The 60,948-nt window shown below is 39.4% G+C and overlaps 2 protein-coding genes, 1 long non-coding RNA gene and 1 pseudogene across 8 annotated transcripts in view; 3 read left to right on the top strand and 1 right to left on the bottom strand.

Annotated features, from left to right (window-relative positions):
• The first annotated feature begins 14,123 nt into the window (after nt 1-14,123).
• LOC116268829 lies at nt 14,124-15,844 on the top strand (annotated as a pseudogene).
• Nucleotides 15,845-20,898: 5,054 nt separating this feature from the next.
• LOC116268830 (early activation antigen CD69-like) lies at nt 20,899-37,339 on the top strand. Its single transcript, XM_031650261.1, has 3 exons — nt 20,899-21,077; nt 21,178-21,286; nt 34,401-37,339. Exons 1-3 carry the CDS (start codon nt 21,025-21,027, stop codon nt 34,593-34,595), a joined length of 357 nt encoding a protein of 118 aa, XP_031506121.1. The 5' UTR covers nt 20,899-21,024; the 3' UTR covers nt 34,596-37,339.
• Nucleotides 27,972-30,161, bottom strand: LOC110740645. Its single transcript, XR_002515534.2, has 2 exons — nt 29,937-30,161; nt 27,972-28,215 (listed from the first exon to the last, which is right to left on the bottom strand). It is a non-coding gene; the product is annotated as an uncharacterized LOC110740645 (long non-coding RNA).
• An 11,186-nt stretch (nt 37,340-48,525) lies between the features above and the next one.
• CLEC2D (C-type lectin domain family 2 member D) overlaps nt 48,526-60,948 on the top strand; it is a 25,659-nt gene continuing 13,236 nt past the window's right edge. For 3 of the 6 annotated variants that reach the window (XM_021922020.2, XM_003905958.5, XM_021922022.2), the window contains exons 1-2: nt 48,576-48,707; nt 59,884-59,991. In XM_021922020.2, the coding sequence (XP_021777712.2) occupies nt 48,629-48,707; nt 59,884-59,991 (187 nt within the window). In that variant the 5' untranslated portion in view covers nt 48,576-48,628. Of the gene's footprint in view, nt 48,708-54,506; nt 54,532-59,883; nt 59,992-60,948 lie in introns of those variants that run through there. The other 3 variants (XM_021922019.2, XM_021922021.2, XM_009180171.4) reach the window with 3 other exon arrangements.

Genomic DNA, 60,948 nt, shown 5'->3' with positions numbered 1-60,948 from the left:
ATGAACTCATCCTTTTTTATGGCTGCATAGTATTCCATGGTTTATATGTGCCGCATTTTCCAAATCCAGTCTATCACTGATGGACATTTGGGTTGGTTCCAAGTCTTTGTTATTCTGAATAGTGCCGCAATAAACATACGTGTGCATGTGACTTTATAGCAGCATGATTTATAATCCTTTGGGTGTATGCCCAGTAATGGGATGGCTGGGTCAAATGGTATTTTTAGTTCTAGATCCTTGAGGAATTGCCACACTATCTTCCACAATGGTTGAACTAGTTTACAGTCCCACCAACAGTGTAAAAGCATTCCTATTTCTCCACATTGTCTCCAGCACCTGTTGTTTCCTGACTTTTTAATGATCACCATTCTAACTGGAGTGACTTGGTATCTCATTGTGGTTTTGATTTGCATTTCTCTGATGGCCTGTGATGATGAGCATTTTTTCATGTGTCTGTTGGCTACATAAATGTCTTCTTTTGCGAAGTGTCTGTTCATATCCTTTGCCCACTTTTGGATGGGGTTGTTTGATTTTTTCTTTTAAATTTGTTTAAGTTCTTTGTAGATTCTGGATATTAGCCCTTTGTCAGATGGGCTGTAAAAAGTTTCTCCCATTCTGTGGTTTGCCTGTTCACTCTGGTGGTAGTTTCTTTTGCTGTGCAGAAGCTCTCTAGTTTAATTAGATCCCATTTGTCAATTTTGGCTTTTGTTGCCATTGCTTTTGGTATTTTAGTCATGAAGTCTTTGCCCATGCCTATGTCCTGAATGGTATTGCCTAGATGTTCTTCTAGGGTTTTTATGGTTTTAGGTCTAACATTTATCTAACATTTAAGTCTTTAATTCATCTTGAATTAATTTTTGTATAAGGTGTAAGGAAGAGATCTAGTTTCAGCTTTCTACATACAGCTAGCCAATTTTCCCAGCACCATTTGTTAAATAAGGAATCCTTTCCCCATTTCTTGTTTTTGTCAGGTTTGTCAAAGATCAGATGGTTGTAGATGTGTGATATTATTCCTGAGGGCTTTGTTCTGTTCCATTGGTCTATATCTCTGTTTTGGTAGCAGTACCATGCAGTTTTGGTTACTGTAGCCTTGTAGTATAGTTTGAAGTCAGGTAGTGTGATGTCTCCAGCTTTGTTCTTTTGTCTTAGGATTGTCTTGGTAATGAGGGTTCTTTTTTGGTTCCATATGAACTTTAGGGCGGTTTTTTCCAATTCTGTGAAGAAAGTCATTGGTAGCTTAATGGGGATGGCATTGAATCTATAAATTATCTTGGGCAGTATGGCCATTTTCACGATATTGATTCTTCCAATCCATGAGCATGGAATGTTCTTCCATTTGTTTGTGTCCTTTTTTATTTCGTTGAGCAGTGGTTTGCATTTCTCCTTGAAGAGGTCCTTCACATCCCTTGTAAGTTGGATTCCTAGGTATTTTATTCTCTTTGAAGCAATTGTGAGTGGGAGTTCACTCATGATTTGGCTCTCTGTTTATCTATTATTGGTGTAGAGGAATGCTTGTGATTTTTGCACATTGATTTTGTATCCTGAGACTTTGCTGCAGTTGCTTATCAGCTTAAAGAGATTTTGGGCTGAGATGATGGGGTTTTCTAAATATACAATCATGTCATCTGCAAACCAATACAATTTGACTTCCTCTTTTCCTAATTGAATACCCTTTATTTCTTTCTCTTTCCTGATTGCCCTGGCCAGAACTTCCAACACTATGTTGAATAGGAGTGGTGAGAGAGGACATCCCTGTCTTGTACCAGTTTTCAAAGGGAAGGCTTCCAGTTTTTGATATTGGCTGTGGGTCTGTCATAACCAGCTCTTATTATTTTGAGTTACGGCCCATCAATACCTAGTTTATTGAGAGTTTCTAGCATGAAGGGCTGTTGAATTTTGTCAAAGGCCTTTTCTTCATCTATTGAGATAAACATGTGGTTTTTGTCTTTGGTTCTGTTTATATGATGGATTACATTGATTGATTTGCATATGTTGAACCAGCCTTGCATCCCAGGGCTGAAGCCCACTTGATCATGGTGAATAAGCTTTTTGATGTGCTGCTGGATTCCATTTGCCAGTATTTTATTGAGGATTTTTACATTGATATTCATCAGGTATATTGGTCTAAAATTCTCTTTTTTTGTTGTGTCTCTGCCAGGCTTTGGTATCAGGAAGATGCTGGCCTCCTAAAATGAGTTAGGGAGGATTCCCTCTTTTTCTGTTGATTGGAACAGTTTCAAAAGGAATGGTACCAGCTCCTATTTGTACCTCTGGTAGAAAGTGGCTGTGAATCCGTCTGGTCCTGGAATTTTTTTGGTTGGTAGGCTATTAATTATTGCCTCAATTTCAGAGCCTGTTATTGGTCTATTCAGGGATTCAACTTCTTCTTGATTTAGTCTTGGGAGGGTGTATGTGTTAGGGAATGTAACCATTTCTTCTACATTTTCTAGTTAATTTGTGCAGAGGTATTTATAGCATTCTGTGATGGTAGTTTGTATTTCTGTGGGCTTAGTGGTGATATCCTCTTTATCATTTTTTACTGTGTCTATTTGATTCTTCTCTCTTTTCTTCTTTATTAGTCTTGCTAGTGGTCTATCTATTTTGTTGATCTTTTCAAAAAACCAGCTCCTTGATTCATTGATTTTTTTGAGGGGTTTTTCGTGTCTCTATCTCCAGTTCTGCTCTGATCTTAACGTTTCTTGTCCTCTGCTAACTTTTTAATGTGTTTGCTCTTGCTTCTCTGGTTGTTTCAATTGTGATGTTAGGGTGTCAATTTTAGATCTTTCCTGCTTTCTCTTGTGGGCATTTAGTGCTATAAAGTTCCCTCTACACACTGCTTTGAATGTGTCCCAGACATTCTGCTATGTTGTGTCTTTGTTTTCATTGGTTTCCAAGAACATCTTTATTTCTGCCTTCATTTCGTTATGTACCCAGTAGTCACTCAGGAGTAGGTTGTTCAGTTTCCATGTAGTTGAGTGGTTTTGAGTAAGTTTCTTAATCCTGAGTTCTAGCTTAATTGCTCTGTGGTCTGAGAGACAGTTTGTTATGATTTCTGTTCTTTTACATTTGCTGAGGAGTACTTTACTTCCAATCACGTGGTCAATTTTGGAATAAGTGCGATGTGCTGAGCAGAATGTATATTCTGTTGATTTGGGGTGGAGAGTTCTGTAGATGTCTATTAGGTCTGCTTGGTGCAGAGCTGAGTTCAATTCCTGGATATCCCTGTTAACCTTCTGTCTCATTGGTCTGTCTAATGTTGACAGTGGGGTGTTAAAATTTCCCATTATTATTGTGTGGGAGTCTAAGTCTCTTTGCAGGTCTTTAAGGGCTTGCTTTATGAATCTGGGTGCTCCTGTATTGGGTACGTATATATTTAGGATAGTTAACTCTTCTTGTTGAATTGATCCTTTTCCATTATGTAATGGCCTTCTTTGTCTCTTTTGATCTTTGTTGGTTTAAAGTCTGTTTTATCAGAGACTAGGATTGCAAGCCCTCCTTTTTTTTGTTTTCCATTTCCTTGGTATATCTTCCTCCATCCCTTAATTTTGAGCCTATGTGTGTCTCTGCATGTGAGATGGGTCTTCTGAATATAGCACACTGACGGGTCTTGATTCTTTATCCAATTTGCCAGTCTGTGTCTTTTAATTGGAGCATTCAGCCAATTTACATTTAAGGTTAATATTGTTATGTGTGAATTTGATCCTATCATTATGATGTTAGCTGGTTATTTTGCTTGTTAGTTGATGCAGTTTCTTCCTAGCATCGATGGGCTTTACAATTTGGCATGTTTTTGCAGTGGCTGGTACCACTTGTTCCTTTCCGTGTTTAGTATTTTCTTCAGGAGCCCTTATAAGGCAGGTCTGGTGGTGACAAAACCTCTCAGCATTTGTTTGTCTGTAAAGGATTTTATTTCTCCTTCACTTATGAAGCTTAGTTTGGCCGGATATGAAATTCTGGGTTCATATGAAATTCTTTTCATTAAGAATGTTGAATATTGGCCTCCACTCTCTTTTGGCTTGTAGAGTTTCTGCCAAGAGATCTGCTGTTAGTCTGATGGGCTTCCCTTTGTGGGTAACCCAACCTTTCTTTCTTGCTGCCCTTAACATTTTTTCCTTCATTTCAGCTTTGGTGAATCAGACAGTTACATGTCTTGGAGTTGCTCTTCTCAAGGAATATCTTTGTGGCATTCTCTGTATTTCCTAAATTTGAATGTTGGCCTGCCTTGCTAGGTCAGGGAAGTTCTCCTGGATAGTGTCCTGAAGAGTGTTTTTCAACTTAGTTCCATTCTCCCTGTTACTTTCAGGTACACCAATCAGACATAGATTTGGTCTTTTCACATAGTCCCATATTTCTTGGAGGCTTTGTTCATTTCTCTTTACTCTTTTTTCTCTAAACTTCTCTTCTCACTTCATTTCATTCATTTGATCTTCAATCACTGTTACCCTTTCTTCCACTTGATCAAATCGGCTACTGAAGCTTGTGCATACATCGTGTAGTTCTCGTACCATGGTTTTCAGCTCCATCGGGTCATTTAATGTCTTCTCTACACTGTTTATTCTAGTTAGCCATTCGTCTAAACTTTTTTCAAGGTTTTAGCTTCTTTGAGATTGGTTCAAATATCCTCCTTTAGCTCAGAGAAGTTTCTTATTACCAATCGTCTGAAGACTTCTTCTCTCAATTCGTCAAAGTCATTCTCCATCCAGCTTTGTTCCGTTGCTTGTGAGGAGATGCATTCCTTTGGAGGAGAAGAGGCACTCTCATTTTTAGAATTTTCAGCTTTTCTGCTCTGGTTTCTCCCCATCTTTGTGGTTTTATCTACCTTTGGTCTTTGATGATAGTGACGTACAGATGGGGTTTTGGTGTGGATGTCCTTTCTGTTTGTTAGTTTTCTTTCTAACATTCAGGACCCTCAGTTGCAGGTCTATTGCAGTTTGCTCGGGGTCCACTCCAAACCTCACCAGCTGAGGCTGCAGAACAGCAGGCAAATGTTGCTGCCTAATCCTTCCTCTGGAACCTTTGTCTCATAGGGGCACCCGGCTGTATGAGGTGTCAGTCAGCCGCTAGTGGGAGATGTCTCCTAGTTAGGCCACTTGGGGGTCAGGGACCCACTAGAGGAGGCAGTCTGTTTGTTCTCAGATCTCATGCTCCATGCTGGGAGAATCACTACTCTCTTCAAAGCTGTCAGACAGGGACATTTAAGTCTGCAGAAGTTTCTGCTGCCTTTTGTTCAGCTATGCCCTGCCCCCAGAGGTGGAGTCTACAGAGGCAGGCAGACCTCCTTGCTCTGCAGTGGGCTCCACCCAGTTCGAGTTCCTGGCAACTTTGTTTACCTACTCAAGCCTCAGCCATGGCAAACGCCCCTCCCCCAGACTCGCTGCCACCTTGCAGTTTGATCTCAGGCTACTGTGCTAGCAGTCAGCGAGGCTCCGTGGGCATGGGAACCTCTGAGCCAAGTGCAGGATATAATCTCCTGGTGTGCCATTTGCTAAGACCGTTGGAAAAGTGCAGTATTAGGGTGGGAGTGTCCTGATTTTCCAGGTACCGTCTGTCATGGCTTCCCTTGGCTAGGAAAGGGAATTCCCTGACCCCTTGTGCTTCCCAGGTGAGGTGATACCCCACCCTGCTCTGTGGACTGCATCCGCTGTCTGACAAGCCCCAGTGAGATGAACCCAGTGCCTCAGTTGGAAATGCAGAAATCACCTGTCTTCTGCATCACTCACGCTGGGAGCTCTAGACTGGAGCTGTTCTTATTCGGCCATCTTGGAACCTCCCCGCAACTGTCCTCCCTAATCTTTTAGTATGCAGATGGGTTCTCTACCTGGCCTGTGCCTTGTTGCCTGTTCCTTTACTCTACATGTGATGACAAGAAAAGAAGATGGAGCCTCCATGTTGAACATGCCTGGCCCTCAGGTAGCCCTTTTCTAGTGTCACAGTGGCTGGCATTCATCTGTACAAGCTTCCAGCTTGCTCATCTATGTCTGCGTCTCGATTTCTCAGGCTGCTCTTCATTAGAAAAGATTTTTTTGGCTGCTTCTTGTTAAAATGGAAAATTCTGCCTATGATTCTGTTGTCCTTACTATCTGCCTAAATAATTTCTTTCTATGTTCTGTATCACTGGCTTCCCCCTACCTACCAAGTTGTTGTTAAAAACTGCTCCCTGAATGCTCTAAGAGACTGACTTGAGTTTTGAATAAAACTCTGGACTCCCACACAGCTGGCTCTGCATGAGTTACTCTTTCTCTATTGCAATTTCCCTGTCTTGATAAATTGGCTCTGTCTAAGCATTGGGCAAGATGAACCTGTTGGGTGGTTACATTCTCACTGTTGTAATTTTTCAAAGGTAATTTCAGTCATGCCACCATCAGTGTAGGCCTCACCTGGGAGATTGTTAGAAATGTAGAATCCTGGACCCAGTGAATATGAATCTTCAGTTTTAAAAGATCTCCAGGTAATTCACAGATGCATTAAAGTTTTAGAACTACTGCTATAAGTGACATGGCTTCTTGATAAGATATTTTCTGATTTTCAATCTGAGATCCCCTGGGCTGCCTACCTGGATGTGTGGATAGGGGTTGAGGAAAGAGATGAACATTGGTGTTTCTCTTCAACAGTTTGAATTTGATGTTTGCACATTTCAATGCATTTGTATATTTTTAAAAATGGAGAAGTTATTCCCAGAGTGAAATTTTGTATTCACCTGGAAAATCCATTTCAACTATCTGAGTTAATTTACCAACAGTTCCCAGAAGAGGGCGCTGCAATGCCTTTCTTTTTTTGTCCGTACCCCTGTGTAGTGATGTCAGAAAGTAATTGGTAAAATGTTTAAATCCACCTTATTTCATTGGATATACCAATACTTGTACTTGCTAAGTAGCTATTCTTTTCTTTACTTTGTAGATGAGTAGAGAGGAAGACTGAACTGTTTCCCAACTCCCAAATTCAGGTTTCTTTCAAAATCTACAGTACCACTGGGGACTGTTATACCAGGACACACGGAGGCGAAGAACTAAAGCAAAATACTGTCTGCTTCACAGTTTTGCCTAAGACTGGGCTTAATTCTTAAAAAGGTAGCTCTGCTCTTGGTTGAGCGGTCTGGCTAAATTCAAGTAGATTAAACCAATGTTTATTGTGTTGCTTTGCTAAGAGCCTTTTAGCTGCTTTCAATACAAAATGTTATCCATATTGCTTAGACTTTGCAAACGTAAATAAAATATTCTGTGTTTTGCAAGAATTTTGAAGGTGAGTTAATGTCAAGGTACCTCTGAACAATATTTTGTACATGTATAGGATGAACAGGACTTCCTTGATGTTCCCCTCAACTTTACTAAACTTTAGACAGATTTCTTCCGGACTTATTGCTCCTTTACTTCTCTTTTCTTAGATTGTTTACTTTATAAAACTTCCCGCTCTAAATTCTTTCTCTTCTTATTTGAGATTTAAATTTTTCTCAAGCCTTTTGTCACTTTTGCAACCCAGAAATAGCTTTCTCAAAGACCTGGGAGCCATTTCTTTGAAAAATAATCATCGAGAAAAATAGTTCCCTTATCTTCCCATCTCTGTGGGAGGGTAGTACTCTAACTTCCATATGTGCCAGTTAGCAAATACAGATGGTCTAATCATGTTGACCCACATTCCCCACTAACATTCTCCAGAACTTTTTCACTAGCATTCCCTAGCCTTTGCAAACTCTCCTGTCTTTTGTTCAACAGATTTGAATACAGTCTCTCTTTCCTATTGGAACAGGCTTGACACCTATTGCAGCAATTTTGAATAAAGTCTTCTTTGCCTATTTAACTTTGTCCAGTGCAATTTTTCTTTGAGAATAGCTTATTGAGATGCAAATACAATAAGGTTATTGTATTAGCTACTTGCATACTACTGGCATTCTTTATGGCTCATTATTAGAAAATAATCAGTGTAATTGAGGAATATGGATGTTTTTCCTCTACACCTGAAACCACTGAAAAGTAATCCTATAGACAAAGTAGCCCCTGTTCAATGTTTTTCCCTTGTATCTTCCTAAAATGCATTATTCTACTGTTCTTCCTACTTCAAGGACCACAGTGTCTCATTTGCTGACTTTTCATGTGTTTTCCTCTAAATGCGAAATTAAGATTTTATTCTTGGCTCACTTCACTTCTCTATTTACACAGGTACAGACATGTAGATTAACAGATCTCATTGTCACTTCCACAGTTACCCTTTTGCAAACCTGTTCCACCTAGCAGTCAGAGTTATCTCCTAAAATATAAAAATGTAGAAGTATCTTTTCTCTGCTTGAAGTCCTTCAATAGCTCTTTATTGCAGTTAGAGAAAAAATGGTACTCAAATCCTTCTCACTGTTTTACAAGGTCCAATACAATCTAGCGTCTTTATATGCCCTCAACCTCAACCTTCACCACTCATCCTTCTTCACTTCTGCCTCCACTGCCATGTTGATCATATTAGATCCACAAGAACTTCTTTCCATTCCTAGCACATGCCACGTTCTCCTTCCTTAGGCCCTTTGCTCCTGCTGTTCCCAAGGGAAGGAATGCTCATTCCTCAGATCTATTTTGGTTATGACAGCTGAAAGTTTTTCCCCAAAGATCTGGAACAAAACATGGATGGCTACTCTCATCACTCTTATTCAACATAGTACTAGAAATCCAGCCCAAGCAATTAGACAAGAGGAAAAAAATACAGAAAAAATCTAAATTTTCTGTATTTCTAAATGTAGAAAGGAGGAAATCAAATGTTCCTGTTTTCTGATGACATAATCTTATATATAGAAAACTGGAAAGTCCACCAAAAACTCTCAGAAGAGATACAAGAACTTAGTAAATTTGCAAGATACAATATTAAGAGAGAAAAAAATCTGTAATATTTATATACACACACAATATACTAGCTGAAAGCAAAATCAAGAAGGCAATCCCATCTGCAATAGCTACACACAAAAAAATCTAGGAATAAATTTAACCGAGGAAGTGAAAAATCTCTATGTTGTAGGAAAATCCAGGTTCTTGTCACATGACTAAGATAATTTAGGCATGAGGACACATTGTAGGGTGAGTAGGGCAGAGTTTATTGGTTGAAAAAGAAAAAAAAATGGGAAACAGGGACTCTCAGCAAAGTGACAGTCCTGCTACGAAGTTTCCTGCTTTGCAGATTGACTCCTTTGTTACCACCCAGGAACAGGAGAGGCTAGGCTCCTCCCCCTTGTAAACAGTGCTAACGTCCCAGGGCTCCACCCCATCCTCCCAGTGCACAGGACGGACAGAGGTTCTCAGGAGACCCCTTTTGAGGTGGCTATCTCATTCCCACTCTGAAGTACATCTAACTGCCCTTAGAATAAGGATAAGGATAAAGGAGAAGACCAATCTTAACTGCCTCCTGCCGACGGGGGCGCTGTTTTGGGGGAAATGGCAGTCAGATCTCCCTTAAAGGCCTCTCTAAGGGTCCCTGGCAGAAGGTGCCATTGTTCGAGGCTCCAGTTGCATGACTGGAGTTTGATTGCCTGAAGGAGAGAAGAGACAAACCAGGTTAATAGAAAACATGTATCAAAACGAAACAAGGGGGTGGGTGAAGACAGCTCAAAAATCCTGAGGCCTTTTACCAGTTTGCACAGGGAGACGGAGGGGGTGGGGGACAAAAGCTGAACTGGTAAGGAAACTTACTTTTTTGCGGGCCTGTCATGCTCCTGGGCCCCCTTCCCCTGAGCCCAATCCTAAGCCAGCCAATCTAAGGTTTGGGAAATTAACTCTTCCCAGTTTGGAGGATGCATCTGAGGGGAGTGTCCCATAGTATGGAGACACAATTACTTATCATTAAAGAGAGGACAGAGGAGGAAAAAGGAAAAAAGGAAGGTGTTTTTTCAAAGGAGTCCCAGGGATTGAAGAGGCATTTGAAAGGGATACAGACTGAAGATGAATGGCTACTCATCTAGAAAGAGGGGAGTCAGTGCCTCTGATTCCTTTGTCTTCCTAGCAAATACACAGGATACATGAGGGAGGAAGAGTGAGGTGCTCCTTTTTCTTTCCTCCATCCTTGTATCCCTGAGACTTGGTGACCATGACCAGTGGCCATGGGTGTTAAAGTGACTTTCACCCATGTTAACAGGGGGGCTAAGAGGTGGGAGTATCTATTCTTACCCATGTATGCTCTATCTCCCCTTCTGTCAGTAGCCTTTGAATTCCCTAGACCTCATTTATGCCATGGATACTAGTCTAGCCTTTATCCACGAAACTGGAAGCTTGGCTTAATCAGCAAGAATCAGCCACACTCACCTGCATTATGCCTTTTAAGTTCCGTTATCATCTGTCTCTGGATCCCTCAGACCCAGTTTTCTTTCCTAGGGCTTTGACTCAAAGCTTGGAATTGAGTTTGGGACAAAAATGTGTCTTGGAGTGGGTTGCATGGGTTCCTTATCATAAACCAAATGCTAAGGTGAAGCTGTGGAATTGGGTCTTCTTCCAACAAGGGAGAGAAAGGGATGTCTAGTGACATGCCTAGAAAACTGGTGGCTATAGTTATGCTTCCTAAGATTTGGGTGCATGGTGCTTGGCTTTGATTAGCTCCCTTGGTCTTACTCCCCCACTGCCCCCTCAAAAAATAACTACAAAAAAACCCCCCTGGTTGATGGGCAACCTATTTATTCCCATCACCTGGCAGGATTTGCAGGATAATTGCTCAGAACTAGAATACTGATCCAGATTTCTACGTGACGCATCCCATTTGTTCTTTCTGAGCTGCACACAGAGATCACTGGTTAGTTCACAGGAACAAGCAGGGTTAGTCTGAAAATGTAGGCAAAAACTGAAAAACAACTAATGAGTTTAGAATTTTAAGATAAATTTATGATAAATTTTGAAACATAATTTCTCTCTCTCCAGTCCTTGTTTTTGTTAAAAACACAAATCACGATAGGACTGAGTTGTTTGCAAAATAGAATTTAGTCTTATACTTGGCCTGATTATTTGCATGAAGTGCAGCAAAAATAATCATTTCTACATAGGCCTTTTAGATTGGCTTTGATGGAATGCTGTTCCACAAGTAATCTCAAATAAAATATTTTAAAGCCAAACCCAGACATGGATTTGTATCTTCAAATACCTGTGAGTTGGGTAATCTCTTGCCTTAAGGTTCCAAGACAAACTTGGAGCTCCAGCGCCTGTTAGAAAGTGACATTCTTTACTGATCATAGATTATGAACCTTGTACAGGAACTTCATAGACAAGGCTATATGAAATCAGTTTCCCCAAGGGCCTTTTTTTTTTTTTTTTTCCTTGAGACAGACTCTTGCTCTTGTTGCCCAGGCTGGAGTGCAATGGTGCAATCTTGGTTCACCGCAACCGCTGCCTCCCGACTTCAAGCGATTCTCCTGCCTCAGCCTCCTGAGTAGCTGGGATTACAGGCATGCACCACCATGTATGGCAAATTTTGTATTTTTAGTGGAGATGGGGGTTTCTCCATGTTTGTCAGGCTGGTCTCGAACTCCTGACCTCAGGTGATCTACCTACCTTGGCCTCCCAGAGTGCTGGGATTACAGGCGTGAGCCATCGCATCTGGCCTTCCCCAATGGACTTTCATTGGCTCTGCAAGTTGAGCTTGACTCCTTAAAGAGAAGCATACCCATCCAATCAAAGCCTTGGTAAAACAGCCAGTTTTTTCAATTGCATCCTGTTGCAAAAGAAAATGGATTTTTATTTCACTGATGCAAACAAGTATATTGCCATAAGTTAAGAATACTCACAGATAGTTTCCAGATTCTACAGGAACCAGGCAGAGAGAAGCAAACATGTTCCAAATTTTGCTCACAGGCATATACCCTACTCAATTGTTAAAGGCTATGAATAGTTCAAAATATGTTTTCTTGACTCTAAAAAACAAAACAAGGATCAGAAATATCCAAGCAAAAGTGTAAAAGGTTGCTTCATTTTTTTGAGTTCACTCAGTTAACTCTTATTTTGCTTGATATTCATGAACATTTTAGCTCTTCATGAGTTCTGTATATTTTTCCTTTATTCCAATGTCACAATTCCCAAAGGTGTCAGAAACCTGTATCTGAGAGCACTTGTAAAAGTTCTATAGCTTATTATAAACCATCTTATGAAAAAGATTAAAACAAGACAACAATTGTCTGTGAATAACAATATGTCCAGGGTAGTTACAGTTAGAAACACAGTTGACAAAGTTTGGTTATCTCTGTGGTTTACAATAACTTAACATAACCTTAATTATGATTGATAGCATATACTTTAGACATTAGACTTTTAAAAATTCCATACAATTTTTGAACGTATACTAGTATTATTCACCAAAATATGACCTAAAGAAGATTGACTACCATTCTGGCAATCCCATGTACCTAAACATGTCACATAATCCTGTTTACCTTTCTTTTCTGAGCACTTCAGGGGCCCTCTGAAGTATCTGAAAAGCCAGGTATCAGGAAAGACAATTTTGAAACTGAAGTTTGATTTTAGAGAGCCTGTTAAATATATTAGAGGCTTAAAATACTTGCTGTTATGAAATAGAATTCTGGATTACCATAAGCTACTTATTTTGCTGAAATAATGACTAAGAATTTTTTTAAAAGAAAAAACCTTGTATAACCCTTTTATACAAATTTTGCTGAAGGGCAGATTAGTGCCTTAAGGATACCTTGCTGTGCTTTTATTTCAATACTCAATTTACAGAAAAATTATATAATAATTTTTGAAGTTATTCAATATGTTCACACAGATAATTTTTTGCAAGATTAACTTTTACAATCCTTCCACCAGTTGTTTGAACTTTTAGCTTTATCTTATCTGATTTAAAACAAATCTTCAACCCTTGGCAGGAATTTACATTTTTATGATTTCTTATAAACTTTTATTAAAACACATTTCACTGTTCTTACACACCTTGCATGTAAATCTATTTCCAATAGTCTCAATTGCATGCCATAATGGTAACTTTTAGCAATTTTTAACTTTAACGTAAAACCTGGTAAGTTGTTTTGATTATGTGCTAGGTGCAGCCAAGGTTTGACTCCTTCAAGCATAATTAAGGGCGTGTTTAGTTCCATATGTCCCCAGGCCTTACCAATTGTGAAGTCAGCAAATTGAAAAGTTCTCAAAAACCAAAAAACCAGTTTATGACCTTAAAATATTTAGCCAATCTAGTATCTGACCTGCATAATGTGGTCCACCTATTTACATTCTGATGACATCTGCTTTTTACCAATAATCGTTAAGGCATTTTTTTATTTCTCCAAGATCAAAGTTACATGAACTGAAAGGTACCACAGCTTTTTATCTTCTCTTTTATAAAATATTTGATCCAAGTGCTTGTCTTCCTTTAGACGAAATTAATTAGAGCTCTTTTTTTGGTATGAACATCACACGCACAACACATATATAATTACACAGACAGGTAAAAGATAATCCAATCCCCATAAGATCTTTCATTTGCCAATCTCCTAACTGGCTTATTGGCCTCTGGGTGTTTTTAATTTATGGGGTCCATGAGAAAAACAGAGGTCTCGCCCCTCTCATGCACACATTAAAAGTGGCAAAGCGAAATGCAGAAAAAATAATTCAGTTGACCAAGAAAAACCTTTTTCCAGCAAAAAAAGGTCCAAGAAAAGGGAAACCTAAAGGCCTTTTAAATATGACCCTAACTCGGATATCCACTTTTAATTAAGCTGAGCACTCCTTAAGAAAATCCTCTTAACTCCCTTATTATCTGAATTTAGCCACACCAAGTGGCAGTATTTCTGACTTTCAAACTCTGCTAAATGCTCAGAGAAAGGAAAATCCAAGGCAGTTCGTGGAGAGAAATGGAATCAACAGATAGCAAAAGGTCACGCAGATATGAAACCAGACAAGACTCATTCCCTAAGCCAGGATTGAATCCAAGCTACACAGAGGCTACACAAAAACCTTGCCAAGTGGTTACAGGCCTTGCTCCCCAGGATGTTAAACAAGATGGAGGTCCTCAGCAAATTTGCTATGGACCATACAGAAAGACATGCAAAGCAGACCAGATTGGCTACAGCTTAAGATCAACCTCACAAATCATCTCTCACAATTAAAACTCTACAGAGAACCCTCTGCTCAGTCCTGCAGCTGCCCACTGCCCTCCTACTGTCCACCATGGCCCTGCTGCACTCCTTCCACGTCCTCTCCGGGATCGCCCGCCACCTTCCACCTGGGCCTCGCTGCCGCGGCCTCAGCCAGAGACAGTTCCTGACGGACCCATGTAGAAATGGGACCTCCAGATATCTTTCTGGGAGTCACTGAAGCCTTTAAGAGGGACAGCAATAGCAAAAAGATGAATCTGGGAGTTGATGCCTACCGGGATAATAACGGAAAGCCTTATGTGCTGCCTAGCGTCCGCAAGGCAAAGGCCCAGATTATCACAAAAAGTTTGGACAGGGAATACCTGCCCATTGGGGGCCTGGCTGAATTTTGCAAGGCATCTGCTGAACTAGCCCTCGTGAGAACAGCGAAGTCTTGAAAAGTGGCCGGTTTGTCACTGGAACTGGAGCCTTAAGGATTGGAGCCAGTTTTCTGCAAAGATTTTTTAAGGTCATCTGAGAGGTCTTTCTGCCCAAACCAAGCTGGGGAAATCACACACCGGTCTTCAGGGACACTGGCATGCAGCTACAAGGTTATTAGTTTTATGACCCCAAGACTTGCGGTTTTGACTTCACAGGTGCTGTGAAGGACCTCTCAAAAATACCAGAGCAAACTGTTCTTCTTCTGCATGCCTGCACCCACAATTCCACAGGAGTGGACCCACATCCGGAACAGTGGAAGGAAATGCCAACATTGGTAAAGAAGAGGAATCTCTTTGCGTTCTTTGACATGGCCTACCAAGGCTTTACCAGTGGTGATGGTGATGAGGATGCCTGGACTGTGTGCCACTTCATCAAACAGGGCATTAATGTTTGTCTCTGCTGATCATATGCCAAGAACATGGGCTTATATGGTGAGTGTGTAGGAGCCTTCACTGTGGTATGTGAAGATGAGGTGAAACCAAAAGGGTAGAGTCACAGTTGAAGATCTTGATCCGTCCCATGTATTCCAACCGTCCCCACAATGAGCCCAGATTGCTTCTACCATTCTTAACACCCCTGATTTGTGAAAACAATGGTTGCAAGAAGTGAAACGCATGGCCGACTACATCATTAGCATGCGGACTCACCTGGTCTCCAACCTCAAGAAGGAGAGTTTCACCCACAACTGGCCACACATCACTGCCCAAATTGGCATGTTTTGTTTCACAGGGCTAAAGCCTGAACAGGTGGAGCAGCTGACCAAAGAGTTCTCCATCTATATGACAAAGGACGGCCGCATCTCTGTGGCAGGGGTCACCTCTGGCAATGTGGGCTACCTTGCTCATACCATTCACCAGATAACCAAGTAATGTACCTGGTGCAAGGAAACAGAGATAGCCTTTCTATCTTCAGCCTCTGCTATTGGGAGCTTCACACAGAGGATGAGAGAGGTTGGATGGTGGTGAGTGGATCATTTCCTTAAACCACAGTGTGTAACACTCAGCGATTGAGTGTTTATCAGAAAAGAACATGTAGTGACACAGGGCAAAGGGATCCGTGGCTGGCATCTGGAACATTGTGGCTCTAAACCAAACTCCCCGCTGTCCTTTTATCTCCAACTTTTCTCAAAGAGTTTACATGTACAAGAAGTCATCACACCAAAAAACCTGTCATTTATGCCACTGCAATATTTCAGAAGCTTTAACTGAATTGTCATACAGTGTCAGGTTCCTCATGAGAAATAGCCACATTAGAGGCTTTGAGAGAAGACCTAGTTCTGTCATGAACACTTGGCCTCATGTCTGTCCTCCCATCATGGAGTAGCCTTGTCAATAGACTGCACTGCGGAAATTACGTTTTATGAAAACCAATGAGTCTGCTGCCACTACAGCAAGGAAAATAATGCAGTTTAAATAAGAATGCTCTCTTTTCTCCCTTGCCATTGCTGTTCTTTTCCTTATTTACAAAGATTTTTAACTAATGCAGATTTTTATCTCGTTCTACTGCTTGAATGACCATCAACCCCATCCTATTGGGATTTTTTTAAGAATAAACATAATTTTCTGCTGATGTCATACTCTCGCCTTTCTCAGCAAAGAATAATGGAGAGTAGGTAACTGTACTTTATCTCAGCATCCTCTTGAATGAGTGTGTAGTCTTCTCTGGTTGTGATGTTGTCTCTGCCCAGTTGTACCTCCTCTGTTGAATGTGGTTGTGCACTCACTCGTCTCACCCCCTGAGTCCAGTGGCACGAGGTGGTACCAGGAAAGAGGATATTCTAGGCTTTGTGTGCTGCCAGCTGGGTTCAGGCTTCACCCCCTGGAAACCATGTAGGCTTATTGCAGCCTAGAGATTTGTGGAACTTCGAACTTGAGGGAGATGATTAAGGGTGTCTGGCAGAAGAAACTTCTAAGCATTGAAGCAGTCAAGAGGTGACTTGCGTGCTGTTAAAATATTCAGTTTTGAAAGGGAAACAGAGGATAAAGTTTAGAAAATTTTCAGCCTGATGATGTGATGGGAAAAAAAAAACCAAAAAGACATTTTCTGTTTCTCCATCGTGCAGGAGATAGGTGGAATACCTCCTAGCATTCCATACCACTGTATGATTACTACGGTTAAAAATAATATGTAATATAGTTTCAAAAAGCTAGGAAGAGGATATTAAATGTTTCCAACATAAAGAAATGATAAATGTTTGAGATGATAGATATGCTAATTACCCTAATAGAATTATTGTACATCATATGTATCAAAATATCACTACATACTTTATGAATATGTAGTTACTATTTATCAATTAAGAAACAAAAGGAAAAAGAAGAAAAAATAAAATTGTAACTAATCCCAAGTTTAAGTATGAAATTGGATTTCCTATATTAAATGCCTACACCCACACTGTGAATGAATTTTATTTATATTAATATGTAAAGTTGTAATGTGACAAATGAGCTTATGAGGTTGCATTTATGACAATATTCTATTCACTGAAGAGAAAGAGTACCTCAGGTATTTCTATTTACCATTAAAACTAGAACTGATTTCAAAGATCTATATTCAAGAGAACAGAGAAAGAAATTTTAAGATAATTCCTGCAAGTTGAGGTTATTTGTTTCTAAATCTTACCCAAAATAATGCAAATGATGCCTTGTTTTCAAATTCTATTTTCACAAATCATCAATAACTATTTCCAACAAGTTATCCTGCAAATTTCATAATTATTCGTTATTATTTTACAAGCAGGTAATATGGGAATTTCAGATGTTTATGCACAGTTGAACTGTAGTTGACAAAATAACATTAAGATAACAAATTTTTAAATGCTGTACAATTTCTCATGACTCATACACACTCATGTCACAAGTGACCCACCACTGAGTCTGATGGTACCACACTTGTCTATTTCCTGTCCAACAAGGTGGATTCCCCAACTTGGTTATTAAGGAAATGTCAAGTTGCTATATGAGTGTTTAAATGCTTACTCTCAAAGTCTGTGGTATGGTTTGGCTGTATCCCCACCCACATCTCATCTTGAATTCTCACATGCTGTGGGAGGGACCCAGTGAGAGGTAATTGCATCATGGGGGCAGGTCTTTCCTGTGCTATTCTTGTGATAGTAAGTCTCATGAGGTTTGATGTTTACTATAAGGGGAAATTTTCCTGCACAAGCTCTCTCTGCTTGCTGCCATCCATGTAAGACGTGACTTGGGGGCAGGTCTTTCCTGTGCTATTCTTGTGATAGTAAGTCTCATGAGGTTTGATGTTTAATATAAGGGGAAATTTTCCTGCACGCTCTCTCTGCTGCTGCCATCCATGTAAGACGTGGACTTTGCTCCTCCCTCTTGCCTCTCTCAAGCCATGTGATTCTCAGAGGCTTCCCAGCCACATAGAACTGTAAGTCCTCAATTAAACTCTATTTCGGTAAATTGCCCAGTCTTGGGTATGTCTTTATCAGCAGCATGAAAACAGACTAATAAAGTCTGTGTTTACCTCACTATTGACTCGTAACACATAGTTCATGAACTGCCACTGATCCACGATACACACTTTGAGTAATACCACTCTAAGGTAAAATAAGAGATAGGTGTATTGTAACTGCTATGATTGAGGAGAGAGAGACCCTCTCATATTGTTTTATACTCAGTACCTGTTTTAAGAAAAAAACAAGAAAGTAAAACCAAAGACAAGCAGCCAGGTGCCAGGCCCAAAACCAGGCCTGGGCCTGCCTGGCCTAAACCCAGTAGTTAAAAATCAACTCATAACTTAGAAACCAATATTATTCATAGATTCCAGGCATTGTATAAAAGAACATAGTGAAACTCCCTGCCCTGTTCTGTTTCCCTCTGACTACCGGTGCATGCAGCCCCTGTCACATACCTCCTGCTTGCTGAAATCAATCACGACGTTTTCATGTGAAATCTTTAGTGTTGTGAGCCCTCAAAAGGGACAGAAATTGTGCACTTGGTGAGCTCGGATTTTAAGGCAGTAGCTTGCGGATGCTCCCAGCTGAATAAAGCCCTTCCTTCTACAACTCGGTATCTGAGAGGTTTTGTCTGCGGCTCGTCCTGCTACATGACGATGATGTTAGCAGAGGAACTGGGGATGTTCCTATAGGCAGATCTAGAAAATCCAATAAAGGTTTTCTCATTTCAATTTTAAAAACTACATTTTTTACTGGTAGGTCCTTTTATTAACATGTCACCATCTAGCACTTCACATAATATATGACTCTTCACACAAATGTTTGCCATTTGTTTATTTAACTAGGTAATAATAAGGAGGAAAGATATGAGTAAGCATTTCTAACTGCAACAAACTTTTGCAAGTAATCATTGTATTCAAAAGCCAAATAACTTACATTCTATGTGTGTGTCCTAAAAGAATTCTGGCTGTGTACTTATTTACATAACCTTTATTTATTGTTCTTTATATACAAAGGACAATAATGTGCGAGGTAGAACATTTCCTTTCTTCTGAGGACAGGGGAATTCTGAATGCAATTCCAGAAATTAACAGTCTTGTGCTTACGTATTAACTTTTTTTCATATATAATAGACATGAGCTTACATTTCATTTACTGTGATGATACATATGAGAAACCTAGTCAAATTTAAGGCCCTGCAATCAGATCCTTTGATGCCTGTCTTTTAGAGTTTGAAAAAATAAAGAAAAAAAAATTTAAACCACCACGATGCACTCAAACTCACTCATTTTTCACAGACACTTTTCTTTATAAGGGTTACATTAGGATAGTTATAGCTATATAGTATTATTTTTATTATCTGTATGCATACATAGCAAAATATTTGTTACACAGCAACAAACTTAGATATTAACATCATATCTCCTTTTCCATACTTCCTCTGAGAGAGTTAAAAAGGTGGAAGGACTTATTAAGGCACTACTTCTGAAATGTGATTGAGGCTGTTTCATTATCATGTAAGAAAATTCTAATTTTAATGTATCCTGTGGTGCAGAATACACACACACACACACACACATATATATCTCTCAACAAATTATAAGTTAAATTGAAGGATGATTATAGGTTTCTATGTTACAGCTAAAAACAATCATAACACTGACAAAAAGTCATCTGCTTTTTAAAAATAATTAATACATGTCATTTTAGAATAGTTTTAGGGTTGTGGAAAAATTGAGTGGCAAGTGTAGAATTCTCATTTATCACTTCTTCCTCCTGCACAATTTCCCTTATTAGTAACATCGCCCATTAGTGTTGTGCCATTTGTCTTGATGAACAAATATTGATAATTATAAGTAAGTCCATCGTTTAGGGTTCCTTCTTTCTGTTGTACATTCTGTGGGTTTGACAAACGTATGAGATATATCTGAAACAGCCTCGTTATCTGGGGTAAATACCAAGACCTTAGTCTCATGGCTCAAGGAGATCAAGGTCTCGGACACACACAGACAGAGTGAGTTTGGAGCAGGAGTTTAACAGGCAAAAGGAAAGAACAGGTCTCTGTTACAGAAAGGGATCGTAAGCAGATTGCCAAGTTGTAGTAAAAATGTCAGAGATTTTATAAATGGGCTCGTGAGGCGGGCGGGGAGGGAAGCTGGTGAGGAGGGGGCTTGTGAGGAGGGGATGTCTTGTCTTATCTTCCTAGGGCCCCAGGGTTTAGTTGAGAACAGGTGTGTTCTCTGTACAGAGCAGAATTTTTTATCATCTCTTATCCCATTCCGTGAGCACATAGGCCAACTCTCAGTCTGTTTCTTTGTCCTGCTTATGTGGTAGGAAAAGTTTGTGTCGATTCCCATACATCTTCTTGCAGCCCTAGGCATCTTGGTGCGCCTAAACAGAAAGGAATGTGCTTATTAAGGCCCACTGTTTTACTGGGGCCTGTGGTATAAGTGTGAAGCTTGGTGATTTCCCAGGAGACTCCCCGCTGTCCACCTCAGTCCTTCTGTGTCCCAGCTGTCTTTTCTGTGTTTTACTGTCTGCTCTTTCAGGTCTCTTGTTATTAGAAGAAAAGTGATTTCTTTGAACTGCATGAGGTTAGAAAGGGAGCTACTTTTGAGCTGCTTTTTGTTAAAAGGAAAGTTTTCTACCGGGGATTTGCCTTACCCTGTCTACCCAAATAATTTTTAGGGTAGTTTCACTGCCTAAAAAGCCCCTGTGGCCCACGATGGGAATAGGCCCTGGGTCCAGGCCTCCATTGGGTTCCCCCTAATTCCGGGGACAAGGGGATCCTCAAGACAGGGTAAGGGGTACACCAGACCCGGACAGGCGCTCCTAGCTGAAGGAGGGTCGCGTCCCTGCCAGAGGTGGAAAGAAAGTCCAGGAAACCCCTTCCTGTCTTTCTGGTTTGTCTCTGGGCTTCCTGCTCGGGTCACAAGCGCCACAAGAGCGGGCGGCTGCGGTGAAACTGAAGGCGGGGGATCCAGCCCCAAGCAAATCTCCCGCGGGCGCGGAGGAAGTGGGGCAGGTGCTGGGCGCAGCCTCGCTTCCCGCCCACGCGGGGCTGCTTCTCTGGAGGATGTGCGGAAACTTGAGGTTTGGAGCCCGTTGGACCGGAAAGGGGCTCCGTAGGTGGGTGCAGTGTGGGCGCGAGAGAGCCTAGAAGCCTATGTAGGTGCGAATCCCGCAGCCCCAGTACTCCTACCTCGGTGCTTCCCCGCCTTTTCTGCAGAGCCCCGCCCTGGAGTGAAGGAGGAGCCTTCTCCTGGAGCTCGGAAAAAAGCGGAAGAAGGCGGCTTCGCCTCGATTTACCCAGTGTGACCCCTCCGGGGCCTTCTCAGTTGGGTGAGCATACGCTCTGACCAGGCCATGAAAAGAAAAATCTGTCCGATGCCTCCCCACACGTCACAGGACTCTGACTTGCCTTTGTCGTCAGAGTTTGCAGAACTTTGGGGGACCTGAGAGGGGAGTGCCCCCTGGACGGGCCACGGCTGTCTGTGGCTTAAGGACTTTTGGAAAGGCGGAGAGAGGGAAACAGGGCGTCCTAGTGGCCTGCTTCAGGGCCACCCACAGGCCCTCCCCCAACCTGTCTCTGATCCGACTTGTTTTTCCAGGCTAGGTTGGAAACTTGTGGATGCTGTGACCTCAAGAAGACTTGACATTTTATTTGGAAGATAGGCATCTATTTGCAACTGTCCTGAACCCCTATTTTCCTCCCACCTTTCTTGGGGAAACTTGTTTTTTAAGGAGGGGCGCCACTGTTTTTGTAACATGTTGCTCCTAGCTCTTAGCATTCCTGGTACTGTTGTAACCGTCCAATGGGTTCCCTTTGCTTGCTAGATAGAGCCGATTTATGAAGACAGGGGGATTACAGTGGAGAAAGAGAAATTAACGCAGAGCCCACTGTGCCGGACGGGAGTTTTGTTATTACTCAAATCGGGCTTTTCAAATCTGTCTCCCGGAGCAGTGCATTCCAACATTCTTTAGATGTTACAAATGTACCTTTTGGCTAAGTTACATTCTTGCTAAGTTACGATTCTTATGAACTAAGCCCAAATGTTACATTCTTACTAACTAAGCCAAATGTTATATTCTAAAGAATGTTTACAAAACTGAAACTAAATATTTATTACCTGGTACAGTTGTGAAACTTGTTTTTTAAAATGCATCCTGTGGTTAAGTTTTACAGATCCTGAAACTGAGTAAAATTTGACCAGTAGTAATGCTTTCTTTCTTTCTTTTTTTTTATACTTTAAGTTCTAGGGTACATGTGCACAACATGCAGGTTTGTTACATAGGTATACATGTGCCATGTTGGTGTGCTGCACCCATTAACTTGTCATTTACATTAGGTATATCTCCTAATGCTATCCGTCCCCCTCCCCTTCCCCACAATAGGCCCCAGTGTGTGATGTTCCCCTTCCTGTGTCCAAGTGATCTCATTGTTCAATTCCCACCTATGAGTGAGAACATGAGGTATTTGGTTTTCTGTTCTTGCGATAGTTTGCTGAGAATGATGGTTTCCAGCTTCATTCATGTCCCTACAAAGGACATGAACTCATCCTTTTTTATGGCTGCATAGTATTCCATGGTATATATGTGCCACATTTTCTTAATCCAGTCTGTCACTGATGGACATTTGGGTTGCTTCCAAGTCTTTGCTATTGTGAATAGTGCCACAATAAACATACGTGTGCATGTGTCTTCATAGCAGCATGATTTATAATCCTTTGGGTATATACCGAGTAATGGGATCACAGGGTCAAATGGTATTTCTAGTGCTAGATGCTTAAGGAATCGCCACACTGTCTTCCACAATGGTTAAACTAGTTTACAGTCCCACCAACAGTGTAAAAGCGTTCCTATTTCTCCACATCTTCTCCAGCACCTATTGTTTCCTGACTTTTTAATGATCACCATTCTAACTGGTGTGAGATGGTATCTCATTGTGGTTTTGATTTGCATTTCTCTGATGGCCAGTGATGATGAGCATTTTTTCATGTATCTGTTGGCTGTGTAAATGTCTTATTTTGAGAAGTGTCCGTTCATATCCTTTGCCCACTTTTTGATGGGGTTGTTTTTGTTTCTTTTGTTGTTGTTGTTATTGTTTTTGTAAATTTGTTTGAGTTCTTTGTAGGCTCTGGATATTAGCCCTTTGTTGGATGAGTAGTTTGCAAAAATTTTCTCCCATTCTGTAGATTGCCTGTTCACTCTGGTGGTAGTTTCTTCTGCTGTGCAGAAGCTCTTTAGTTTAATCAGATCCCATTTGTCAATTTTGACTTTTGTTGCCATTGCTTTTGGTGTTTTAGACATGAAATCCTTGCCCATGCCTATGTCCTGAATGGTATTACCTAGGTTTTCTTCTAGGGTTTTTATGGTTTTAGGTCTAACATTTAAGTCTCTAATCCATCTTGAGTTAATTCTCATATAAGAAGTAAGGAAAGGATCCAGTTTCAGCTTTCTACTTATGGCTACCCAATTTTCCCAGCACCATCTATTAAATAGGTAATCCTTTCCCCCATTTCTTCTTTTTGTCAGGTTTGTCAAAGATCAGATGGCTGTATATGTGTGGTATTATTTCTGAGGGCTCCGTTCTGTTCCATTGGTCTATATCTCTGTTTTGGTACCAGTACCATGCTGTTTTGGTTACTGTAGCCTTTTAGTATAGTTTGAAGTCAGGTAGTGTGATGCCTCCAGCTTTGTTCTTTTGGCTTTGGATTGTCTTGGCAATACAGGCTCTTTTTTGGTTCCATATGAACTTTAAAGCAGTTTTTTCCAATTCTGTGAAGAAAGTCATTGGTAGCTTAATGGGGATGGCATTGAATCTATAAATTACCTTGGACAGTATGGCCATTTTCATGATATTGATTCTTCCTATCCATGAGCATGATGTGTTGTTCCATTTGTTTCCATCCCTTTTTATTTCGTTGAGCAGTGGTTTACATTTCTCCTTGAATAGGTCCTTCACATCCCTTGTAAGTTGGATTCCTAGGTATCTGATACTCTTTGAAGCAATTGGGAGTTCATTCATGATTTGGCTCTCTGTTTGTCTGTTATTGGTGTATAGGAATGCTTGTGATTTTTGCACATTGATTTTGTATCCTGAGACTTTGCTGAAGTTTCTTATCAGCTTAAGGAGATTTTGAGCTGAGATGATGGGGTTTTCTAAATATATAATCATGTCATCTGCAAACAGGGACAATTTGACTTCTTCTTTTCCTAATTGAATACCCTTTATTTCTTTCTCTTGCCTGATTGCCCTGGCCAGAACTTCCAACACTATGTTGAATAGGAGTGGTGAGAGAGGGCATCCCTGTCTTTTACCAGTTTTCAAAAGGAATGTTTCCAGGTTTTGCCCTTTCAGTATGATATTGACTGTTGGTTTGTCATAAATAGCTCTCATTATTTTGAGATACATTCCATCAGTACCGAATTTATTGAAAGTTTTTAGCATGAAGGGCTGTTGAATTTTGTGAAAGGCCTTTTCTGCATCTATTGAGATAATCATGTGGTTTTTGTCTTTGGTTCTGTTTATATGCTGGATTACGTTTATTGATTTGCATATGTTGAAGCAGCCTTGCATCCCAGGGATGAAGCCCACCTGATCATGGTGGATAAGCTTTTTGATGTGCTGCTGGATTCCATTTGCCAGTATTTTATTGAGGATTTTTGCGTTGATGTTCATCAGGGATATTGGTCTGAAATTCTCTTTTTCTGTTGTGTCTCTGCCAGGCTTTGGTATCAGGATGATGTTGGCTTCATAAAATGAGTTAGGGAGGATTCCCTCCTTTTCTATTGATAGGAGTAGTTTCAGAAGGAATGGTACCAGCTCCTCCTTGTACCTCTGGTAGAATTCAACTGTGAATGTGTCTGGTCCTGGACTTTTTTTGATTGGTAGGCTATTAATTATTGCCTCAATTTCAGAGCCTGCTATTGGTCTATTCAGGGATTCAACTTCTTCCTGGTTTAGTCTTGGGAGAGTATATGTGTCCAGGAATTTATCTATTTCTTCTAGGTTTTCTAGTTTATTTGTGTAGAGGTATTTATGGTATTCTCTGATGGTTGTTTGTATTTCTGTGGGGTTGGTGATGATATCCCCTTTATCATTTTTATTGCGTCTATTTGATTCTTCTTTCTTTTCTTCTTTATTAGTCTTGCTAGCAGTCTATCAATTTTGTTGATCTTTTCAAAAAATACCAGCTCCTGGATTCATTGATTTTTTTGGAGGGTTTTTTGTGTCTCTATCTCTTTCAGTTCTGCTCTGATCTTAGTTGTTTCTTGCCTTCTGTTAGCTTTTGAATGTGTTTGCTCTTGCTTCTCTAGTTCTTTTAACTGTGATGTTAGGGTGTCAATTTTAGATCTTTCCTACTTTCTCTTGTGGGCATTTAATGCTATAAAGTTCCCTCTACACACCGCTTTAAATGTGTCCCAGAGATTCTGGTATGTTGTATCTTTGTTCTCATCGGTTTCAAAGAACATCTTTATTTCTACCTTCATTTCGTGATGTACCCAGTAGTCATTCAGGAGCAGGTTGTTCAGTTTCCATGTAGTTGAGCAGTTTTGATTGAGTTTCTTAGTCCTGATTTCTAGTTTGATTGCACTGTGGTCTGAGAGACAGTTTGCTATAATTTCTGTTCTTTTACATTTGCTGAGGAGTGCTTTACTTCCAACTGTGTGGTCAGTTTTGGAATAAGTGTGATGTGATGCTGAGAAGAATGTATATTCTGTTGATTTGGGGTGGAGAGTTCTGTAGATGTCTATTAGGTCCACTTGGTGCAGAGTTCCTGGATATCCTTATTAACTTTCTGTCTCGATTTGTCTAATGTTGACAGTGGGGTGTTAAAGTCTCACATTATTATTGTATGAAAGTCTAAGTCTCTTTGTAAGTCTCTAAGGACTTGCTTTATGAATCTGGGTGCTCCTGTATTGGGTGCATATATATTTAAGATAGTTAGCTCTTCCTGTTGAATTGATCCGTTTACCATTATGTAATGGCCTTCTTTGTCTCTTTTGATCTTTGATGGTTTAAAGTCTGTTTTATCAGAGACTAGGGTTGCCACCCCTGCTTTTTTTTTTGTTCTCCATTTGCTTGGTAGATCTTCCTCCATCCCTTTATTTTGAGCCTATGTGTGTCTCTACATGTGAGGTGGGTCTCCTGAATACAGCAAACTGATGTGTCTTCACTCTTTATCCAATTTGCCAATCTGTGTCTTTTAATGGGACCATTTAGTCCATTTACATTTAAGGTTAATATTATTATGTGTGAACTTGATCCTATCATTATGATATTAGCTGGTTATTTTGCTCGTTAGTTGATGCAGATTCTTCTTAGCATCGATGGTCTTTACATTTTGGCATGTTTTTGCAATGACTGGTACCGTTTGTTCCTTTCCATGTTTAGTGCTTCCTTCAGGATCTCTTGTAGGGCAGGCCTGGTGGTGACAAAATCTCTAAGCATTTGCTTGTCTGTAAAGAATTTTATTTCTCCTTCACTTATGAAACTTAGTTTGGCTGGATATGAAATTCTGGGTTGAAAATTCTTTTCTTTAAGAATGTTGAATATTGGCCCCCACTCTCTTCTGGCTTGTAGAGTTTCTGCCGAGAGATTTGCTGTTAGTCTGATGGGCTTCCCTTTGTGGGTAACCTGACCTTTCTTTCTGGCTACCCTTAACATTTTTTTCCTTCATTTCAACTTTGGTGAATCTGACAATTATGTGTCTTGGAGTTGCTCTTCTCAAGGAGTATCTTTGTGGCATTCTCTGTATTTCCTGAATTTAAATGTTGGTCTGCCTTGCTAGGTTGGGGAAGTTCTCCTGGATAATATTCTGCAGAGTGTTTTCCAACTTGGTTCCATTCTCCCCATTACTTTCAGGCACACCAATCAGACATAGATTTTGTCTTTTCACATAATCCCTTATTTCTTGGAGGCTTTGTTCATTTCTTTTTACTCTTTTTTCTCTAAACTTCTCTTCTTGCTGCATTTCATTCATTTGATCTTCAATCACTGATACTCTTTCTTCCAGTTGATCGAGTCAGTTACTGAAACTTTTGCATTTGTTACATAGTATTCGTGTCATGGTTTTCATCTCTATTAGTTCGTTTATGGACTTCTCTGCATTGGTTATTCTAGTTATCCATTCTTCCATTCTTTTTTCAAGGTTTTTAGTTTCTTTGCACTGGGTACGTAGTTCCTCCTTTAGCTCTGAGAAGTTTGATCAACTGAAGCTTTCTTCTCTCAGCTCATCAAAGTCATTATCCGTCCAGCTTTGTTCTGTTGCTGGCGATGAGCTGCATTCCTTTGGAGGGGGAGATGCACTCTGATTTTTTGAATTTCCAGCTTTTCTGCACTGTTTTTTTCCCCCATCTTTGTGGTTTTATCTGCCTTTGGTCTTTGATGATGGTGACATACTGATAGGGTTTTGGTGTGGGTGTCCTTTCTGTTTGTTAGTTTTCCTTCTAACAGTCAGGACCCACAGCTGCAGGTCTGTTGGAGTTTGCTTGAGGTCCACTCCAGCCCCTGTTTGCCTGGGTATCAGCAGCAGAGGCTGCAGAAGACAGAATATTGCTGATCAGCAAGTGTTGCTGTGTGATTCTTGCTCTGAAAGCTTCATCTCAGAGGTGTACCCAGCCGTGTGAGGTGTGAGGTGTCAGTCTGCACCTCAGTTGAAAATGCAGAAATCACCCATCTTCTGTGTCGCTCACACTGAGAGCTGGAGGCTGGAGCTATTCCTATTCGGCCATCCAATAATGCTTTATTTCTTTGTTCTTCTGAGAGATAATTCCTAATGTTGTTTTTCCAACTAGAAGTTTGAAGAGTATTGTGTTCAGTGTGTACTTTAAGAGTGATATGAATCTGCAGGAGTCAGGACACACTATTAGAAAGGTAGAAGAGAAGTAAGTGAGCAAGAGAGGGAAATGGAACAAGATGCATGTGGGAATATTGCTGTAGGACCTTTCCTTATTTCAGCTAAAAATGGGATTCTTTGTCCCACAGCCATGAAAATTCAGGCTCACAGATACTTTAAAGAGTGTATGAAGCAGAGTTTTATTGGTTGAAAAATGGAAAAAAGGGGGGAAACAGTTACTTTGGCAAGGCCAGAGTCCTTCCGCTGGAGTGCTTCCCACCTGGCCGTTTGGATCCCAGGTTCCACACATAAAAAAGAGGGGCCAGACTCAGGCTTCTTCCTGCTGCGAACCTTGTGAACTTCCCAAGGCTCCACCTCAGTGGGCAGGCTAGTTGGAGTTTCTCCAGGGACCCCTTCATGCCTGGCTGTCTCAGTATTAGCAGGAGGAACCAGAGATATAAAAAAGAAGAAGAGAAAGCAGGGACATTTAGAAGATGATTAAGAGAGGCAAATGGGAGATTTGGGGGAAATTTTAAGGGTTGAGTTACACATTACCCTAGTAACAACGAAAAAGAATTATGGAAGTCTTAGTATTCTGAACCTGTAAGACAATTTTGCATTAGTGTAGAACCAGAAAGAATAAAGGCTGATATTTTTATATGAGCCAAAATCCAAACAATATTTACTGCTTAAGATCATCCAATCTTACCCATCTTTTCCACTGTCTAGAACTGAAGCTGAAGCTCCCTGTTATTCTTGTAGATGTATATTAAATGAACGAAAGTTGGCAGGGACTTTTAAAGTATTACAATGTATATTCAGTAAAATTCACTCTTTTGGTGTAGATTTCTACGGTAAACATATATATTCATGTAACTGCCATAAAAGTCAAGATATAGAACCATACCCGCCCACTCCAAATTCCCTCATGTCCCTTTGTAGAATATCTCTTCCTCTGCCCCTAGCCCTTGGCAACCACTGATCTCTTTTCTGTTCTTACACTTTTGCTTTTCCAGAATGTCACATCAATGAAATCCTGCAGCTGGCAACTGTAGAATCTGACTTCATTCACTTAACAATAATACATTTTCAAGTCATCTGTATTATAGTACGTATCATTTGTCAAAGAAAAACAAGATAGGGAGAAACTTTATTCAAAAGGACTGTTGCAATAGGAATAACACTGATTTCAAAAATATGTTAGTGGGCTGGCGCAGTGGCTCACGCCTGTAATCCCAGCAATTTGGGAGGCCGAGGTGGGTGGATCACGAGGTCAGGAGATTGAGACCATCCTGGCTAACATGGTGAAACCCCATCTCTACTAAACAAAATACAAAAAATTAGCCAGGCATGGTGGTGGGCATCTGTGGTCCCAGGTACTCGGGAGGCTGAGGCAGGAGAATGGCGTGAACCCGGGAGGTGGAAGCTTGCAGTGAACCGAGATCATGTCCCTGCACTCCAGCATGGGCTACAGAGACTCTGTCTCAAACAAAACAAAGCGAAACCAAAAAAACCCCCCCAAAAAACCAAAAAACAGCAACAACAACAAAAAACTTAGTGGTGTAGGAGAGAGTAAGGGGCAAAGTGTAGGCGTTTCAACAGGAAATGGTGCAATGTGGGCAGGTTAAGGCAGGATGTTTTTTGCAAGTCTGTGCTTTGGGGCCTTTAGGCAAACTTGCAGGCAAACACATGTAGGGCTTGTGAGGAGGAGAAAAACCGGACAAAAGTTTGGCCAGCTAACACACAGTAAGAAATTGACAATTGTGAATGTATGATCAAGTTTTTTCTTTTATTAGGGATGAGGAATAGTGGTTCACCTCTTCAGCAGCTGAAGCATATTGGAGCTGTTGCTAGTTTTTTGTGATAATGAATAAAACTGGTGTAAAATATTCCTTTCGGGTTTTTGAGTAAACACAAGTTTTCACTTCCCTTGTCTAAATACCTAGGGATAGGATGGCTAGGGCATGTGGGGAATTTACATTTACCATAACCAACTGCTTAACCGTTTTCCAAAATGCCCATAATATTTTGCATTTCCAGTGATGCTGCATGAAAATTCCAGTTGCATCCTGTCCATTCTCGCACTGCTATAAAGAAAGTGCCTGAGACTGAGTAATTTGTAAGAAAGGAGGTTTAATTGGCTCACCATTCCACAGGCTGGCCAGGAAGCATGATTCTGGCATCTGCTCAGCTTCTGGGGATGCCTCAGGAAACTTACACTTCATGGCAGAAGGCAAAGGGGGAGTCCATACTTCGCTTGGTCTGAGCAGGAGGAAGAGAGGAAGTGAGGGAGGGCACCACACAGTTTTCAACAACCAGATCTCATGAGGACTCACTCATCGCGACACAGTACCAAGGGGGAAATCTGCCCCTATGACCCAATCACCTCCCACCACACCCCACCTGCAACACTGGAGATTACAATTCAACATAAGATTTGGGTGGGGACACAGATCCAAACCATATCACATCCCTTCCTCACCAGCAGTTGGTTGTTCCTTTTTTCTTTTGTTTTCTTTGCCACTCTAATAACCATGTAGTAGTCACTCATTATGGTTTTAATTTGTATCTCTCAAATGACTGGTTATTTCAAGCATGTTTTTATGCACTTATTTGCTATTCATATATCCTCTTTAATCAAGTATATCTCCAAATCGTTGACCCACTTTTTAATCTAGTTTTCATTTTCTTATTGTTGAGTTTTGAGTTCTTAATATATTCTAGATACAAGTTGCTTTTTAGAAAGCTGTTTTTCTGCCTTTGCTTGTCTTTTTATTCCCTTTTCAGGGTTTTTTTTTTTTTTTTCTAGCAGAGAGTTTTAATTATGTTAAAGTTCAATTTATCAAGTTTTAAAATATTGATAATGCTTTTGGTGTTGTATCTAAGAAATTTTTGCCTAATTCAAGCTCACAAAAATTTTATTTTCCTCTTTCCTTCTAATAGTTTTAGTGTTTGAGGCTTCATATATGAATCTAAGATTTATTCTGAGCTCATTTTCTTATAAGGTATTAGATGTGAGTTGAGTTTCACTATTTTGCATTAAGACACTCAATTGTTCCAGCACTATGAGTTCAGAAAATATTACCCCTTACCTGCCTGATTACTTTCCACTTCTGTCAAATGTCAATTGACCATACATGTTTAGATTTGTTTCTGAAATTTTTTTCTGTTCCATTGATTTATATGTTTGTTCTTTTATCAATATCATACTGTCTTTGTTTCTGTTACTTTGTAAATTATGAAAGCAGGCTCCCTGATTTCCAAATTTGGCCATTTTTTTTTTCCTTCAAATTTGTTCAGCTGTTCTAGTTCTTTGATTTTTCTTATAATTTTAAAATTACCTGGCTTATTTCTACAAAAAATTCATACTGCAATGTTTATCAGGATTGCACTGAATCTCTAAACCTGTTTGGGTATAATTGACATCCAGCAATATTGCATATTCCAGTCTATGAATATCTTATATCTCTCTGTTGATTCAAGTCTTTGATTTCTTTGTCACTTTGGTTTCCAGCTTCCATCATACTGATCCTAAACATATTTTGATAGATTTATTTGATATCTTTTGTGTTATTATAAATGGCAGTTTTTATATTTAAATTTCCACTTCATAATTATGAATATATGGAAATATAAGTGTTTTTTATATATGAACATAGCTAATCCTGTAGCCTTGCCAAATTCATTTATTCTCATAGCCATTTGGTAGATTCCTTAGAATTTTACATGCAGACAACTATGTTGTCTGCGAATAGCAATGCCTTTATTTCTTTCCAATCTGCATGACATTTATTTCTTTTTTCTTGCCTTTTTGCCCCTAATGGGACATCCAATAAAATGTTAAATTGAATTGGTGAGAGAGATCAGACATCCTTGCCTTGTTCCATGTCACTGGGGGAAAGCATTTATTCTTTCATCCTTAAGTTTGGTGCTAGCTGTAGTTTTTCTGTAGATGCCCTTTATCAGGTTGAAGAAGGTTCTTCAATTTCTGATTTGTTGAGTCTTACTATCGTGGATGAATATTAAGTTTTTCACATCCTCTTGCAGCATTTATTCAGATGCTCGTATGTTGTCCCTTGTCTCATTCTGTCAATATGGTGAATTACATTGATTTATTTTCTGCTTCCCCTGTTGCTTCTAACCAGCTGCCTTACTATGGGGCTAAATCTGGATTGTGTATGTTTCTTTTTCATCACAATTTCTACTCTTTTTCCAATAACTGGAAGATTCCCTGGGCATGGGGGGAATTCAGTTTTTAGCTCTAGCCCTCTTTGGGCCATTATCCTAATTTATGAACCAAGCCCTTTTGTGAAAGGAGTTGGCAGTAGGAGAACTGAAGTACATCTGATCTTAGTGTTGATTCTATGATGAAATTTTTCTCCCTAGGATATTCCTGAGATTGAGATTCTGATATTTGTATTTTACAGATAAAACTCTGCAAAGAAAATGTCTAGCACTTATGTCTGCAGTAACTCCTGCCAAGGTTTACTGTAGCTTGTTCATCATTGCAGTCCTCACTACAAGTGTGATTGTACTTTCTATTGTTTTGTCAGATAAGTTACTTGTTCTCCAAACTGTACAATATTCTTCATATGTTTTTGTTGTCAATAAATATTTATTAAGCTCCATTATGTGCCTGTCACTGTGTGAAATGCTTGAATTACATCAACAAACAAAACACACACAAAAGAATTCCTACTCTTCAGAACTTATATTCCAGCAGAAAAACACAAGTAAAAATAAATAAGGGTGGAGGTACAATGGGTTGCAATAGACTGACAAAACCAAGCTTTCTTGGGAAGATGACATTACAGCAACCTTTTGAAAGAGGTGGAGGAACCTATTCCAGACGGAGAACAAGTAGACCAAAAGCCTGAAGGAGGACTCTTCCTGGCTTATTTGAGGAAGAGCAAGGAGGCTGCTGTAGGTAAAGCAGAGTGAAGATGGAGAAGAAGAGTGGTACCATGGGGCATCAGGAACAGAGGAACCTTGAGAATCAGTTAAAGACTTTGGCTTTTACCTTCAGTGCAATAGGGAGACTAGATGAGGGGAGTTGTATGAGAGGAATGTCATGATGTGACTTTCATTGTAGAATAATCATTTGATTGCTATATTGAGACTAGGTAGGGGAGGGTAGTCAGATTTTGGATATTTTGAAAGCTGAGCCAACAGTATTTTATATCAAATTGGATAAAAAGTCTTAGAAAGAGAAATGCCTAAGGTAAGCCTGTGTTTTCTTTTGAGCCTTGGCAAGAATGCATTTGCCATCCATTGATATGAGAAAGGCTATAGGTACAGGAATTCCACTTACGAAACTATTTCCTGACAAGTTCCTCTCAGAATTGTCATTTTTATTAAAAATAAAGTAAGATCTCTACTTGAAATGTTTTCAGGCAAATCATCTGGCCTTAAGAGCTGGTATCTTCTACTGAAGCAGATTGAGAATGCACGAAAGTACAGAGAACTGTATACATAAAAAAATCATCTCGTGTATACAGAGGTAATAGGTCCTCAGCATTGCTTTGTCAAGAGGAAGAAGGGCTAATATGAGGGAGAATATGGAAAAATCATCTGTATGACCTGTGAAAGTACAGTACTATGGAAGTCGATGCTACAGAAATTGATTTCCTTGAAACCGTTAGGGTCAGTGTAAATTTCAGAAAGTCAAGAGTGCAGATACCCAGCTGGAAACCACTGGACTGATGATTGCTGTGCTTAGGATAAGGCACTTTGTGATGAGTTAGGAAAACAGCAATCAGATATGTACACCTCAAAACTGACCTCAGGAAAGTAAGCAGAAAAATAGGTAAAAGGGGTGAGAACATTTATTTATTATGTTTCATTGTGATTGTCTCACTTTTAGCAAGAAAGGAAAAGTGAGTGGTAGAGTCACCTAAATACACTGCTTGGCCAAAAAGCTGGGTTAGATTTAGGAGTAAATGTTTTTATTTTTCTGAAGACATAAGAAATTGGACATTGAATCAAACATTCTGTGTCTCATTAGAAGCCAGCCTTGCTCAGTTTGCAACTGTGGAGGAACTGGTAAGACATATTTTTGGATCATGTTTTCTGTCAAATACTTAGCTCCCTGAGGCAGGTCGGCTACATAGGGTTAAAGCTAATATACTAGGAAGAATCCCATTCCAGGGGCATGAGATGTGTTTTCATGTCTAACATTTGTTGAGGATGTGTTCTCTGCCTGGAACCCTGTGAGACATTTTAGATGTATTTCCTCATGTAATTCTCACAGTGAACCTCTAAGATGAGATGTATTGTTCTCATTCTATTAAGATGTAAGGTAATTATATAATTTGTCATCTAGATTAAGATATATAGGGTATTAAAAGTGATCATTAATACATTGGTGGAATGACAAGCATAAACTGGGAATTTCCCAATGAAACTGGGATATATGCTCACTTTAAATAAAGTAATTTAGGATCAGAGACATTAAATGACTTAAACTGAGAATTGGGAATTAGTCTCACTCCGAGTTTATGCTGCTTAATTACACCATGCTGCGAGTCAAAAAGAGAAGGGATAGAGAAGAGAGACTGCAGAGTAATATGAAAGAAAGGGATGCACAGTGTTACTTTCTGTTTTATTATAGAATTTCCTGAAAAGATACAAAGCCCCTTCCAACCATTGGATTGGCCTTAGAAGAGAATCATCCCATCACATTTGGAGATGGATGGACAACACAGAATATAATAACACGCATGTTTTGAGACTTCTCATCTTTCTGCTGTGTTTATGTATGGTTATGTGTGTGAGTTGTGTTTATGAGATAAGAAATGTAGTATGATGGAAAACTTACTGCAATATGAGGTAAGAAGTCTAAACTCTTTTTATGCTCTTCCATTTATTAGCTGTGTCTTTGGGAAAGCTTTACCTAACTGTGATTTCAGTTGAAATCTTTAACATGACAGTGACATTTGACACAATTTTACGCTTTCATCCACTGATTTAAAACTGCTGAAATCCCTGCTTACAGCTGATGTACAACAAAGGTTCTACAATCATAGGAAGCCACTGAGGAGCTGATATCCACAAGGCTGTTAAGCCCACTCTTCCAGCTGTTGCATCCATTTACAATAGGAAAGCATCCAGGGAACTCATGGGAATCTGTCTCTCCTAAAATCTTATCACCAGAAGGAAACTAGTAACAGTTCCTTGGACTGTGAACATTTCAAAGGGGTATTTTGAATATAATCATTACATTACAGCAGATAAAATGTGGGAACCCAGTCATATCCATTAATCAACGCTAAGTCCTTTCAGGAATTTACTAGTGTTTTGTTTTTGTTTTTGTTTTTGTTTTTAATTTTCACACATTTATAAAACAATTTGGGAGGAGACTGGAAATCATCTTGATGGAAGACCACCAATGGCAGCAGTTCATTTGGGTGCAGCAACAAGCATCAGTTAAATACCTATCAACATAGCTGGGCTTGGTGTGGATAAATGATAAGCTTGTGATTTTCAAGCAAGGACCTTGAGGACATAAAGGACACTAAATACAGAAATGGTTTATATTACTATGAAGCAATATTAATGACAGATTTTTGCTTTTCTCTTATCCACATTAAAATATGGAGGGGGTACAGAAGATGATAGGCTAGGAACAAATGCAGGTGTCTCACTTATAAATATGTAATATTTTTGTGTTTGGATTTAGGCTTGCTATCAGAGGAGGTGGAGAATCTGCCTTCCTGAATGACAATGGAGTCAGAATCTTTATAGACAGAAAATGGATTTGTAGCAAGCCAAACAGTTATGTCTGCAGTTGCCAGTTATGTCCCCACTGGGATCCTACCTAGTAGAGCGTTGAGAAGAGGGCCACCATCCTCCAGACTCCAGAATGGTAGATTCATCAGCAGCTTCCACCATGCCCCTAGAAAAACTGCAAGGAACAGACCTGTACATGTATCCCCTAAATCTAAAATAAAAGTTGGAAAAAATGGAACTTTGATGTTAAGATGCACTGATACAAAATTTAAATTTTGGTCTCCTACATTAAAACAATATGAGTCACTTAAAATATTGAATTGTTCTTAGTAAGATTACAAGAGGCTTTGATTTTTAATTCTGCAATGTTTCCTTAACAGCCATTCTCTGAATTACTGACTAATTCCTATTTCTGCCACATTCCTTCCTGAGAACTGTCTAGTCCTGGTTTGGGGTTTATCTTAAAGGTCTAGAAAGGCAACATTTTACTTCAGCATAACTTGATTCTGTATTGTTGTTTTTTCTTAATGTGTCAAAATTGTTTTGTTACCAGGACTTCCTATGTTGTTACTAAACAAGTAACAACATATAATTTGATAAATGCAATAATTTGATAAATAATCCTTTGTGAACAAATATGGAAGCATTTACTTTTTCTCTCTACTTGATTCCTGCAAGTAGGAATATTCCCCTGATCAAGGCAACTGGCCTAGAAAACAAAGATTCTGTGTTTTACCAAGATAATTCCCAGTGCTTCATGGTGTCTTTATTAAACTTTGACTGCTTAGGGAAACTGAGCTTTAAAAGGGTTAAGGTTTTTACATCCATGTAACTTTCTGAGGTCTTTAGGTTGTCACTCTGATTAAATGAGTAGTATTCTTGGCAGTGACTTATGATCTGTTGAAGGAAGTATTTTAAGCTTTTTGACATCCTTGGCAGGTTTCTCTAGAATCCAAATTCTAAATTAAGCCTTTTGGCCTAAAATTGACTGGGATTTTTCCAGGTGGGCCCCCTAGATATGCCCCCTCAAAAGGCATATCTTTCTTGTAGAGATATTAAATGATTAGGCTTCTTTGGTAAATACTACTGGAAGCATTGTCAAATAAGAAATGATAAGAAATGGTGTTTTACCTTTCTTTAAGCTATGTTTGTGTAAGTTCATCATTTATAGAAATGTGAAATTTTATGAGATTCCTAAAATACTGACATGCTGAGATACCTGTAATAATTGCAATTTTTTGTGTTGGATGATTGTATGCCACAGAAATACTTAAATTTCCTTGTTAATTGATAACTTTAATCAGATCTTTACCTATGGCTGTTCTGGGTTTTTGTCATTCACAGTTATTATTTTAATTTCTTCTTTGGAAGCATTCGCAATCAGCTATAGTCCAAAATTGCTAATTAAGGTCAAGCAAAACAAAATTAATTACATAAAATTAAGTCATAAGGATGTTTTTATGACTTCAATGTTTTATTTTCCAGAGCGAAGGAAATTTTCTGTCACAAGCTATCAATCATTTGCAATAATTTGATAAAGAATCCTTTGTGAACAAATATGGAAGCATTTACTTTTTCTCTCTACTTGATTCCTCCAAAATTCAGAAACTATTTGTGAATATTTTTATCTTTAGTTATGCAAGTTCAGTAAAAATCCACTCTGTCTTTATAAGCAGGATCCAATGGGGAATATTGGTTATATTGCTAAGGTTTGGCTTGAAATGTCATATTTAAGAATATGCATAGAGGCCAGGGGTGGTGGTTTACACCTGTAATCCCAGCATGTTGGCAGGCTGAGGTGGGTGGATCACTTGAGGCTAGGAGTTTGAGATCAGCCTGGTCAAAATGGTGAAACCTCATCTCTACTAAAAACACAAAAATTACCCAGGCATTGTGGCACACACCGGTAGTCCCAGCTACTCGAGAGGCTGAGGCACAAGAATCGCTTGAACCCAGGAAGTGGGGGTTGCAGTGAGTAGAAATCACACCACTGCACTCCAGCCTGGGTGACAGAGTAAGACTGTGTCTCAGAAAAAAAAAAAAAAAGTGCGTAAAATGCCTTGCTTCATGAGTTCCCAGCTTCACAGGGAATGAGTAAAAATTGTCACTTTCTGGCAGGTTCAAAAACCTTGATTATAAGCAAAATCCAAAGGCTACTTTGGTTTTGTTTCCTAGCCTCAAGAGGTTCTAAAATCTAAAATTTCCTACATCATCAACAGGAGAGAAATGTTATGCTTCTAAGGAAAGCAAAGTTACAACTGTTTTTAGATTTTAACCCTGTACATTGTCTTCAAGTCCTTGTTGTCTGCCTGTAGACTGAACTAGATCCTGGATTCTCCTAAGTTCCTCCAATATTAGATGATAACAGTCCTGATGGAGTCCCCCAACGCTCTTGTCTCGATCCTGACTAGGGATGCTCCAGGCACATTCAGGTGACTTCCCCTTCTTAAAAATCTGACCAACTAGGGACATTAGATACCAGAATTGGGAACAAAGTAGATCCATGAGATACTATGGTCAGTAATGAGATTTTATTGGTCAGTGAATCTTTTTTTTTTTTTTTTTTTTCAGATGGAGTCTCACTCTGTCTCACCCAGGGTGGAGAGCAGTGGCATGATCTCAGCTCACTACAACCTCCCATCTCCCGAGTTTAAGTGACTCTCCTGCCTCAGCCCCCCAATTAGCTGGGGTTAAAGGCATGTGCCACCACACCTGACTAATTTTTATATTTTTAGTAGACACTGGATTTTGCCATGTGAGCCTGGCTGGCCTCTGGCCTGGAACTCCTGACCTCAGGTGATCCACCTGCCTTGGCCTCCCAAAGTGTTGAGATTACAGGCGTGAGCCACTGCACCTGGCCTGCTCAGTGACTTCTAATGCTTGCTGCTGTACCTGGGTAAATACTTCCAGTCATATTTAAATGGGCTTAAAGTTGGCAAAATCTCTGAAAGAGACATCTTCAGAAAGTCTCCTAACGGAACTTAGTGGATAAAGTTTCCGATGTCCAGATATATTCAGCTGGTTTCCCCCGGTATAGGATTTCTTCTGCGTTCTACCCTACACGTCTTATGATACCCCTCATATTTTGGCTAAGCATTTGACTCCTCTTTAAAATTGTTCTAACTGGTTTTTAACAGATGTCTACAAGAGATCCCCACCAGGATCCTGCCCACGCAATCCTTGAGACTTTAAACTCACTCCCCCTGGAAATAGGAACCAACTTAACCCAAGAGACTTTGGTTCAAATGTAACCAGTACTTTCCTGAATGCCTCTCCTAAGTAAATGGCTCTAGCTGCCCTATTGGCCACTGCAGTGCCACTAGGATTCCTACAAGCGATCAGATGGGCCCAGAGCAGGTAGCCAACCACTTCTTTGTTGGATGGAATGCAATGCGGTTTGCCAGCGGGTTTGAGCCAGTCCTTCAAGACGGATTCTGAGTGACTAACTGGACCTAAATTTAAATAGCACCCATTTGCTAACTAGATTTCATACAAACGCTCTGAGTTCCTGGAAAACCCACACTCCTTAACTTTGGGACTTTCGAGACTCACCTAAATCAATCAATCAAAGCTCACCTGTGTCAGCTAATCAGGGATCAGCTGTATTGACTAACGAAAACTAAGGGAGTTTCAAATGTTAACCATTCATTTGTGAAGAAGACATGATTGGGAGCCTGGATATGAACATTTGCATAAAATCTGAGCATTCTCTTTGTTCTCTGGAGCAAATAATGTTAAGTTGTTAACTCTCTATACCTTTCTTTAGAACTGGATGGAAACAACTCCACCTGAAATGCAGCCCTGATACCAGGGAACTCCTATAGCAAAACACTAAACAACTTTATTACTCTAACCAATGTTTATGTCCCTAATCAGCAAGAAGTAGTTAGAATGGTCATCATCCCTTTCCCTCAAGATTATGGAATGGACATAAAAAAGAAGGGGGTTTGTAACTGCACCAGACTAATCTGTTGTCAGAAAGGTGCTCCTGAACCAGACCCCGAAAGAGTGTTCCTGGATCTCCTGCAGGAAGGAATTCAAGGAAAGTCACAGAGTGTGGAGAGAATAGACAGTTTATCGAAAGCTACTAAGTTACAGCGTAGGGCATCCTCCAAAAGCAAGAGGAGGAATGTGCTGTCTTTGTTTTAAACTCTTCTTTTATAGGGGTTTTATCTATGTTAAAGCTAAGCTATGTCTACATGTGGGTAGGCTGTCAGTATGACAAAATTTAGTACTTTGTTGATATAAAGAAACTTACCCTTGTCATCTTAGTGCATAAGTACATCGAAGTATGACTCTAGCTATCTTAAAAGCAGGTATTGTTATGTGATATTGGGACATCTGGACATTCTGTTGTCATAGGAGTTTGTCCTTGCAGCATTACTAAATCACTTCCTTAGCTGTAAATATCTTACAACCGTAGGTCATGACTGGCAAGGAACATGCCTTGCTAGTTTTTTGATGGAGCTGATTTTAAAATAGTGTCACTCTGGCTTTCCTATGTTCCTGCTTTCCTAACAAATCTGGTTCAACTTTTTTTTTTTTTTTTTGATTCAATATAATGTTTTTTTTCCATGCTACCTCATTTACAGCCTATAGATATGGTTGGTCTATGTGTTTCCTTGTTCAGCTATGATTCTTACTTTTTTTAATCACACATGCTTTACGGGGGCTTCCACTACCATGAGCCATATTTTCTATGTTACCAGCAACATGTTTGGGTTTGTTTTTTGTTTTGTTTTTATTTCAAATTTTACTTTAGATTTAGGAAGTACTTGTGCAGGTTTGTTAACAGGGGTATATTGCATGACCCTGAGCTTACAATACCAACGAGCCCATCACTCAGGTAGTGAGCATAATATCCAATAGGTAGTTTTTCAGAACTTGCCTTATCTTCCCTCTCTCCCTGCTCTAGTAATTCCAAGCCTATTTTTCCCATTTTTATGTCCACGTGTTCCCAGCATTTAGCTCCCACTTATAGGTGAGAATATGTGGTATTTGATTTTCTGTGCCTGCATTAATTTACTTAGGATGATGGCTTCCAGCTGCATCTTTTGTTGCAAAGGACATGACTTTGTTCTTTTTTATGGCTGTGTAGTATTCCATGGTGTATATGTACCCATTTTCTTTATCCAATACGCTGTTGATAGGCATCTACATTGATTCCATGTCTTGGCTATTGTGAGTAGTGCAGCAATAAACATGCATGGTTCAACTTTTATGGTAACAAAGTTGTGAGTTGTTCTTCAGTCGTCATGGACCGTCAGGTCATGTAACCTGAGCATGGGCAGGTGAAACAAGTGTGCAACCACAGGGAAACCTAATCTTTCAGACTGAGGTACAGGCACCGAATGAAGAAGTGGACACAGGATGGCAAGATCCAGGATCCAACTGGATAGAACCCTGGCATCACTTCATGGCAGGATGCAGTCAGATCATGCCTCCCAGCATCACCTCATTGCAAGATCCAATCAGATTATTCCTCACTACCCTGTGCTTATAAAACCTGACCCAACTCCCAGTTGGGGCAGGCACTGCTTTGGGAGCTTTGTCCAGTGTTCTCTTGACTTTCTGTAAGTAATAAAATCTCCTTGCTAAATCCTCCCTGACTGTGGTCATTGGGTTGATACCTGACAAGTGACTGAACCCACCTGCTGTGTGGGTAACATTTAGAACATATTTTCCATGTCTTTATTTTCCTTGACTCTCTGCATTAGTGTCTGTGCACCAGATAAAACAACTTCCTCTCCAGTCTTCACAGGCAGGTCTCATACAGGAGAACACCTTTGCCAATCAGTCCAGACAGAGGTTCTGGGTGCCACTGAAACCTTCATGGTAGTTGAAACCACAATGTTTGTTCTTAATGGTCCTCAGGCATCTAGAGTATGCCAGGTCCTTTCAGTGCTCTCAGTTACATGAGATAAAATCCAGTTCCTCAGGTAGCAGCCAGAATAACTGGGGTGCTAGTTATTTGGTCTGTGTCCTTTGCTTTTCAGAGAGAAGCTGAAAGCTGGGCTTGATCACTCTGCACTGAGCCAAAGTGGGGAGCAGGGGGAAGTACCCACATGCTTATTAAAAACTGCTCTGAAAATATTTGAAGTACCAGGGCTGTAACAATTATTATTTTAAAAACAACTGCTGTTTTGTTTTGTGTAGCCCCAGAGGTTTAGCAGATGCTGGGCCCTGTCAGCTCAGCAAAACAGGGAAATTAGAAACCAGTCCCTCTGGCAGTCTCTAGAGAAGTTGTGATACCAGATACGTGGTCCAAACCCTTCACTCCTCAGGGATAGGCTAAGAGATGGGAGTTCCTTCCCGATCATAAGGCATTGTATTAGGGCTAGGGATTATGATCAGTGTGTGAAAGTTTTTTCCTACCAGTTTTGATGTGGATAGTTTAACACTCACCTAGGGTGCAGGAGTGGCTAATCAGTTTCTGGATTTCCAGTGATGAGAATTTGCCTGTGTGTTGCTGTCGAATTGATGTGTCCAGGATGATGAAGGAGAGTTTAGGGCCTTCTATTCTGCCGTCTTGTGACTCTGACAGTTTCTTTCAATGTTAAACTATCATACGATCTAGTTACTACATTGGTAGACATTTCTCTCACACAAATGACAACTTATATTTACACAAAAGCCTGTATATAAAATGTTCATAACAGCTTTATTCATAATAGTCAAAACTTGTGAACATATGTCTCACAGTGGGTGAATAATGAAGTAAACTCTGTTACAGGCATACAATGGAATACTACTCAGCAATAAAAAGGAACGGGCTATTGATACATACCACAACTTCCTTGAATCTTAAAGTACTTAGGCTAAGTAAGAAAAACCAATTACTGAAGATCACATTCTGTATGATTTAATTTATGTAACATTCTTGAAATGACAAAATTGTACAGATAGAGAATGAGGGTCATGGATGGGTGAGTGGAGAAGAAGGGGTAGAATGGAGAAAGGGTGGTGTGGATCTCTGTGGTGATGGAAGAGTTTTGTTCCCTCATTGTATCAATGGCATTATCTTAGTTGTGATATTATAGTGTAGTTTTTTAGATGTTACCATTGGGAGAAACTGAGCAAAGAACATGTGGGATCTTTCTGTAATATTTCTTACAACTGCATGTGAATCTACAACTAGCTCAAAATAAAAAGTTTAATTATAAGATAAAAGCTACATGAAATGAAGCAAAAAATAATTCACCCTTTTCATGCACACAGAGTCAGAGACTGTGACATAATTTGCAGGATCTAGTGCAGAATACAAATGTAAAACATCTGGTTCAAAAATTATGAATAATTTTGAGACTTTGATGATAAAGCATTAAACCACCTATGGAGCGCTTTAAGCATGATGAACTGTGCTACCACACAGATTGCACATTCACATATCTAGTCCTGCAAATGGAATGAGTTTTGCCCATGATCCATTCACCATTGCCTCTTTGGGCTCAGTGAATTTCCTTCTTCAGGAGGGTAATTTTCTCTTCTTTCTCTGCTAAGCTGTTCAACAGCAGTTGCCCTGCCTAATGGGCTTCATCCATTTCTCTCAGATCATTTTCATGATGCACTAGGATGAAGCACACCCTTTCTCCTAGTCTTGAGGAAACATCGATATTCAGAATATTTAAATCCAGGCACTGACCAATCAGAAGAGTTTCTGGCCAGTGTTCCACACTTGAGGGAAATGACATTATCTGAACCCTGAAGAAAAAGGTTGTAGATATTCTCCAGATCAAAGCATCGCCAGGAAGATTTTAGTTGTTGAAGTTCGTAATATTTCCTAAAGCAGGTATGAATTACTAGTAACTTAACAGGTATATTAACTGATGAAGTTTTCATTTCTCAGAACAAACCAGTCAAGGAAGGTGCTATTATACTCCTTTTATTCATAGAGATCTTGAGGCTGACAGAGTTTAATCAATATACTATAATTATTGTGTAATAATAAATTACCATAAACGAGGGGTGCTATGATCTCAATATTTGTGTCTCCCACTCCCAAACTCACACGTTGAAATCCTGACTCTCAAGGTGATGGCATTAGCAGATAAAAGCTTTGGGAGGTGATTAGGTCATGAGGGTAGAACACTGATGAATGGGATTAGTGCCCTTACAAAAGGGACCCACCAAAGTTCCCTTGTTCCTTCCACTATGTGAGGACACATCTAGAAGGTGCCATCAATGAACCAGAAAGTAGGCCCTCACCAGGCACCAAATCTGCCAGCATTCTGATCTTGGACTTCCAGCCTCCTGAACTGTGAGAAATAAATTTCTGTTGTTTGTAAGTTACCCATTTTATGGTATTTTGTTATAGGCCACATGCACTAAAACAAGTGGATTAAAAACAACACAAATTACTCTCTTACTGTCTAGAAATGAGAGATTCAAAATGGCTAAAGTCAGGGTGAAACTGATAGGGCTGCGTTTCTTTTGGAGGCTCTAGGGAAGAAGCTGTTTCCTTGCCTTTGTCAGCTTCCAGAGGTCACCTGTATTCCTTAGCTTGTGGTCCCTTGCTACAGCTTTAAAGCCAGCAGCACAGCGTCTTCAAATCTCTCTCTGACAGTGACACTCCTGCCTTCCCCTAATAAAGACCCATGTGATTAAATTAGGCCCACCTGGATTATCCTCTGTCTTTAGACCCTTAACCACATCTGCAAAACGTCTTTTGTCATGTAAAATAACATCCTTACCTCAAGGTTTTGGGAATTAGCTTATTAATGTCTTTAGGGGGTCATTATTCTGCTTTCCACAAACATTTAAAATTAACTATCAGGCTACAAAAGTCATAAATGAATTGAGCTTGTTTGCCCCAAAGGCTGTGTTCTTTTTTCTTTTTTTTTTTTTTGAGACGGACTCACTGTCGCCCAGGCTGGAGTGCAGTGGCACAATCTTGGCTCACTGCAACCTCCACCTCCTGGGTTCAAGCGATTCTCCTGCCTCAGCCTCCCAAGTAGCTGGGATTACAGGTGCGCACCACCAGGTCCAGCTAGTTTTTGTATCTTTAGTAGAGACAGGGTTTTGCCATGTTGGCCAGGCTGGTCTCCAACTCCTGACCTGAGGTGATCCACCTGCCTCGGCCTCCCAAAGTGCTGGGATTACAGGCGTGAGCCACCACGCCCTGCCAATTGTGTTCTTTTACATCATAATACACTGCCTTTGATATCCCTCACTTATTCAATATCATTACCATCCATCATGCTGTCACAAACACAGAAACTCAAGAAAAGTGGGATACAGGTCATTGAGAATAAATCATTTTTATAAACTTTTGTTCTTTCTTGTAACTTTTTATCAGTCGGCTATTCCAATGAAGCAAAATCTGATAATATATTGCTTTTATACTACTCAGTTGAGACATTCACATCTATTGAGGAGCAATGGGTACCTTGAAGGGGGTTTTTTCTTTCCTTTCATATCCGGTCAATTAGTCATCAATTTCCGCCTTCTAATATAGATACCACTAAAAAATTATATTTTGAAAAAAGAAATTTATTTTCTAACTGAAATTAAAATTACTCTGTATGTGTACTTCTTTTCCTCACACTGGAATTCTCTAGGGACCGTGTAAATGCACATCACTGTATCTTATGTTGGTATCAGTTATTTAACACAAGGTTGCATAAGAAAGTAAGCACGATGCTATGGCTTAGAAGCCATGAGATTCACATAGTTTAATATAAAGCTTCTGTGATAACTGGAGAGTTATTTTGACACATTTCTCCTTTCATAATTTATGCACCAGTCATCTCAGATTTCAGGTGTTTTCCCAACTCTGCGATATATTCTCTTCGCTCTGGGCCTAACTAAAGAAACGAGAAGACTTCCTTCAACTGGAAGACTTCTTCCTCTACCTCAAATGCCTCACTTTATTTTTTAAGTTAATTAATTAATTAATTTTTTCTTGCTTTGAGACGGAGTCTCGCTGTGTCGCCCAGGCTGGAGTGCAGTGGCACGATCTCGGCTCACTGCAAGCTCCGCTTGCTGGTTTCACGCCATTCTCCTGCCTCAGCCTCCTGAGTAGCTGGGACTACAGGCACCCACTATGGCACCCAGCTAATTTTTTGTATTTTTAGTAGAGACTGGGTTTCACCGTGTCAGCCAGGATGTATTTATTTATTTATTTGAGACAGAGTCTCACTCTGTCGCCCAGGTGGTGCAACCTTGGCTCACTGCAACCTCGGCCTCTAAGGTTCAAGCAATTCTCCTGCCTCAACCTCCCAAGTAGCTGGGATTACAGGTGCAAGCCACCATGCCCAGGTAATTTTTGTATTTTTAGTAGAGATAGGATTTCACCATGTTGGTCAGGCTGATCTTGAACTCCTGACCTCAGGTGATCCACCCACCTTGGCCTCCCAAAGTGCTGAGATTACAGGTGTGAGCCACCATGCCCGGCCTAAATGCCTCACTTTATTTAACTAACTCCAGCTCATTTGATTGGTACTTTCTTGGGAAAACTTCTTCTGGGTTAAGTGCCCTCATTAACTGCTCTCCTAATAAATTATTCTACTGCCATTCACATCTTGTTACAATAAGTCATGCACACCTACTTATTTTTCAGTTCCCTTAAAGGAAGGGACATTACACTCAAAGTCCACCTGGCATGCTGGCTGAAGGGCAAGAAGTTTGAAAATATTTGTTAAATGATTATGGACATCTTTAGGACTTCATGAACTTACTTTCAGTTTAGTTTCTACAAAAGGAGAAACTTACAGCAATGTAGAAACAAGAGATTGATATGAATAAATTATGTGACTAACTCACAGATAATATGTCATTTGATATTTGACCTTTAAAGTAGTTTTCATATCAGATCTTTCGGTTATGGGTTCTATAGCTTACTGTGAACTTAGACGTATTAGTTAGTCCCTCACCCAAGATCATCTGAAAAATAAAGGTAATATCAGCCTCATTAGTTAGTTATGCCAATTAAATAAGAACACATGTTTAAACCTCATATTAATGTGTATGGAGCATAGTAAGTAGTAATAAGCTGGAGTTTTATGTTGTCATGCCAGGCTAATAACAGTAAAAGTAATAGTAGTTTCACTGGAAGGTCCAAGGTTAGTGTGGAAATTCCAAGATGATGTGAAATTTATCAGGGTTTACCTTCCATCCCCTTTAAGCTAACAATGAAATCATAAAACGACGTGAAAGGGAAAAGCCTGCCAGTTCGTATCCACTTCTGTGTATGATCATATAACTGGAGAGATATCAAACTCATGCTGAGAGCAACTAGAAGGCTGGAGTTGAAGAAAAAGGATTTCACTGAGATTATTAGAGAGTGTTCAAGGCAACTGGAGGGGGAACAAAGATTCTGGAAAGCGGCCACGGAGAAGTGAGTCAGCATTCCAGGAGCCACCCTTCTCTTAGGGGCATCTTGGCAGTGGGTCAGATGCTGACATTCTGGGGAGAAGGCAGTGGATACCAGGCATTTTTTGCAGGGACAGAAAAATCTCTTCCTAAAGCACTTGAAGGGCCAAAATCCCAAAGAGGAGAGAGGGCCAAAGAAATGAGAAAAATTTTTCTCTCAAGCAATTTTCAAATTGTTAAATTTCACAGGTTAGCAAGAACAGTGTGAAAAACAGACTTCAACTTTTGGCAATCACATGTTGTTTAGGAGACAAAACCAAATTCAACTTCCAACAAAGAGAAGCAGCTTTGATCAAAAGTAGGTTCTCAGATGGAATTACTAGAAGGCTTTATCATAGGTCCTAGGAAAAACTAGAAAGGATGAAATAGTAAAGAAAAAGATAGATGGAATCTTACAGAAACTGGAACTCAGCCCTAACTCAACTTCGTTTCTATTCGATTAAGGCAATAGCTGTCCAATCTGGAACTTATTTCTCACAGGTAAGGGGGGGACTACTGTATAGAATTCAAAAAACAGGGAAAATCAATTTATGTTGTCAGAGTTAAGACAGAGATTATATCTGGGGTAACGAGCGTTGCAGGACGTGAGTAGGGCACATAGGATGTTGGTATTGTTTTATGTGGTTTTAAGATATACTTCATTTAGGTACTTGTTACATGTTATATTTGTAATGAATGTGTTTAGTTGTACGCTTATGATTTGTGCACATTACTATAAACTGTATTTTAGTAAAAAGTGCCCTTACCAGCATTTATATACAAGAAATCAACACATCTGACAAGAAGCTCCTGCTGCTAAAGAACCTCTGTGCTCCTGGATTATTCCAGAGGGAGCACAGAAGCTGCACACCGTTCAGGCCCGTTTTTGAAACGTTGTTGTAGCAGCCATAGCAGCAACTTCCCAAAATATCTTGCAGAAATTGAAAACAAGATATTTTTTGAATGAACATAAACTCTTGGGAATGAATTTTAATTTGAGTTGTAGGCCGGGCGCGGTGGCTCAAGCCTGTAATCCCAGCACTTTGGGAGGCCGAGACGGGTGGATCACGAGGTCAGGAGATCGAGACCATCCTGGCTAACACGGTGAAACCCCGTCTCTACTAAGAAATACAAAAAACTAGCCGGGCGAGGTGGCGGGCGCCTGTAGTCCCAGCTACTCGGGAGGCTGAGGCCGGAGAATGGCGTGAACCCGGGAGGCGGAACTTGCAGTGAGCTGAGATCTGGTCACTGCACTCCAGCCCGGGCGACAGAGCGAGACGCAGGCCCCCGCCACAAAAAAAAAAAAAAAAGAAAAAAAGAAAAAGAAAATTGCTGTTGTCTTTACTCACCTAACATTCATTTCCTCTGAGAGTCAACTCCTTCCTTTCAATACATTCTTATTTTCTATCATGATATTGCTTTGTACCACATAAAATACAATTATAGTTTTTTAACAGTCAAAAAATTTTAAGTTATCAAGCATTAGTTTCTTTTGTAACCAAAATACTGTTGGAGAAGTAGCTTCAACTTTTTTTCTTTTAAATTCTTACAAACACCAGTTTATTCTGTTGTGATGAGCTGATTTTTGAAATAATTTGTGTTTCATTTGTTCCTCTAGCTATATTTATTTTAAAGGCTTTAAATTCTGTGTTACTGGAGCAGTTACACACTGACATATTTTAGTCGTTGGGCTTTTCTTGGTTTCGTTTTGTTTCGAATCATTCTTGGGGTTGAAAACACAGACTGTGGTTTAGATCACTCATGGTAACTGGAGGCAAAATGCATGACAGTAAGAATGTGGAGAAAGACATTGCACCATCCGAATTGCCTGCAAACCCAGGTAAAAAGCTGGGATGTAGAGTAAACGTGAGGACTGGAATGGGAAGGTAGTGGTAGTGATGGGCTCACACAGGTAAGGTACTGATCCAGTAAGAAGTTTTCAAGGATAAGAGATGGAATGTGGGAGTCTATAAATTGGCTTATAATTCATGTGAAATATGCATATATTTATATTCACAGTTGTAACAACTAAGGAGAGGGAACAATGAAACATGTAAGACAATGAGATAAGGTTAAGTTTATGATTGAAAATAAAAATAGTGAATTTCACTAAAAAAAAACTACAAACTCTAAAGTGTTACTCAGATACAAGATACTATCATTATTACATAGGTAGAAAACCTACCATGGAAGCTCATAAGAGAGAAAAGGTAGAAAATAGTATGTAAAGGACATTTACAAATCAACAAAGTAAACAAAGGTTGAAGTAAAAACTTAGGGCATTCTAATGTAATTATGTTAGATTGGATGCACTGGAACTATATATATAGAGAGCTTTATATGATGATTTATATGATGATTTAGTAAGTGAAAAGCTTTATATGATGATTTAGTAAGTGGAAAAAAAATGTCTTTTGCCACAGTTAGAGAAAATCAAGGTTTTATAACTTAGGACTTAAAAGTTTGGAGTTTTTTTCCTCCCATCTTAAAAGGTAATCATTTAAAGAAAAGGTAATTCAGAGGGGGAAAAAGATGAACTCTAAATGTTGTTAAATGACTTAATTTGTTTCTTCACTCACTGGGTATTTTGAGCATTTTATACCAACTGCTTTGAAGTATTTGTCAGATAGTTCCAACATCTCTGTCATTTCCCTCCTTGGCTTGTACTGTCTTTCCCCACCGAAGTTTACATTTTCATGGTTCTTCATATGCTGTGTAATATTGGACTGTAATTTGAACTTTTGAATAAATATTTAGTTAGACTGGATCTTATTTAAATTTTGGAGAATATTGATACTATTGTTTTAGCAAGCAATCACACTGGTGGGATGAAGACAATCTGTGGGATCCGGTTCCAATGTCAGTTCCATTCTGAAAGCCTTTGTAGAGCTTTTCAGGTATATGCCTCAACCCGGGGTGAAACTGGCAACTGCGCAATGCTCTATTCATTAGCTCGGGTCTTAACATCTTTAGTATGCCAATTAGAAACACATCTAGGCATGCATAAGTTGAGGGGCAGGTGAATCCAGGAGTTTATAAATAATGTTCATGGATCTCTTTCTAACGTTTCTCCCTCTTCACCATCTGACCAGTACTTTCAGGTTCCCAGGGGCTTCTCCTTTCCATCCTCCATGAAACGCGGGGCTCCTTTTATTCTGATGAACCATACACTTCTGCAGTCATTTTTGCATCTTTAAACTCATGTGGCAGAAGGACAGCGAGAAAGAAGAAAAAAAAGCAAGAGGTTTGGCCCCACTCTCATGGAGCCACAACTCTACTGAATGGAGAGGACTGACTTTTCTTTTTTTTTATTTCTGAGACGGAGTCTCACTCTGTGGCCCAGGCTGGAGTGCAGTGGCGGGATCTCGGCTCACTGCAAGCTCCGCCTCCCGGGTTTACGCCACTCTCCTGCCTCAGCCTCCCGAGTAGCTGGGACTACAGGCGCCCGCCACCTCCCCTGGCTAATCTTTTGTATTTTTAGTAGAGACGGGGTTTCACCGTGTTAGCCAGGATGGTCTCCATCTCCTGACCTCGTGATCCGCCTGCCTCGGCCTCCCAAAGTGCTGGGATTACAGGCGTGGGCCACCGCGCCTGGCTGAGGATTGATCTTTCTCAAGGTTTTGGCTATTGCACGTTGCTGTAGTTTCCACTACCATCATCAGATTGCCTGAGGTTTGAGGCACATGGCAGTGTAGACAAGAGAGAGGGAGAAAAAATAAATGTGGTGTTTTCATACTCTATTTGAAGTAGGAGTTTGCTTTTTTGTTCCTCAAACCATACCTCTAGTGCTTCTCCTGGAGCCCTCTCTATTTTTATGCTGAGGGATGCTCAATTCCATGTTTCTGGCTGTATTAAGTTCGGGGCATGATATTAGAGGAGGGAAATTTAAATTCACCACTGGTTTGATGGCTCTTTAAATTTGGATATTCTTGTAAGATCTGCTGCTAGTATATCCTTTTTCCTTTTGCTCTTTTTTTGGTTTAAAGACCATATTTTTAGAGCCATTTTGGGATCACAGCAAAATTGTGAGAAAGATAGTTTTTTTGTTGTTTGTTTTTCATTTTCTCCTTGTTGCCACACATACATAGACTCTGTCTTAGCCTGTTCTGTGCTGCTATTACAGAATACCCAAGACTGGGTAATTTATAATGAACAAAATCTATTGGCTCATAGTTCTGGAGGCTGGAAAGTTCAAGACTGAGAGACACATCTGGTGAGGGCCTTTTTGCTCCATCATCCCATGGCAGAATTTGGAAGGGCAAGAGAGCACATGCATAAGAAAGAGAGAGCAAGAGGCACCAAACTTGCTTTGATAACAAATCCACTTTCGTGATAGTAAACCCACTCGCATTATAAGGAAGGACATTATGACCTGATTCCCTCTTAAAAGGCCCACCTCTCAACACTATTGCACTGGGGACTAAGTGACTAACACATGAACTTTGGAGACGCATTCAAACCATAGCAGTCTCTAACATCAACAGTCTTCACTGGCAGTACATTTATTACAATTAATAAACCTACACTGGCTTATTGTAGTCACTCAAAATTCATAGTCTGATGGGTTTCCCTTTGTCAGTGACCTGACCTGTCTCCCTGACTGCCCTTAATATTTTTTCTTCCATTTTGACCTTGGAGTATCTGATGATTATGTGTCTTGTGGTTGATCATCTCATGAAGTATCTTATTGGGGATTACCTGAATTTGAATGTTGGCCTGTCTTGCTAGGTTGGGGAAGTTCTCATGGGTTATATCCTGAAGTGTGTTTTCCAACTTGGTTCCATCCTCCCTGGCTCTTTCAAGTACTCCAATCAGTGGTAGGTTCAGTCTTTTTACATAGTCCCGTAGTTCTTGAAGGTTTTGTTCATTCCTTTTCATTCTTTTTTCTCTAGTCTTGTCTGTCTGCCTTATTTCAGCAAGATAGTCTTTAAGCTCTGGTATTTTCTCTTCTGCTTGGTCAATTTGGCTATTGATACTTGTGTTTGCATCATGATGTTCTCTTGCTGTGTTTTTCAGCTCCATCAGGTCATTTATGCTCTCGCTAAACTGGTTATTCTGGTTAACAGCTCCTGTAATCTTTTATCATGCTTCTTAGCTTCTTTGCATTGGGTTAGGACATAATGCTGTAGCTCGGAGAAATTCATTATTACCTACTTTCTGAAGCCTACTTCTGTCAGTTCATCCATGTCAGCTTCAGCCTCGTTCTATGCCCTCACTGGAGAAGTGTCTCAATCATTTGGAAGACAAGAGGCATTCTGGCTTTTGGAATTTTCAGGGTTTTTGCATTGTTTTTTTCCTCATCTTTGTGGATTTATCCATCTTTGATCTTTGAGGCTGATGACCTTTGAATGGGGTTTTTGTGGAGTCTTTTTTGTTGATGTTGTCTTTGTTACTTTCTGTTGGTTTGTTTATCTTCTAACAGTCAGCCTTTCTGCTGCAGATCTGCTGCAGTTTACTGGGGAGCCACTCCAGACCCTGTTCACCTGGGTATCACCAGTGGAGGCTGCAGAACAGCAGATCGCTGCCTGCTTCTTCCTTCGGAAGTTTCGCCCCAGAGGAACACTGGCCTGATGCCAGCTGGAACGCTTCTGTATGAGGTGTCTGGTGACCCTTGTTGGGAAGTCTCACCCAGTCAGGAGGCACAGGATCAAGGACCCGCTTATGTAGAGAGTCTGATGTTCCCTTAGCAGAACTGGTGTGCTGTACTGGGGGAATCGCACTCACCCGGTTCATCTGGTCTCTTCAGAGCCAGCAGGAAAGATTAAGTCCGCTGAATCTGAAACTGCCTCTCCCCTCAGGTACTCTGACTCAGGGAGATGAGAGTTCTGTCTGTAAGCCCCTGACTGGAGCTGCTGGAATGCTTGCAGGAATGGCCCGCCTGGTGAGGAGGGATGGCTCAAGATCCCACCTAAAGAGGCAGTCTGGCCACAACCTGCCACAGCACTTTGCTGCACTGTGGGAAATTTGGCCCAGTCCAAACCTCTCAGGCTCCTTTGCACTGTCAGGGGCAAACCGCCAACTAATGGTGGTCACCCCTCCCTGCAGGAACTTGGTCATTCCAGGCACACTCCAGACTACTCTGCTGGCAGCGGGGATCTCAAGTCAGTGGGTCTTAGCTTGCAGGGATCCACAGGAGTAGAACCCATTGATTGAGACTGCTGGGCTCTCCTCCTTGGCTTCGGCCCCCTTTCCATGGGACTGGATGGTTCTCCTGCCTCACTGGAGTTCCACTCACCACTGGAGCATGTAAAAACTCCTGCAGCTCAGGGCCTGCCTAAACAGCCACCAATGGGAGTGGCTGTCATTGGTTTGCCCAAGTTTGTGCTTGAGACCCAGGGCCCTGGTGGTGTAGGCTCATGAGGGAATCTTCTGATCTGCAGATTGCAAAAATCTGTGGGAGAAGCATAGTACCCCTGGTGGGTAGGACAGACCCTCCCCACTTCCCTTACCTCAGGGAGGCAGGTCTCCCCGCCCTGTACAACTCCTGGGTGAAGTGACACCCCACCTGCTTTCTCCTTGCTTTCTGTGGGTTGCACCAGCTGCCCAATGAGATGAACTTGGTACCTCAGATGGAGATGCAGAATTCACCTGCCTTCCACATTCATCTCACTGGGAGCTTCAGACCAGAGCTGTTTCTATTTGGCCATTTTGGCCCCTCCCGTCAAGTATGTTTTCTTTTGTAAGAAACTGCCAAAGTGGCTGTAGCATTTAGCTTTCTTACCAGTAATGCATGAGACTTCCGGTTGCTCCACATCCTTGCCAGCATTTGATATTGTTAGTGTTTTAATGTAACACTTAAGTAATATGTAATGATATCTCATTGTTTTAACTTGCAATTCTCAAAGGACATATGATATTAATAATTTGTCTTCTCATTATTTTGATTATGTCTTTTGCAGATCAAAAGTTTTTCGTTTTAATGAAGTCCAGTTTCTCAGTTCTTTCTTTCATGGATTGTGCCCTTGGTATTATATCTAAAAAGTCATCACCATACCCAGAGTTATCTAGGCTTTCTCTTATGTTATCTTCTATGAGTTTTGTGTTTTACATTTAGGGCTATGATACATTTTGATTTATTTTTGGGAAAAAGGCAAAATCTGGGCCTAGATTCATTTATTTGTATGTTAGTATCTAGTTGTTCAGCATCATTTGTTGAAAAGACTCTCTTTTTAAAATTGTATTGCTTTTGCTCCTTTATCAAAGATCAGTTGACTGTATTTATCTGGGTCTATTTATTTTTAGTCTACTTCTCTGCTTTCTATCCTTTTACATTAATATATTTGTCGATTCTTTTTTTTTTTTTTTTTTTTAAGAGACGGAGTCTTGCTCTGTCGCCCAGGCTGGAGCACAGTGGTGCGACCTCGGCTCACTGCAAGCTCTGCCTCCTGGGTTCACGCCATTCTCCTGCCTCAGCCTCCTGAGTAGGTGGGACTACAGATGCCCACCACCACCCCCAGCTAATTTTTGTATTTTTAGTAGAGACAAGGTTTCACCATGTTAGCCAGGATGGTCTCAATCTCCTGACCTCGTGATCTGCCTGCCTCGGCCTTCCAAAGTGCTGGGATTATAGGAGTGAGCCACCGTGCCCGGCCTTATTTGTCTATTCTTTAACAAATACCACATTGTCTTGATTACTGTAGCTTCAGAGTAAATCATGAAGTCAGGTAGTATCAGTTGTTTAACTTTGCTCATCTCCTTCAATAATGTGTTTGCTTTTCTGGGTCTTTTGCTTATCTATACAAACTTTACAATCAGTTTGTTGATATTTGCACAATAACTTGCTGAGATTATTATTATCATTGCATTTAATCTGTAGATTAAGCTGGGAAGAATTGATATCTTGGCAATGGTGAGTCTTTCTCTCCATGAACATAAAATACTTCTCCATTTATTTAGTTCTACTTTGATTTCATTCATCAGTTTGTAGTTTTCCACATATAGATTTTGTACATATTTTGTTAGATTTATACCTAAGTATTTTATTTTTTGAATGCTAATGTGTATGGCACTGTGTTCTCAAATAAAAGTCCGTTTGTTTATTTCTGGCATATAGAAAAGTGATTGACTTTTGTATATTACCCATGCATTCTACAACCTTATATATCAATAACCTCGCATATCAGTTCCCAGAATTTTCAGTTCTTCAAGATTTTCTACATGGATGATTATGTCATCTGCAGAGAAATACAGTTTTATTTCTTACTTTCTCATCTGTATACCTTTTATTTCCTTTATTTCCTTTTCTTGTCTTACTGTGTTTTCTAGCACTTCCAGAACAATGTCGTAAAGCATTGGCGAGAGGGACATCTTTGCCTTGTTCTTGATCTTAGTGGGAAAACTTCAAGTTTCTCACCATACTTGAGGATGTTAGCTGTAGATTATTGTAGATATTCTTTATTAAGTTGAAGAAGTTCTTCCCTATTTCTAGTTTACTGAGAGTTTTTGTCACAAATCCATGTTGAATTTTGTTTACTGAGAGTTTTTATCACAAATGGCTATTGAATTTTGTTAAATTTTTTTGTATATATTGATATAATCAAGTGATTTTTTTAGCTTGTTAATGTTATGGATAACATTAATTGATTTTTGAATGCTGAACTTGCCTTAAATAGCTGAAATAAATTTCACTTCATCACAGTGTATAATTCTTTTTATACATCATTGGATTGGATTTGCTAAAGTTTTGTTGAGGTTTTGCATCTATGTTCATGGGGTATAGTGGCCCATAGTTTTCTTTTCCTGTAATGTCTTAATCTGATTCTTCCTATTAGGATAAAGCTGGCCTCATAGAATGAGTTAAGAAGTAGTCTCTCTGCTCTGACTTCTAAAACAAATTATAGAGAATTGGTATAATTTTTTCCTTAAATGTTTGGTTGAATTCACCAGTGAGTCCATCTTGACATGGTGCTTTCTGTTTTGGAAGGTCAACTTCTGTAATAAATGTGAACATATTTAGGTCATCTATTTCTCCATGTATGAGTTTAGAGAAATTGTGTCTCTCAAGTGACTGATCCTCTGTGTGGACATAGAACTGTCCATTTTAGCATCCATGGGATCTGTAGTAATTGCTACTTATTTATTTCTGATATAGGTAATTTGTGTCCTTCCTCTTTTCTCCTTAAACAGCCTGGCTAGAGCCTTATGCATTATTTTTAATCTTTCAAAACCTAGTTTTTGGTTGTGATAACTTTTTCTATTAATGTCTCATTTTTTATTTCTGCTCTAATAATTTTCTTTTCTTCTGTTTACTTTGTACCTGATTTACTCTTCTATTTCTAGTTTCCTAAGGTATAAACTTAGCTAATTAATTTTAGATCTTTATTTTTTTCTAATAGATGCATTCAATGCTATCAATTTCTCTTTAAACAATGCTTTTACTGCATCCCACAAATTTTGTTAAGCTGTATTTTCATTTTCATTTAGTTGAAATATTTTAAAATTTCTATTGTGATTTCTTCCTGTTTAGAAACACATGTTTCTATGTGTTTGTTTAGAAACATATTGTTTAATCACCACATGTTTGTGGAGATTAGTGGGATTTAAAACTTTTCTTTGTTATTGATTCTAATTTATTTACATTGTGGTCTGTATGATTTCTATTTTGTTAAATTTGCTAGGGTATGTTTTACGGCCCAGAAGGTGGTCTATTATGGTGACTTTTCCATGTAATCTTGACAGTGTATATTCTGCTGTTGTTGGACAAAGTAGTCTATAGATGTCAATTATATTCAGTTGATTGATGGTGTTGCTGAGTTCACCTAAGTTCTACTGATTTTCTCCCTGCCGGATCTGTGCATTTCTTTCTTTCTTTTTATTTTTTCTATTTTGTTGTTTTTGAGACAGAGTCTCGCTCTGTCACCCAGGCTGGAGTGCAGTAGTGCAGTCTCATCTCATTTCAACCACTGCTTCCCGGGTTCAAGCAATCCTCCCACCTCAGTCTCCTGAGTAACTGGGAATACCAGCACATACCACCACACTTGGCTCATTTTTGCCTTTTTGTACAGACAGAGTTTTACCACATTGCCCAGGTTGGTCTTGAACTCCTGAGATCAAATAATCCAGTCTTTTTGGCATCCCAAGGTGCTGAGATTACAGGCATGAGCCACTGTACCCTGCTGGATCTGTGCATTTCCAATAGAGTGTTGTTGAAATCACCAACTAGGAAAATGAATTCATTGATTTCTCCTTGCAGTTCTATTAATTTTTGCCTCATGTAGTTAAATACTCTCTTGTTAGGTGCATGCACATTTAGGTTTGGTATGTGGAAACATAACATAGTTTCTTGGAAAACTAATTTTTATACCATTATGCAATAATTTTCATCATTCTTGATAAATTTCCTTGCTTTGAGGTTTGTTCTGTTTGAAATTTGTATAGCTTCTCCTGCTTTCTTTTTTTTGTACCAGTATGATATATATACATATATATATATTTACAATCCATTTCCTTTTAGTTTGTGTGTCTTTATATTTAAAGTGCATTTCCTGCAGATATCGTATAGTTTAATCTCTGATTTTTAACTGGTGCATTTAGATCATTGATATTAAAGTGATTATTAACATAGGTGGATTAAATATCTACCATATTTCTTTCTGTTTTCTATTTTTTGCCTTTGTTCTTTGTTTCTATTTCATTTTTCATTCTCTTCAGAGACAGAGTCTCATTCTGTTCATTAGGCTGGAGAGTGATGGTGTAATTATAGCTCCCTGTACCCTTAAAATCCTAGGCCCAAGTGATTCTCCCACCTAAGCCCTGAGTACCTGGTATTACAGGCATGTGTCACAAAGCCTGGCTGATTTTTATTTAATGTTTTTAGAGACAGAGTCTTGCTACGTCTCCCGGTCTGGTCTTGAACTTCTGGCCTCAAATGATCCTCCTGCCTCAGTGTCCCAAAGGGTTGGGATTATAAGTGTAAGCTACCACACCCAGCCTTGTCTTCCATTTTTTTCCCTGCATGTTTAGTTTTTAACTTAGCATTTATAAAGTTCCATTTTTTTTCTCATTCTTGGTATATCAATTATACTTTAAAAAATGTGATTTTAGTGGTTACCCTAGTGTTTGCAATATACACTCACAACTAACATAAGCTTGCTTTCAAATAATACTATACCATTTCACAGGTACTGTATCTTCTATTAAAAAAATCCTAATTCCCTGCTTTTATCCCATGTGTCATTTCTGTTATTTATTTTATTTACATATAAGAATACATAAGCATGTAAATATATATAAAGAGATATATATAAGCACACATAATTAAATATATTGCTACAATTATTATTTTGAACAAATTGTCATTTGTTAGATCAATTAAGAATAAGAAAAATAAATAGTTTTAATTTACCTTCACTTATTTTTTATATTCTTCCTTTTTCATATAATTTATGTTTCTAACCTGTATAATTCTCTTTCCGTTTAAAATAATTGCATTTACCTTTTTTGTTTTTTGATATAAGACAGGTCTACTGGCAACAAGTTATCTCAATGTTTGTCTAAAATAGTATTTGTTTGTCATGCATTTTGAAGAATTTTTTAGGCTAAAGAATTCTAAGTTAATAAGGTTTTTTTCTCTTAATACTTTAAATATTTGTTTCCGCTGTCTTCTTACTTGCATGGTTTTTGAGGAGAATGTAAACATCATTTTTATCTTTGTTTCTCTACATGTAGAATTTATTTTCCTCTGGATTCTCTTATGATTTCTTAAATATTTTATAAAGGGGGTACAGGGGCATATGTGAACTCGATATTTTTCATTCAGTATTTCTGTCAACTTAAACTGCTAAAAACTAAAATCTGTTGATTAAGACAAATATCTTGGGAAACATCAATGTAAAGCTTGCTAATGTCTCTAGTGTTGGGGGGAATGTTAGAGAAAAATATGCCTATTTAGCTAAGGACAAATCTAGATAAATTAACTAGAAGTGTGAATTGTATGCAAGAGATTGTGTCAGAACAGGGTTCCAATAATAAACTTTATAAGAGGTTTTAGATAACCTAAGACATTTTGAAATATAACACAGATACAGGAAATTATACAATACAAATATGTAGCTTGATTAATTATTGTAAGATAAACACCTTTGTTGACTCCTGATATGGCCTAGCTGTGTCTTCACCCAAATCTCATCTTACATTGTAGTTCTCATAATCCCCACTTGTCATGGGAGGGACCCAATGGGAGATAACTGAATCATGGAGGTGGTTACCCTCATGCTGTTCTCGTGATAGTGAGTGAGTTTTCAAGAGATCTTATGGTTTTATAAGGGGCTTTTACCCCTTTGTCAGGCACTTCTCTCTCCTGGTGCCACGTGAAGAAAAACATGTTTGCTTCTTCTTCCACCATTATTGTAAGTTTCCTGAGGCCTCCCCAGCCATGCAGAACTGTGAGTCAATTAAACTTCCTTCCCTTTTAAATTATCCAGTCTCGGGCAGTTCTTCATAGCATTGAGGATGGACTAATACAACTACTAACATTGTCTGAGAAAGATCCTTGTTATGTGGCTCAGAGGCCCTCTATGTATTCTTAACTATTCACTCTCCTATCCTTCCAAGAATAACACTAATTTGACCTCTACCATAATCACTTTATCATTTCAGTTTTGCCTTTTTTCCTCCAAAACAATGCCTTTTAAGTCTATTTTAATCAATAGATCTCCTCTTAATATTGTTTAAAAATATTTCTTTACATTTTTAGACAGGAATCAGAATAATTTGCTATGTTGAATTTCCAACGATTTGGATGTTGATTTCATTCCTGTGGTTTAGTTGGCATGAATCTCTCCAATTGAAAGGGTAACCTGAATATGGTAACTGGAAAGTTAAAAATCAATTCTTTTAATTTTCAAAAATAATTAAACTGTAGAGATAGAATAGTAAGTTCGTAAGATGACAGGTCATTTGCATCCTCTAGTAAAAAGGGAAGGAATTAAATAAAAATAACATTTTGATGGTTAATGCTTCTGGCAGTATTATGTATGTATTTAATTGCTAAAATGTTTTTCAATAATTTTTTCCAGGTTATCGGCATTCAAAAGAGCATTCTAGTAAAGCTACCTTAATTTGGTCCTTATTTTTCTTAATCATGTTTCTGACAATCATAGTGTGTGGAGTGGTTGTTTTCAGCGGTAAGTGAACTGTAATCTTCATTCATCTAGAGAGAATTATACTTGTAAAAAGAAGAGAAAGAATCTAAATAATGTTGTTATTCTTTACAGCTTTTAATATATTGTCTCACTAATTGAGTTAAACTCCAATAGCTTTTTAAGTGGCATCAAAAATTTTAATTATGTAAATAGGGTTCACATTATTCCAAGTTTAGTGAGAAGATCAGAATCTTCAGAAGGTAGAAGACAGACCACTATTCCTTAAGAATATTGATGCAAAAATTTTAAAAAACAGTAAACTGAAAAATAGTCCCTTATCCAATCTAGGGACATAGTTAATTTTACCTCCACAACAGCCTTGTTTCATGAAAAATAGCAAAACAGATGGTTTAAAGTATACAAAACTACTAAGTGGCTATAACATCACAGGCAGCCTGGTCTTTCTTTCTAGCTATTTGAGCATGTTCTGGCCCTTGTTTTTTTTAGCATATGTAGCCCATCTCCCTAGAAAACAAACTCCTTTTAGTGATAGTACCCTAAAAGCAATTTAGCTATAAAAATTATCTTGTACCTCAAAACATGCTTGCATTGCATCTAATATAAACCAAACTGAGACATAGAAAACTACAAAAACACTTTCCCCAAACCTCAGGCCACTCTACGTATCAACCTAAAATCTACCCCCATTATTGGATTCTGAAGTAATTTCGGAGAGACCCTTCAAATACTGCTTACATAACTTAGAGTCAGCAACACTTGGAACACTCCATGTTCTAGATAATTCCTATTCATTTGCGAATCTTTTGCTTATTATCTTTTGCCATTTTGAAACCACAGATAATATACTTTATACATTTATGAAGCAAAAATAATTTTTTTATTTCAGATATTTAAGTCAACTAATTATAACTATTTAAGAAAGAAAAAATTGGAAGGAGACAATTTTTGTAGTCTGTAGATACCTCAATATTAATCAAG

The sequence above is a fragment of the Papio anubis genome, chromosome 9, assembly GCF_008728515.1.
Source record: "Papio anubis isolate 15944 chromosome 9, Panubis1.0, whole genome shotgun sequence".
NCBI lineage: Eukaryota > Metazoa > Chordata > Mammalia > Primates > Cercopithecidae > Papio > Papio anubis.
This window is presented reverse-complemented; position numbering and strand designations above follow the sequence as displayed.

What these genes read in the sequence shown, in the direction of transcription:
- LOC116268830 (XM_031650261.1), top strand. Translation starts at nt 21,025, where the DNA reads ATGTGCGGAAACTTGAGGTTTGGAGCCCGTTGGACCGGAAAGGGGCTC. An exon ending in ACCGGAAAGGGGCTCCGTAG is followed by an intron (nt 21,078 to 21,177) that starts GTGGGTGCAGTG and finishes CCTTTTCTGCAG; the next exon opens with AGCCCCGCCCTGGAGTGAAG. An exon ending in CCCCTCCGGGGCCTTCTCAG is followed by an intron (nt 21,287 to 34,400) that starts TTGGGTGAGCAT and finishes GTTTTATTATAG; the next exon opens with AATTTCCTGAAAAGATACAA.